Source organism: Lissotriton helveticus, chromosome 1_1 (genome assembly GCF_964261635.1).
Source record: "Lissotriton helveticus chromosome 1_1, aLisHel1.1, whole genome shotgun sequence".
NCBI classification, from domain to species: Eukaryota; Metazoa; Chordata; class Amphibia; order Caudata; family Salamandridae; genus Lissotriton; species Lissotriton helveticus.
Window position 1 is genome coordinate 127,162,107 of NC_136057.1, and position 72,089 is coordinate 127,234,195.

Consider the following 72,089-nt stretch of genomic DNA (forward strand, 5'->3'; position numbering starts at 1 on the left):
AAGGTTTTATACCGCGCACGGACACCAATTGGTTTCATGGCGCTCAGAGACAAGCATAACAGAAGGACTGGGGGTTCAATTGTGAGCTAGCTGAAAAAGATGAGTTTTTAGAAGTTTACGGAAGAAAAAATAATCAGGGCAGAGTCGGATAGTGACGGGAAGGGAGTTCCAGGTGGAGGGGGCGAGAAACGAAAAACAGGAACCACCAAGTTTTTTACGTTTAAACCTGGGGATGATTAGGAGGTTGTGGTCAGAGGAACGCAGGTTCCAAGACGGGATGTAACGCCTGAGACTGCGTGAAGTAAAAGCAGGAACAAGACCAGTTAATGACTTGAAAACAGTACATCCCAATTTGAAAATACATCAAGAGGCTACCGGGAGCCAATGTAATCTCCTCAACGGGGGCGAGACATGTTGGTGTTTTGGCTGTTGAAAAACCAGTCTGGCCGCCTGATTTTGCACCAGCTGGAGCCGATGGAGATGGTAAGCGGGAATCCCAGCATAAAGAGAATTGGCGTAGTCGATACGAGAGATGACAAGGGCCATGATCACAAGTACAAGAGCCTCTGTGGCGAGGAACCTGCGGATTTTGCCAATTCTGCGCAGATGGTAAAAGCGAGCAGAAGTGACAGCGTTGATTTGAGGTCTCATAGACAAATCGCTGGAAATGATCACGCCAAGGCTCCTCACAGTATCGACAGGACAGGGTGGGGGGGCCAAGAGATTGGGGCCAGAAGCTGGAATCCCAGGGGTTGGAGGGCCCTCCTGTCAAAACAGGCTCTGTCTTACTAGGATTGAGCTTCAGCTGGCTAAAGTGCATCCACTCGGAGATGGTAGACATAGTGGACTGGAAGTTGGTACGGGAAGCAGAGGAGGTGTCAGTAGGGAAGATTAGCTGTAAGTCATCTGCGTAGTTAAAGATGGTTACTGAGGTGTGACGAAAGTAGGCTAAGAGAGGGTGCATGTAGATATTAAATAGAAGGGGCGAAAGAGCAGAACCTTGAGGAACACCACAAAAAAAGTGAAGAGGAAGGGGCAGAAAAGGTGGATAAATGAACCGATTGAGAACGTTGGTGTAAAAAGGAACGAATCCAAGTTAAAGCCAGGCCCTGGATGCCCGCATTTCCGACACGGTCGATCAAGATATCGTGATCGACCGTGTCAAAAGCCGCAGACAGATCTAGTAAAACCAGGGCCTGGGTAAGATTCCGGTCGGCACCTAGTCTCAGCGCATCCATCACCGCCACGATGACCGCTTCGGTTGAATGGACTGGTCTGAATCCAGCCTGCTGGTCATCAAGGAAGGAAGAACTTTTAATGAATGCGCTAAGGCATCGAGTGACATAAGTTTCTAAGACCTTCCCCAGATACGGTAGAAGGGAAATAGGCCGGTAATTGCTCAGAACGGAAGGGTCGATACCAGTTTTTTTTAAGAATAGGTACAATGACAGCTTGTTTGAAGGCATTAGGGACAGAACCTGTAGCGAGTGAATCATTGAGAAGGGCCAAGTGGGGGCCAGGACAGGCCAGGAAGGCAGCTTTTAGGATTTGTGGGGGGCAACAATCATTGGGAGAACCTGAACTAACTGCATGTAACAGAGAGATAAATTCAGTCTGGGAAATAGGGGGGAATTCAGACAAGCAGCAAGGGTTTCTAGTGGGTAAAAGGTGAACACTAGAAGGAGAAGGGGAAGGGATATTGTTTTTGATGGAGGAGATCTTTTCGATAAAAAATGAGTTAAGTGAATCACAAAAAACTTGTGAGGGTTGGGGTTGTGCGGTAATACGGTCGGGCAAAGAAAGTTCTCTAACAATCGAGAAAATGTCTTTGGTTTTGGAGGCTGAACTAAGAATTTTTTGTGAAAAATATGAAGTTTTGGCCCAGAGAATAGAGTTTTTATACAGTTTTAGAAAATTCATATAAATGTTTTTTTTTTAAGAGGTCATAGTTGCGTCGCCAACTTCGCTCAGCTTGTCTAAGAATTAATTTTTCCTGTTTAAGTTGGTCCGTATACCAACGCTGAGCGTCGTGAGGACGTTTAGTTTTGACAACTCTTATCGGAGCAACCTTGTCACTAGCCTGACTCAGCCATGTATCAAGGGTGGCAGTTTGGGAAGAGTTTGGGGGGAAGTCACTGGGGATTGTATTTAGCAGAATTGAATGGAACTGAGAAATATCAGCTCGCTTCCAGTTGCGTGCCCTAAAATTAACAATGAGAGGGGGACGGATGGGTAAAGTGAGATTTAACGAAAAAGAAATAAAAAAGTGGTCCGACCAAGTACAAGGGTAAACTAAGGGCGGGGAGATGACTTCAAAGGTTTTGATGTTTGGCCCCTTGCAAGAAGATATCAGGACATAATCTATCAGGCTCTCTAGTCCCCTGCCATTAAATGTTGGCACAAAAGCTTCTGGGGAGGACATTTTCTCGTTAGCAAAACCCAATTCTAATTCCATGATGATCTCATTCATTTTCTCCCCATCAGTCGAGTATAAAAAGTGTGTTATACTAGTACCATCATCCTCTTTGATTCCACACTTTCCCACGTTACTATTTCTACATAGGTGAAGATTGAAATCACCGCCCCATAAAAGGGTACATGACTTCCTGATGTATTTTGTTTGAAGATCTTGCAGAACTAGGGACTCTCAGTTCTCAATGTCAGGTTTTGAAAGATGCTCACGTGAAGTGAAGCTATAACTACTTTTCTAGCAGCAACCAAGTGTGAGGCCTGCACTTGAATGAGCGTATCTTGAAAACATCCACAGAACTGCCAAGGTTTCAGATCGCTATGTGCGATATTTTCATAATTTCAGTGTAATTATGGGTGACATTTCAATGATTATGAGTGACACTTTTTCGCAAGGAAAATCAAGCAATGAAACATATAAGGAACATAAATATCAGAAATTACACCCATTTGAGCAACGAGAAACTCTAAGAAGGCCCTGAAGACACAACATTCATCTCATATTTTTCGTGCATGTTTCATTCACTCTTTGTGGATGGAACAAGTTAACCTACATGCATAACATTTTTGTCCATTTCAAATGAGTGAGATAAAAAAACATATGCCTGCAGCGGTCAGAGTGAACTTCAGTACAGACTCCGGGCCTGATTCACAAAGGGAAACTGAGACAAAGGTCTAACTTTACGACTTTCGGCATTCACAAAGGGCATTTACGAGTAGTAAAGATAGACTTTCGTCTCAGTTTACATTTGTGAATCGGGCCCTATTGCAGGACTCGCCCAGGCTGTCAGTTCACAAGTGCGTGGGGGAGCATGTCTGCCCATCGGAGCGCTTCACTGGTGACGTGGCAGTGGTGCTCGTGCTGAGGCTCAGGGCTGCTGTAAGTCCCCCTGAATGCGAGTCTGCTGGCTGCAGACATGAAGTCGTCCGAGTTGTCACTGATATCTGGCGCTAGGATGCTGCAGTACGACTGCTCTCTTGACCTGACCATGGCAGGCTCGAGCACACCAGGAAAGAGTACATTCACTGCTGCTGCCTGCTGCTAAGCTAGTGGGCCTTTGGGGAGGTGCTGGAATGTCTGCCTCCTTTGCTTACTTGGAAGAAAGGGGATCTAATGAAAGCTTTTGCAGCTGTTTTTAACTTTGCCAGCAGAGTGGGAGGGAAGCCAATAGGGGCTCTTTTGAAGACATATGAAGACAAATATATCTCAAAGGTTTGTTATGGGAGTGAGATATGGGGCCACATTGGGGTAGGGGCAGTGCAAAGTGCTGAAAACTCTTTCCAGCGATGGGCCCTTTCTGTCCCACAAAGCATCCCGCTTTATGTCGTGCACAAAGAGTTGGGGATGCCTTGCCTCTCAGATGTACTGGCTTTCCGTCCCCTGGCTTTGTGGCTTAATATTTGGGCTAATTAAGAAAATACACTTAGCAAAGACGTCCTACGGGAATGCCTTTCACTTGACCATGTATCAAGCATCCGATGGCACCAGTATATAAGAGTTGGCCTCTCCAGGGTAGGTAGGAACTATTTGCTAACCCTGAGCGCAGATGTAAGAGGGACCTTTCTCTGGTCAAAGAGTGTTTTTAAAGAATGAGCCACTGTGATAGAGAGGGAAATGAGCTGTGTAAGCCTAGTGTGCGTACGTACATTGTGTTAAAAACTGTAGGGCTTAAAAGCATCCATGATCGTTTTTAATGACCCGGTTTCGGCTCAACCTCTTCCATTATCTCATGGCACACCATCCCAGCTTCCACAGAGGCCAGTGCCTCATGCCCTGAGGCTGCAACGGTGAGTCTCCTAAGGACATGATGCACTTTTTTTTTAATGTTTTGTAGTTTTTATGCTGTCCCTAGAAAGTTATTTATTATTCCCATTCTCAAAAAAGTGGGTTATAGGCGGGTGAGACCAGCTCTTATCTTTTTACATCTGCTCTCTAATGACACTGTTTTGCATACGCTTAACTTTTTATGGGTCAATGTTAGACTCAGGTCAAGCTGCGATTAACTTCTGTACTGTAATTCATGAATTTTTATCTTGTGTTCTGATTAACTTGTACATATTATATTTGTCAATCTGTAACTTGGAAGATGTTTTATCATTTTATGTATGACTTTTATGGTTTTCTTTTATAAAACCGAATAAAGTTTGTTGATAATAATCACTAGGGGATTCATTTACAGGGTAGCATGGTATCCCTCACAATAACTCCAGGAGTCACAGTCCACACAATGTACATGCTTTGTTCCCCCTACTTCCAACCTTACATATACCCCCAATCACCTGCCCAAACCTCTCCCTCCTGATGCCAATGTGGTCCTCCGTCAACCCGCAGACCATATTTTTGGCCCCTTTGAAAGTGCCCATACAATAAAAATGCTGCAGTTGTAAATACATATCAACTACCATTTGTTGTGTTTGAAACATTTTATTGAATAATAAAACCTAATAAACATAAGCTGATTAATAAAGCAAAACAGAACATCAGTTGCCATACACATAAGAGACAAAAGTTGTACATAAAAATCAACATACTGTAACACAGCAAAGTTATGTAGCGTACAATTCTTAATTTCGGGCAATCTTTAAAGTTCAACAATAGAAACATTCATAAAGAACAGGAAAGGAAACAAAGAAGGTGGGATACAGTGGTTTCATTAATGTAATGCTTCCTACAAATAGAAAAACAAATACTAATTATTTTCCTTAAGCAATAAAAGTCCTCACATTAAAATACTAAGATAAATATATTGAACAATGAACACTTCATGAGTAATTAGAATTCAATCTGAATATTTTAACCTCCTCAGCATTAATTGACTCATGATTACAACCTGAATGCTTTCTGGAAAGGAACCGCCTCATGGGGTTAAAAATCACATCTTTTCCAACAATAGGATTCAAGTGATAAACTTGAATTTCAATTCGATTTATTAATTTAGGCCTTTTTGAGATCAACAATTTTAAATATATACAAAATTCATACACTTTTGTAAAATTGTCACCTAAAGTTGAATTCAATCCACCTTTTGATTAAACACTTCCCATTCCAGCTAGCATCACAGGACCACTTGTTGTTATATTCCCAATTAGTGATAATGTTTCAGATGGCAACAACAATAAATATGTTTAAAATTTTTCCTCCGAAAGCAAAAACATGCCATTTCTGAATCATGGTGCACAATAAAATGTAGGAACAGAAGGGCATCTTTAGGTATAGAATTCATTAAGGTTTGACCAGGCTTGAAACTAGAATTCCTGAACTTTTGGACATTTAAATGTCATATTTTAAAAGAATTCAAACTCCCAGCACGAGCTCCGTGAAAAATTGAAGATGAGTGAATTGTACTAAGACAACATGTGCTGATTAGTAATCTATTGATGTAAAATACAGTGGTCAGGCAATGCTTGTGGAACTAATCTATTCAGATTTTAACTCCATAGTTTGTTCAATAAATTGACTGAGCATAATACTTGAAGGTCCATCTCTCAGATCAGTTCTATTACAGTTTTATTTGCGATAACACTAAAAGAGATCAATGATAAATAGGTTTTAAAAGCCATGGGTGGAATTGATCCTTGGTCTAAATCTAGATTATTGTCTGCAATAGAAACCAGTACAAACAGATCAAATCTAAAAGGATTCAATATGTTTATTATAGTGGTTTAGAGTAAACCCAGAAGACACACATTGGTCCTGAAACTCAGAAAATGTATCTAAAGATTTTGATTACATCCTATGTTATGTCCAGAGACTGCTTTAGATGCTTTCCTGTTTAAGTAACATTTGCAAATATATTTAACAAAACATTAAAGCTGGATGTCAGAAATTCTGTCTTTAAGTATTATGTAAGAGTTATGTGTGATGGTTTTTATTTGATCTGAAGCAACACTAACACTAAATAGGTACGTGCACAGATTATCATTCAAGTAACATTATTAGCAAACTTAATTTGGAGGGAATTGAGAAAAATTGCCTCATATATCAAGGGTTTTATTGTTCAAAAATCCACTGGTTCGGTAATTCACAGAGTTTGCAAATGCTAAACCCCTTTTTGAAATGTACTAAGCCCATTTAACAATTCAGAATTTGGAAGGGGAATGTTAATAGTGTCCCTTCTGAATATATAATACATCCTTAAGGTATGTATTAAGCTTTAAAACCATATGTGGGCTGAAAAACAAGGGGATATTTGTGAATCTGAAAGTAAAATGGGGTGCATTAAAATGCCTTTATTTAAAAGCAATCACAGACACAGTACTGTGCTGACTCCACAAGCAACCACTTTTACCAAATGGATTATTAATACATGAACCTCAGTATTTCCTATATTGCTGAAATGTTGTCTCTAATATTTTTGTAATGCCGTGTAAATATTTGTTCCTGTTAGTTCCCATTTCAATATTGTCATGACATGTACCTATTCTTCTTGTCAAATATATTGAAATATCTTTATCACAATTTTTGGGGCATTCTAAAAAGTGTTTTCACTCTAACTTGAAGGTTCCTAAGAAAAATACTGACATACAGTCCTGGTTTCTCCTAGATCATTTAGCTTTCTCACTAAACCAAGCACAATATTGATTTGAGAGAGGTGGTTATTGTAGTCATACGCACTGGGGTTAGTTTAGAAAAGACAAATATAGAACTTCCTTTATCTTTAGAAATAATACTTGCAAACGTTTATGTTCAATAATTTCAGATAATTTACTGATAAAGATATCAGATAAAGAGCCCCTAATTTCTTATACCTTGTGGTATCAAAAATCTGCTAGAATTAGCAGACTTCTCTTCTAGATAAATCCAGGTATGAGAAGGTATTAAATGCAATTATCAACTTTCCGTTACTTTAACACATTTTCTTAGTGCACAGAGTATTTTTCCTACATTGATCACAACATTTCAAGCAATGGTCTGTGCTTAAATGTACAATGAAGGGGTAAAAATGTATTTCTACCCCAATCAAGAAACCCCTGGGTCTCTGATGATTACTGTTGCAAATGAAGACCTGGCTAAGATGAAATATCCCTTTAAAAGGACGATTTCCCTCACCCAACATAGTTGGCATGCTTCCTCATTCGGAATCTCCTCCCACCGTTATACCTAGTTACAGTACAGGGTACAGCCCCCTCACTGAGAGGGAGGAGTTCAGGCATGTTTTGTTATAGAGAATGGTATACGAAATACCACAAAATTTAGCTCAGGGTAGTGGGGACAGCAGAGTGAAAGTTAATAAGAGGTCAACATGTTTCAGCCTATTAACCCTCCAAAGAGGTGTTTGCGGCTTTCTTCAGGACCTAATCAAAAGTGCTGCTACTCATTGTACTCAATCAATAACAAGCATTGGCATAGCCAATAGGTCTCGCCTTTGGGACCTTATAAGTGTTTAGCCATGCAGATCCAGTAACAATATGAAATCATTTCTCTTAAAAAAGAAGACTAAAAACTAACTAAGCTAGACGTGACTTTATAACTGGTTAATCAAATGTTTCTGGAGGTTTAGTATATATAAAGAACTCCTTTTTCTATGGCGTGTCATATAAAATTGATGCTCTAAATTTTGGTAAGAGTACACAATGTCAAAAAATTCAATACTGCTTTTATATCAATTTACTTTTGAAAGCTTGAAGTGAAAGAGAATTCTAAATGTCATTTGCTTATGAGTAGGCGCTAATGATTATTTCCGGATGACAATGTAGTTAGCATTTCTTTGTATAAGATGTGTTAGAAGTATGGGTAGGGGAAATGGCTATTTTGGCCAAAGGCTGCCCTTTTTTTATGCATGTTAGTTTTAATTTGTACACAGAATCACAATTTTTTATGTGGTACACTGTAATGTTAGATGAATCTGTTTTACCCTTTTGATAAGCAAGAGATGACGATGAACCGTTTTTTCGTCCCTGGTTTTAAATGGATTCAGGTTGGAACAGACGAGGTGTTGGTTGACTTTGCCTCTGAAAATGGTTGTTTCCCGTATGCTGCTTTCATGCGACTTAAATCCCTTCAGTGGAAGAGGCGGCTGCATGCCTGCAGATATGGCCAGATCAGTACTTGGCTGTTAAGGTTCTCCAGTGGGGCTAGAATAGAAGCTGTTAAGGGCAGGGGCTTTAGCTTCCGATTGGTGCAGCAGGTGCAGTGGCACCAGGTCCCACATGCCTTCAAGGCCCACTGAACCCTGATAACTGCTGTTTGTCACAGTTCAAACAGAGGCCTGAGGGGCCCACAGAACAATGATTATTGCTGTTTTCCACAGTCCAAATAAAGGGCAGGGGTCACAATTCCTTTCTTGCCTTGGGGCCCAGGGCACACTGGCTAGGCCACTGGTTAAGGATGCAGTGGGGAAGAGGTGGCAAGATAGATGGATTATTTAACCGCTTCCGTGCGGCGCCGATTCCGCCCCTGTGCTGGACATTCCAGAACAGGGTGCGGTCATGACGGAACCATTCCGTCATCAGCACAGCTCAACCGTGACTGATGACGGAATGGTTCCGTCACAAGCATCGAAGGGGTTAAACAGCTCGACGATGACTTCATGCCTGGGTATTAAAGTATTCATTGCAATTAAAGACTGAAGCAGGACTAGATCCCATAATATAGGGAGGCCTACTTACAAATGCAGCTCGATAAGCGGCTGCCTTTTAACTTCTCACTTCTCACCTCTCCTAATTTACAGTTATTTAAGTCTGTATTTTAGATACAGACTTAAATCGTGACCTATGAATATGTTTATCTATCTTTAGGTTCCAAATGACCCATCTTTTCCACATGCAAGTATCAGACAGGTCGGGAATGCCTAATGGCTTTGAACATGATAGAGACACATTAATCACTGGTCTTGAAATGCAAATGGCAGCATTAGGCACGCAGAGGTGTAATCTACGTAATCTCATTATGTTCAGGGTACGGGAGGGTGTTGAGGGCATAAAGCACTTTGACAAAAACATTTCCGCCACCTTAGAAATTCAATCTTTCTTATCCTCCCCTAGTATACAAGTAGTACCACATTCTTTGTTTACCTGAATTAAATAGGCACACAAAATAGTACCGTATTTAAAGGCCCAGTTCAGAATTACATGGAAGGTGCACTGTCCCAGACTACACATTGGTGCAGTCTTCAGTGGGTGCTGTCATCCCACACAGGGATCGAGGGAAAGAGTCTTTAGAAGTGGCAGAATCGATGCCTTTTTCAAAGCTTCTTGAAAAAATCCGGACTTGAGCACCATTGTAATAACAAAGTGAGATGAGCAGAAATGCTAGCTGAAACTGAATGGAGGGCAAGAATCTGCAGGGCTCCACATTTCATAGTGTTGATAAGATTAGAGACTTTCTCTTCAGAAAATGGGGTGAATGTACACGTTACCAGGAAATGGTAAGTTAGTTTATTCACCGTACGTTACTCCACTGTATCTGTCCCTAAAGATTTTCTGGTGTTTATCTCAAAATTCAGGAATATTTTATTTCCTTTGGAAAAAAGAATACGGTTAGTTCATCACAGCTTTTCGGCTGGGAGTTGTTACATTTCTATAACCAAAGTATGAAAGTGATTTAACTGTGTTGAACAACAGGCTGTAACTCTTCCTCCAACATTGCTATTGGTGCCTACATTTTCTTTTACATTTCTTGAGATCATAGGAGTACCATGGCGCAGACGGCGCAGACAGATGGTTAGTCTTCAATCTAAAAGGCCCTACTTGACAAACTGTTTGGTAACAATGTGCGAGATGATTAGCCTTAAGTGGCTCAAGATTTTCACTAATCAGAAGTGGCTCTCACTTCAGAAAAGGTTGACGACACTTGTTGTAAACACTTAATATCCCCAAAATCAAATAATTTGAAAAATGCAAAAAAAACTGAAATGTGCTACAAAACAAAGAGTTTCCGTTGGGCTAGGACTGTGAAAGGAGGCTTGTTTTTACACTTGCAATAATTGTCTAGGATAGATAGGACAGGCATGATGCAGATTGTGAAAGGGAGAGGGCACATGTTACCTCCACCCTTTTCAAGTGGGAGTTCAAAAATATGGATCCAGCCCACAAGGTTATGAGTTTCCCAGAAGTGTACTGAACCCCAGACCGACCGGAGCCTTGAAGCAGCAAGAGTATATTGTAGTTACCAGACAGCCCAAGAGCTCTAGAATCAGCAGAATCTACTCTCCAAGACTCTACACAAAAAGGAGTTAGAATAGCCTAGCCCTTTTCCATGTCACCCTACCCCACAGCACTGCCACCAACCCCACCACAATAGCCTTTAGCTCCTTTCCCCAAAACACTGCCATCATCCGTTCCCACAAAACACTGGCCCTTTCTGCTTGCCCTAAAGCTACTCCCCCAACACTGCAACCTACCCTCAAAAAACTACATGGCTACACTGTCTGCTTCTGCCATAACACAGCCCTCTATCCTGCCACCCCCACCCAAACTGACCCCTACCCTACCATTGTCCCTATTACCCTCTACACTCACCATTGTGTCCTGAAAACACTGGACCCCCAGCACCAAAACACTACTGAGGGAAAGCTGGATGAGAAGGGGTGAGTGGGAGCCACCAAAGAAAGGCCAGAGGGCTCAACCAGTTGGTTTTTTAAAGCAGTGGATGGGGCAGTGGCACATTTGGTGGGCCTCTTTAGAAAAATATTGGCCCACTGGGCCCGATGTTCCACTACATTTAAATCTTGCCTTGTCCCAGGTCCCACCACATCCCCCATCGGAGGAGGAACCCTGCAGTAATATACTGCCCCCTCTCAGGGGCACAACACTGTGTTGCCCATGCCCCCTTCCATTTCCTTGCCTAGGGCACCCAAAGCCCTGGGCGAGGATAAGGAAGAACGGGCGAGATGTAGCAGTGGAGGAGACAGATGCACACTGCTGCAGCATGCCAGTATAACCTACCTGATCTACTTTTTGGTGCCCCGTTCTTCGATGTTCAGTCTGTTCTCTCCTCGGGCTGCAGAAGTGTCCAGGCTGCAGGCAGGAAGGTCCTCCGGTCAAGCGACAGGTGGTGGAGTCCGAAGCCCTTCAGCTGAATGCAAAACAGCAGGCAGGCCGGTGAGGAGTAAATAAACAAAGAACACATCACTTGCCTGCTGCTGAGACTCCTCCTTTTATTGGAACATTGGCGAGCGATGGCTCAATGCAAGGATGAGGTAGCATTCACTGATATTTTAATGAAAAGTGCAGGTTTGTTACAAAACTGGTGATTTTTTTTTGCACATCTGTATATCCTGGAGGGTCTGAATGACAATGCTCCCAGATATAATCATGCCCTGGGGGAAACAGTGGCCTAAACTCTGCCGGTGAACACAAGCTATTCAGGATAGATGTGTTGCAGCAAAGTTTGTAATATGTTGTGACTTGGACACCGCCAATTGCTTTGGTCAGGCGATTGACATGACTGTGGAACTTCGGTGCATTGCCTGGATAAGGTCTATATGCTTCTCTAAAGATACCCGAGCATCGTTAATGGACAAGCTATTCGATGGCTCTCGCCTTTTAAGCAAACATGCAGACTAGGCCCCAGACAGATTCCTTGGGTCTGTCTGCCTCCGCCACACAATTTCAACACAAATCTCGTCCCCTTTTGGCTACAGTAGGGTTTTGCACATCTGCCAGCACCAGACCCTGCTGCAAACCCAGCAGGTCTGCCAGTTCTTTCATGGCCATGGCACACAAAGGCAACGTCCAAGACATCATGCCACTGAGTGACCTGCTGCTACAACTGGTGCAGCTGCAAAACCTCTTTGTGTCCTTCCAGACACTCACTCACCCTATTGTAGGCAGTATCCAACATTTTCTCCAGTGAATTAGATTATGCCAGTGGCAGACCCCTCTCCCAATTCTACCCAGACTTAACAGTGGTGACTGATGTATCACTTCTGGGTTGGGAAGGCCATATGGGAGACAGAGATTAGGGAACCTTCATAACTGGCAGAGACCCAACTCCACATCAAGCTGTTAGAGTTGGGAGCATTTCACTTGGTGGTGAAGGTCTTCCGGCCCACCATAACAGGAGGGCTGGTGCAGCTTCTCACAGACAAGGCAGTCAATGACGATGGTCTCATCAGGAAGTGTCACACTTGAACTTGTTTGACAGCGAGCCGAGGATTCACTGGCTGCAGTGGTTTGGTCTGACAAACGGGGCGCTGGAACTGCTGAGTTGAATGTGAGTTCCTCCCAGGTACGCTGCCCAGAGATACAGAAGAATCCTTACTGGGTTGTATTGAATATAGTTGAGAAGCATATTGGAGAGGCCATCCTGATGAGACCATGGTAATCAACTGGAACGGTCGAAACATTGACTATACAGGGACTATTCCATATAAATTATGTCTTCTAAGAATCGCCCTTGCTTAACTTGTATTGTACAAAAGTAATTTACAGCCCTGTTTCTGTGTGCAAAATGTGGATCGGATTGTTTTATTATCATATCACTTTCATCTTGAGCACTGCGCAGTCATCACTCAACGATTTATATATACACTTGCTGCTGAGAACACAATTAGAATTTTTGGAAATGAAAAGGCCTCATCTGAATTCTAATCATGATAAAAATGGTGTATTCATATCTGCCCAGGGCCTGCATATGTGATACAGACCTGTGAGATAATGACCTCATAGACCTCTGTAGTTGTTCACAGCGCGCATAGGAAGTGCTTCTATGCGTCTACGCTTGTCACTTCTGGAGCAGAATGACGTCGACACTGAGCTGCCTGATGTCTCCTCCTGCGTGCAGCAGGACTGCTTTAAAGTTTGAGGATCCAGTCTGGCGTGTTGGAAATATTCACAAGGTGAGGAATCTGTAGGCAAAGGAGTATCCACCAGAAAGAGCGTTACCGAAGGCAACTAACTGGTTTGTTATGTTTTCCTGCTGTTGTATATTATCTAATTCTGGGTGGTGCACTCCGCTTGCAGAGTTTCCGTACTCCACGGAGCTCGCAGAGTTCCTAAAAACTCTGCACCGTGGAACGTAGCGAGGTTTTTCTCCACGCTCGCGCTCTTCAACGTCATATACTGGAGCGAGGAAAATCCACCTCCTGATGAGATTTTTCCTTGCTCGCGTTTGCCAAGGTCTAGTTGGCGAGCAAAATCAACTTCCTGGCGAGATTCCTAGCCGGATTTCTCAATGCGAGTGGTCGTGCCAGGTCACAACCACTCACGTTGAGAAACCTTCCTTCGCATTAACAAAGCTGCAGCTCGAGTAGAAGCAGCTGCACCCGCTTGCGCTACACAAGGTGCCATTCACGATTAATTTTACAGGGCGGGACAAACAATCGGAGATCAAAATCACCACGAACGGCATGACCCTAACGCACTCCTCTGCTCGTAGAACTCTGCGTAGAGCGGCGGAGTTTTTTTGACACTTCGCAGACTTCTTCATTGAGGATCACCACCTAGGCTTAATCTTATCATGAAAATCTAGATTTCAGTCATATGTTAAGAAACAAGGGTGAATAGAAACCTTTTGGGTGGAGAAAATTTAAGACACTAATATTGTGAATTTTTTGGAATTAGTTGATTTTTGCACGAACTAACACTTCTCTGTGTAAAATAAAGACCTTGGGATTTTTTAAACTTTCAGATACTCAAATTGTGGATTTTGTTGCAATTAAAACATTTTCGAGGCCTGAAATTTCTTTGCAGGTTGCAAGCGGGCAGCCTAAGTTATCCTGCAAATGTTTCTTGATTAATCCTATTGCAACTACAATATGTGCTCTCTCATGTAAAGTCAGGTTGTTAGAAGCTTTTCTGCAACTCAAGATATGACTTACTTTTCACCTGGTTTGGATGCATTTCTTATGTTTAGTGAGATTTCCTTTCTGAGTATAACGTTTCTGGCTTTCCCCTCCTGTATAAGGCTTTAGTCCAGTGTGAATTATCTCGTGTTAAGTGACATTGTATTCGTGATTAAACCTTATCTGACATTCAGAACACACATAAGGCTTTTTTCTCCCATGTGAGTTCGCTCATGACAAGTGAGAAGTAATTTGTAAACAAAACTTTGCTTGCATTTCAAGCACTCATAAGGTTTTTCCCCAGAGTGGGATCTCTCATGAAGCATAACACTGTCTTTGAGATTCAAGCTTTTATGGCATAAGGATTTTCTCCAGTGTGGAGTTTCTCATGGTGAGATAGCGTTTTTCTTTGCAGCTTTTCTGGCATTCAGAGCACTCATAAGGTTTTCAGCAGTATGGAGTCGCTTATGGTTAGTGAGGCTGTGCTATTAAATAGGACTTTCTGGCATTCACAGCGTTGGTAATGTTTTTCCCCTCTGTGCGTCTGCTCATGTAGAGTGAGACTGAGTATAAAATTGATGCTTTTCTGGCATTCGGAGCACTGAATTATTTTGATGGTGTGTTTTCTTATGGCGCTTGTACCCATCTCTACCGCTGAATCTTTTCTGACCTTTAGAGCACTCATAATTTTATTCACCAGTGTGGATTCTCACATGTTCAGTGAGATGAGATTTTTGGCTGAAACATTTTTGGCATTCAGAGCACTGATAAGGTTTTTCCCCAGTGTGGATTCTTATATGGTAAGTGAGACTGCTTTTTTCACTGAAACATTTCTGGCATTCAGAGCACTGATAAGGTTTTTCCCCAGTGTGGGTTCTTAAATGATGAGTGAGACTGTTTTTTCCAATGAAACATTTGTGGCATTCAGAGCACTGATAAGGTTTTTCCCCAGTGTGGGTTCTTATATGTTGAGTGAGACTTCTTTTTTGAATGAAACATATCTGGCATTCAGAGCACTGATAAGGTTTTTCCCCAGTGTGGGTTCTTATATGATGAATGAGACTGTTTTTTTGACTGAAACATCTGTGGCATTCAGAGCACTGATAAGGTTTTTCCCCAGTGTGGGTTCTTATATGATAAATGAGATTGCTTTTTTCACTGAAACATTTGTCGCATTCAGTGCACTGATAACGTTTTACCCAAGTGTGGGTCCTCGTATGTTTAGTGAGTCTCATTTTGTCACTGAAACATCTCTGGCATTCAGAGCACTGATAAGATTTTTCCCCAGGGTGGGTTATTGTATGTTGAGAAAGACTTATTTTGTCTCGGAAATATTTCTGGCATTCAGAGCACTGATAAGGTTTTTCCCCAGCGTGGGTTATTATATGCAGCATGAGATGTCTTTTTTCACTGAAACATTTCTGGCATTCAGAGCACTGATAAGGTTTTTCCCCAGTGTGGGTTTTTATATGCAGCATGAGATGTCTTTTTTCACTGAAACATTTCTGGCATTCAGAGCACTGATAAGGTTTTTCCCCAGTGTGGGTTTTTATATGCAGCGTGAGATGTCTTTTTTCACTGAAACATTTCTGGCATTCAGAGCACTGATAAGGTTTTTCCCCAGTGTGGGTTCTTGTATGCCGAGTGAGACAGCTTTTTTGACTGAAACAATTGTCGCATTCAGTGCACTGATAACGGTTTTCCCCAGTGTGGATCTTTATATGCCGTGTGAGACTACTTTTTATACTGAAACATTTCTGGCATTCAGAGCACTGATAAGGTTGTTCCACAGAATGGCTTATTGCATGTCGAGAAAGACTTTGTTTGTTACAAAACCTTTCCTGGCATTCAGAGCACTGATAAGGTTTTTCCCCAGTGTGGAATCTCAAATGTGCAGTTAGAAGTGATTTACGGTTGAAATGTTTTGGGCATTCAGAGCACTGATAAGGGTTTTCTCCAGAGTGGATTCTTGCATGTTCAGTGAGTTTGCTTTTGCAACTGAAATATTTCTGGCATTCAGAGCACTGAAAAGGTTTATCCCCAGTGTGGGCTCTTCTATGCTGAGTGAAACTGTTTTTGTCAAAGAAACATTTCTGGCAATCCGTGCATTGATAAGGTTTATCCCCAGTGTGGGTTATTCTATGCCGAGTGAGACTGTTTTTGTAAATGAAACATTTCTGGCATTCAGAGCACTGGTAAGGTTTTTCGCCAGAGTGGGTTATTAAATGTCGAGAAAGACTTTGTTTGTTACAAAACCTTTCCTGGCATTCAGAGCACTGATAAGGGTTTTCCCCAGAGTGAATTCTCATATGTTCAGTGAAATAAGATTTACGGTTGAAACTTTTTTGGCATTCAGCGCACTGGTAAAGTTTTTCCACAGAGTGGGTTAATGCATGTCGATATAGACTTGGTTTGATACTAAACCTTTTCTGGCATTCAGAGCACTGATAAGGTTTTTCCCCAGTGTGGATTCTCATATGCTCAGTGAGATAAGATTTACGCCTGAAACTTTTTTGGCATACATTGCACTGAGAGTGGATTCCCCCAGTGTGCATTCTGTCAAATTCTGTGAAATAAGATTTATGCCTGTATCTTTTTTGGCACAAGTAACTTTTTGCCCCAACTTCGATTATTTTGCCTCGATTGAGGCGGGTTTGAACAATGAATTTGTTCTCACAGTCTGTGTTTTTATAAGGTGTATTCCTAGAGTTAATATATCGTTTTCTCTTGCTTATATGCCATGGTAAGAGTGAACCTGATTTTAGAGTCGGGCTTGTTTAGATAATTTTCAGCATTTATCTCTAAAAGAAATTGTGTGTAATCTTCTTAACACTTGAATTGAGCAAAATATGTCTGAAGCAGCCATGTAACACCTGTCAAAATGTTTCTAGCAGATAATAGTCTTTAGGTAATAGCCTCTCCGGCAGCAACTTATTTTGTGACTGAAGTTTTTCTCAAATCTATTTGTATAGGTTCTTAGCAATGCAGTAATAAGGTGTTAGTCTGATATTTAATAATTAAACTGATAAGTACCTTTTTACACTGACGTAATGGCAGTAACTGAGGGAGTTAGAACGTGCACAGTACTATTGTGGATCATTAGTCGCAGAATATCAGTTCCTTTTACCCTTTCTATGTTTGGTGTAAGGTTAAGGTTTGTAGTTCTGAAGACGAGGATTTCTTTACATTAGCTATAGCGCAACGGTGCTCCTTTAATCCATTTTTATATTTAACAGTTTTACATAGCACAACAGATAATGTTGAGGTGATTACATAGAATTACAGTACACCACACAATAAAAAGGAAACAATTTGAGATGGTCATGAACACAATAAAGTGGTGAATTTTTAAGGTTTTTGCAAGAGTGAGCAGAGTGGGTCAAGGTGTTATATCCCGAGGCAGATAGTCTCAAACTTGCGTAACTGGTTAAAAACGGTTGTTGAACAAAGGTGATTTTCCAATCTTTTGGTTGTTAACGTGTCAGCTTCGGAGTCTTCTTTCAGCGTCTTTTCTTTGATGGTATCTAGAAGAAACCTTTAGTTGTAACTTTCTTTTATGCAGTGTGTGCTTCCTCTCTGGAATTACATGATGCTTTAGATGAACGTTATTCTGTCATGCTGCGGCAATTTGTCTTTCTGATAATATTTCAGATGAGGATGCTGAAGTGATTTTTCTACATTATTTCTGATGCTGTGTGCACAGATATGGCTTTGCTCTGGGTTAATGAAATGCAAAATTAAAGACTTCACTTACAGGTATAGTACTTTCCTCGCCACACTTAGATTTTTGGAAAATGTTTAAACGTAGAATGCTGGATGTCCTTCAGTTTTTCAAAATAATCCTTCTTATGGCACTGACATTCAATTGCTTAGTGCTAAATCTTGCTTTCTTCGTCCGTGATTTCAATCACCTATAGTATTAAAATTAAATAGTTAATACATGTACATTTCCAAAAATATAATTTACAAGCCAAATCAATTTTGAAAATGTTGAGCTGTTTTTCAGACATATAATGGTAGCATGAGAGTACTTGAATGTAGGAGTGAGGATTTGTAGAATTTTCAACATTCTATTAAGATCACAAAGGATACATGTCCCCTCTGGAGTTGTAACATAGAATCCCAAAGGCAGATATTAAAGTCATATGCACTACCACCAAACAGATATTAAAGAAATATATACTATTAATTAATTTGTATTGCAGATTTCTGGGACAGGAATGACTCTACCACGGAAAACAGGGGTTTTCCCCTACCCTGAGTTACCACCTACTTGTATCTGGTATCCTGACTTTTGAGTTTTGGCCTCTGCCTCAAGCAAATCTATTGTGTGCTGCGAGGACTATGCCTAGACCTATCCCTCAACTATGGTCCAGAGTGTGAATCAAGGGCAATGAAATTAAGGCGTACTTTCATGTGCTCATTTTATTCCACCTGATTATCAGTTGTTAGGTTTTTTTGCACCTGGATTTACTGGGTGCAGAAAATCAGGACACAATTTTTTTCCAGACAGAAAATTAGACTGAAAAGACGCATAAGACTCTGTGTGCAGCAGAAGCTGCCAAGACTTATGCTGTGTTTTTTTTACTAACTGGGGAAGCACACAATTCTTCACTCGGTTGGTGTTCACTGTCGTTGTCGGCCTGTGATTCTGTGTTGAGTGCAGAGCATATCGAGGATGCCGAGGGGCCAAGCCAAGCCGAGGAGGAGTTGACGAGGAAGGGGAGCGGAGCAGAGCCTGGGACGACTGCCCGGGTTGGTTTTGTGACCGGTTCCCGCACCCGAAGGTTTCTCCCGCTTCACCAGCGTCCTGTTATACGGGCACTTTAAGTTCTACGGATCTGCAGGAACGGCCGCTGCCGACACCGCGGTGCTAAGGCACTGCTGGTGCTGTGGTGCTGCTCGTGCGGCGGCCACTGCAGGGGTCAAAGGAGCCTTGGCCTGCGGTGCTGCTGGTGCAGCGGCTGCTGCAGGGCACAGAGGAGCACAGAGGGCACAGAGGATCCTTGGCCTGATACCTGATTTTACGTATATACCTAGCATTGAGCAGAGCAGAGCCAAGGAGTGGAGAGAAGTGTCTACATCTGCCGTCTGTAGTGGAATTGGCTCTGGATCCCGCTGAACGATTGCCAGCATTCTCCCTTGTATTCTTGACAGCGATAAATAGCAACGAACAAGCAATGAACAGTGAGTGGTGAGTGAAAAGTGGCAAGAGGTGTGTGGCGTGTGGCGAGTAGTTAAGGTTGATCGGTCAGTAAGTCGCTGAGCCATTGGAGTCTGTAATACAAAATCAGAGAAATTATGCAAAGGGGAAAGTGATATAGACTTTGACACTGTTTAAGCACCCCTCGGCCCCTGAATTACTCTGCATACCTAGACTACAGCGATACCTGAAGCCCGGATATTAATCAATAGATTGATTAATTAATTAATTAATTAAATAAGTAACCACCAGTACCGGCGGATTATGTACCGAGGTGTGCTTTGGGGGTGTTTTCCCCATGGAGGTGTTTGGAGGTGTTTTTGTCCTATCAAAGCACGCTTTGGTCTTGTCACGGGCCCGTTTGATTCTCTGAAAGAAGCAAGACTTCTTCACCTTAGAGGGTGTATTATGAGGTCAGGAAAGGAGCGGCCACCTTTCCCTCCTATCAAAAGGAAAAGAAAAATACAACAAACACTAATATTAGCTACGTTTAAAATAAACCAGGCAGGTGACATACAGTCCTTTAAATCATCTAAAGTCCATACATTTGGGAAAGTTGCCGTCAAAGTTTGATTTTATGAAAGATCCAACTGGTGCTATGCTAAGAAATTGTTGGTGGTAACCAGGTATAAATTCAGGCCCACAGCATGTATAAAGACAAGTAAATAACGTAAGTACAATAAGGTGCTACCAAGCAAGAAAGAAAGGTTACCAAACTTTCACACAATCCCAGAGTAAAACTTTGGGTATAACAGTTATTAAGGTTTCTCACTGAACACTCCAAAAATCAAAATTTTCGCTGTAGCAATTCATTTAGGGGTCAATATTTCCAATTGTCAATAAAGTTGGTGATATGCTAACTTTGCTAATAACCCATGTGATCTTCAAACTCCAAATAAACCACTGAGTAGAACAAATATTATATCCCCTAAGCAAGGAGTAAGTGAACCAGGCCACCCTGAGTCTGAAGCTGAAGTTGAACGAATGTCAAATTCAACTAAGGACCAAGTCAACCATTGGGGTAAAATAACAGACCTAGAGATATTAACTATTCCACTTACTGGTCGTTCACAAGAGGACCCAAAATGCACAAATCTACTGAGATACTCAGCAATTACTATCAACTAGGCAGCTAATGCCAATGGAAGTGCAAGTAAAAAATCAGAAAAGCAAACGGTATAGGGGAACCATCTAATGTGGGCCAAATAAATCAACCAGAACAAGAAGCTCCAAATGAACTAAATGGTGGGGTGAAAATCATAAGGGAAGCCAATACCCCACTGAAATCGAATAAATTCAGTTAAAAAACTGGACAGCTGAAATTTAATCAAAATAACGATCTCAAATTAATAAGGATGAATACAACAGCAACCCAGAAACTCTGCAGCATTGGAGTACTCCGTATCAAAAAGACGTTTTGAATAGTAGTCCACAATTCATTAATTCGTGACGAGGGGCATGATTTTCAAGGACCACAAAAAGAGGAGTATAAGGACCTATCATTCATAAATGGGCAACACCATAGCCCAGGTACTTAGGTACCAGGAAGTGGGAATGTGTGAGCAATTTGGGATTTATTCTTCAAAACCTCGCAATTAACTCTGGAAGCTTTAACATATCAGTCAAACAAAATGGAGGCCCAAATAGATCTCTTGAGCGCTATGGCATCCTCTGTTGCCGGTATTGAGCAGAAGATAACGCAAAATATTCTAATAGTAAGGGCACAATCTCAGCCAATATCTACGTATGTAGAGTTAGTTGTGCCCCACTAATTAACAAACTGTCTACCATTCCGGATATTTTAAAAACAATAATTGACGATGTAAAAGGGAATTTTCCTAATGTGGGAATTCAACCCATCAAGACCGACTGCCCCTCTAAAGATACAATAACATGTAAAGACAATACTGTTGTTGTTAAAGAAAAAATAGATGATAAAACAAAAGATCAAGAAGTGATAAACCTATGCTCGACACCATCAACAATGACAGACGCAGCTCCGGAAGTTCATCTATCAAAAAGACAGAGGAAAAAACAATGGAAAGCAAGAAACAAAGCTTCTAAAAGTATAAAAAAATACAAATGCATCAGATATAGTGAGTTTGAACACTGGAAATAACCATGACCAAATATCATATTATGAAGGTGAGGGTAAACAAATGTCTCCAAGAAAACCCTTTTACCCTCTATTTAATAAGGATCCATCAGAGGTACACGCAGTTATGAAAAATAAATGCTTAAACAAGCAAGCTGATAGTATAAAAATGATAGAGAATGGGAAAATTCAGTCCTTAGAAATGCTGCAAGTGGAGGAAAGTAATAAACAGGTGGAAAATAAGCCATCACAATTGGAAACAAATAGAGCAAAGAGGGAGAGTATCAGAGGGGATGAAACTAATAGAGATTTGTTAAAAACCTGGAAGGATATTAAATTACCACAAGATCTGGGAACCGAAACAAAGCAGTTACATAAACATCGACAATCATGGTCTCAAACTGTTAGTAATCATAATGGAAGGTTAATTGAGCAGGTGAAAATAGCCTGCAACAAATTAAATTAAATAGCCCAGATCAAAAAGAAGGAGTGGTGCAGGTAATTTTTACGCCGGAATATAAATCTAGGGGTAATAATGATATCTTGACTCGTGGGAACATATTAAAATTGTGTAATGCAGTGCCTTCATTACAGAAAAATAAATGTACCGACATAGAATCAATTGAATTCCTCACAATCAAGAATAATAATCGAGAATCTACATTAGTAATTTGGACATCTTCTACTGCCGCCAGCCTTATTATGCAAGAACATAATCTCTTTCAGGACTGGGGAATAAAAATAACAACTCCCCTGCAACCTTCCTATCCTAGCCCTTTTGTTTCAACAAAATAACAAAGTCATAACCAAATGAGAACCGAGAATAATAAGAAATACCCAATATTAAAAAACCCACAGGTATGACCAACGGGCATCTTTTAAAATCATTAGAGGAAAAAATAGCGGACCTATTATTTGACACTGTCAAATTAGGTTGGCTAACAGCAGCCCTCCATAATGTCAGGCAGGATTGACATCTACAATCTGAAGTTTCTTTAAGGGGGCCAACAATTATGAATGAAAGTGTCAGATTATGTTTGTGGAATATAAATGGTGTTCAAGCAAAGATTCAGAATAACCAACTAGCTACTTTGTGCTGTTTTCAAATCATTTGTTTACAAGAGACTTGGGCTTTAGTTCTTTTTAGATTGGAAGGGTATAGGGTTATTACTCATTAGCTAAGAGAAAAAGTAACTATGGCAGACCGTGTGGGGGGTTGGCTATTTTTATATCAACTGAGCAAAAAATGGAAAGTGAAATGGATGTCCCAAGTCAAAAGGATTATCTAATTGTCAAAATACGATACAAGGAACAAAATATAATTAAATCTCTTGTAGTAATCAACGTATATAATTACGAAGAACACTGGCGACCTATTTGATAATTATGATATTGCAGCAACTGGACAATGACACCCAACCTGAGATTATTATTACCGGTGATTATAACATGAATATGCTATGGTCTTACGATAGAGATGTTGAAATACAACGGCAAAATTACTTATGGTCAATTCCAAGTTTTTCATCAACAATGGGTATGAGGGAACAAAAGAATGAAAACATCGGCAAGACTCTTGTATAAGAATTAAAAACCATAGGTCTAAGAGTGCAAAATGGGCGATTTCCTCAAGATTCGCCAAAACCATGGACTTTTCAAGCAGGGGATCATAGTGCTAGAATAGATTATACCATAGCATGGTTCAATCTATTTCATAAAATTTTGTCTTATCGGATAGAGGGAATATATATAAACAACCACAATCAACAAATAATTGAGTTAAACCTAATTGGCCTAAGATTTGAAAACTATATGACACTTCCAGGAGAAATAACGACAGTAAATTATAAGAAACTTTATTGGTCAGATAACACCAAAGATTATATTACAAACGCTGCGCAGGTAATTGTGGATTTTCACTTCAAAGGAGATTATTCGAATGCTGTCGAAAAATGGTCTCTCTTCACAAAGCAATTAATTACCACAATCTCAATAATATGCTAATAAAGGTCAGTGGAGGAAAAAACCAGCATGTTCATTGGTGAAAATTTCGTTTGAAAGCCATCAATTAAAACAAGCATTTGCAATGCAATAGGTCTCGCATTAGGAAAGTTTGAGCTATTGGTATTGTAAATGACACATTTTTTATTTATGTTTTGCTTTTTAAAATAGCTAAATTAATAGCTTTGACATTTACAATGCCAATAGTTATAACTTTCGCAAATGTGACCCTCATAGCATTTGTAATGCAATATGTGTTGTATTTACGTGACTTACATGTATTGATATTACAAATAACAATGGCTTTTAATTTTTTTTCAATAATTAATACTTAAATAAAAGTTATTGTAATTTATAATGGCAATAGCTTAAAGTTTTGTAAACAACTTTTGTGAAGATTATGTTCAGTGTATTTTATTGTGACGAAAATCCAAGAACAGAAGTGAAATATTAACATCTTTTGTTACATTTGTAATAAAGCTTGAACCATTGAGAGAACATATTTGAACCAAGTGTTGTTTAATGGTTACACAGATTGATGCTGTGGTGGCGCTGAGTGATGTTGTGATGGCGAACGAGTGATGCTGTAGCGTTCAGTGATGCTGTGGTAGTGCATAGTGATGTTGTGGTGCCCCTGAGTGATGCTGTGGTGCCCCTGAGTGATGCTGTTGTGGTGCGGAGTGATGCTGTATGCTATGCTATGTTTTGTTTTGCTATCCTATGTTTTGTTTTGTTATGCTATGCTATGTTTTGCTATCCTATGCTTGGATGTCATTCATAGCACAATCTAACCGACCTGTGTCCCAGTATAATCCATCGCCAAGTGCGAAGCTTTGGAAGGGGTCTTTCAGTCGATTATGGTGAGATGCCTGTCGGATTTCACCTGGGATTTGTGCATGCGCAAAGCTACAAAAACACACATGCATCTCTGTTTTGAAAGTCCCAAAAAAAGTTGTTTATTTTACAAAATCTTGTGTTTCTCTCGCCCAGCACTCCTGCCAATCCGCATTCCTTCCCTTTCCGCTCTCCCTTAAGCCTCTCTTTGCCACCTGCTGGTCGCATTATATATGTTAACATTATATGGCAGCATGATTGTCGGGAACTCTGAAGCTGACTCCCATCATGAAACAATAGACTTAGCTATTGTTGTGTAATTGCATTTATATAGTGCCTACTGTCCTGAGGGGGCGTAGAAGCACTTTAAGGAGAGTAGCACGCTACAGGAAACCAAGGTTAGTATTTTTTGGATAGTGATTTTAGTGTGTCCTCAGAAGAAAGCCTTTGTTACGTTACCTAGTTTTGTGGTGGTATCACGTCGAGTTTGAAAGTATAGCTAGCGGGGGTGGGGTTCTCTCATTTTTAAATTTTTGGTGGGGTGTAGATGGTTTTAACCTTAGGGTCTCAGCCCAATGCGATGCCCCTTAAACCGTACGGGTTCGAACACAACCAAAAACAGTGATTCGTGGAAGCGTCAAAAACAGCGCTATAGGGGGGACACATTGCAGTAAGCGCTTTACTAGTTCACTTAACAAATATAGAGATTGACAGAACGCGGCTGGATGTGTGAGGGGCACAGAGAGGGAGGGAGGATGAATACACTGATGAGAGAGCGGCAGGGAGAGAGGCCAGGGATTGAGAGGGCCTGGTGGGGAGGAAGAGCAACAGACTGGGGGTGAAAGGGACGGATGCAAAGGGAGCAACAATAAAGAGTCAGGAGTATACAGATAGAGAAACCTAAGGGGAGAGTCCAGGAATATAGACATGAGAGAAAGTTTGAGAGCTCTTACAGAGGAGGAAAAGAAACAAGGGCCCTGTGAAAGCACATCATGAGGAAGAAGAGACAGTAAAAAGGAGAACAGACAAATTGACGGAAGGTAGAGAAAACAAGCCCTCGGCATTGCTGTGGCGGGGGAGGGGAGCGTTAGCCTTTGAAGTTGGAAGCGTCAAAAACAGCGCTATGGGGGGGGACACATTGCAGTAAGCACAGAGAGATGGGGAGCAAATGGGAGCGCGGCATTGCGCAGAAGGGGGCGGGGGTTGGTGGGGTGTAGATGGTTTTAACCTTAGGGTCTCAGCCCAATACGATGCCCCCTTAAACCATACGGGTTCGGACACAACCAAAAACAATGACTTGTGGAAGCGTCAAAAACAGCGCTATAGGGGGGGGACACATTGCAGTAAGCGCTTTACTAGTTCACTTAACAAATATAGAGACGCGCTTTCGGAAACCGACATCCACCTTGCTGACCTCTTGTTGTTCCTGCTGCACTGGCAGAGGTCGAGACCTAAAAACAATTGGAAGGAAAGCCGTTAAACAAGAGGCAAGTAAATGAGTGACTAGAACCCCAATAAACTGTAAGCAATGGGCTGATGCAAAGCACCATGCAAATAGTGCATTGTACACAACAGGTATTCATCTAAAGCTATCCAGCTGCCAAAGCTAAACACCACCTACTATAACTTGAATTAACTGCAAAGGTGTACATACGGCATTGCATTTTTGCGGTAAACAATTAGGTCAGTGGTCAGAGACAACAATGGAAGATAACTATTCTAGGCCACTCTTCACAGTAACGTTGTCTAAAAACAAATTAAATACAGAAAGAAGAACTCCGTCACAAAATACGCTGCACGTTCATTGTACGTGGGAAGAATGAAAATATGTAAAGTTCAGAAACAGCACAGAAAAGTTACCTGCAGGCTGAAATGTTTATGTAGTGGGCGTCCTAGCAAGCTAGAACACCGACAATTAGGATAGGTGATTGGGGTGAAGGCGGGAATCCGTTTGCAGCCTCAGGCGCTTGTCGGAGTTCACTCGCAGGCAGTTCACAGGTTTTGCAGCATCAAGCGTGCGGCTGACACGGTCCTTAAGAACTGCGTCCAAAAAAGCTTCTTAATTGCAGGGTTACAGGCGACTGGCAGGCCTGGAATGGGTCTTATATTAATGGAAACCCTTCATGAAGGCCAGTACTATGCATGTATTATCTGCGACGTACATTGCAGGTTTGTCCATTGAAAACAAAATAGCATCTCGGAAACCAGTTTTTTTTTAAAACACATGCAGTACCTGAGCGTGTCAAGAAATTCGACCTAATTAATAAGAAGCGTGGGCGAGAAGGGAGGAGGAATGCCGAGGAGCCAAGGACCCAGAAGGGGGAGGAGGGAAATGCGAGCAGACTTCAAAGGGATGGGCTGAAAGGGAGGGGAGAATGCACGGTGCGCATTCCAATGAAGTCTGGTGCGAGGCATGGGGGACGGGGGAGGGGGAGCAGGCATATGGGGTGTGAGTGAGGCCAAGCACGCGCCTGGGGAAGATTCACGCTCCAGTACACAACATGCATTGTGAGAAATCCGCTTGTTCAAGAGAGTCTGTTCTAACACAATAGTTTCGAGCAATAAATTACTCGACCTAAAAAGGACGTAACAGAATCTTGAGATTGGTAAAAAAGTTCAAAGTTAATTTAATTTACAGAGTAAAACTTAAAAAGATAAATAGAGGAGTAAGGAAAATGGTCTGGAAGGACAAAATGCAAGAAAAGCAAGAGTTGTGGGCAAAAGCTCTATATGTTTGCAAAAGGAGTAAGTCAAGAGGCTTCTGGATTCTATTAAACAAACTGAGTAGATCTAGTAGAAAATCTACTTCATCAACAGTAACTGAATCTGAATGGGTATCGTTCATAGATATGAATTTGAATCCTACTCCTAACATGGCTGTGACTTCTACTGATTGGGCTATAAATAGAATAGGAGGAGAAAAGAATAATAACTGAGTAAAGATAACAGAAAACCAAGTATGTAAATTAATAAAGAATCAGAGATCCAATGGTGCCCCAGTCCCAAGTGGGATTCCCGCTGTGTTGTATAAGGAGAAAACATCATATTGGTCGAGCTATCTAACACCAGTATTTAATCATGCTCTCCAATCAAGAACAGCCCCCGAGGCATGGAAGGGATCTATAATTTCTCCTATATATAAAAGTCGGGACTGGTCCCTCCCACCGAATTACAGATTAATTACGCTCCAAGATATCGAAGCTAAATTAGTTGCATCTGTTCTACTTAAGGAGTTAATTGATTGGGCTATAGAAAACCATTTAATTCCACCGAACCAATCAGGTTTTGTACACGGTCAAGGTAAAACAACAAATGTGTTAACATTGGGAATTTTAATGGAAAAATATAAAACAAAAAAACAACCATTATATTTATGCTTTGTTGATTTTAAAGCTGCCTTTGACTGCATAAATAGGCAGATTTTATGGAGGAAACTGGATCGTTATGGTACTAGCTCCAGCCTTTTAAATGCAATACAATTGTTAGATACTGATACCTGGACAAGAGTCGGGCTAGGGAATGGCTCAAAGCTTTCGAGGAAAATTAAAAAAAACTCAAGGCCTTAAGCAAGGGTGTGTTTTAGCTCCATATTTAATCTATTTTTATCAGACTTTACTCTTGCAATGAACCTTGAGTTAGCAGACTCACCAAAGCTGGCTGAGAAACAAATATCGAACTTATTATACACTGATGACGTTGTCCTGCTAAGCCAAACAAGGATAGTACAGCAGCAATTAATAAACAAAACATCAATGTATTCAATTGAGAACAAAATGACAATAAACGAAACAAAAACAAAAGTAATGGAAGTCAGTACCAAGAATCGGAAGGGCAGTCAATACAAAGGGTACCACCAAAAGCGAGAGCTAGAAAAAGTTCAATGTTATAAATATCTTGGGATACTGTTTGACGAGAAAGGATCTTTTTCATACCATAAAATGCAGATGAAGAAAAGAGCCAAAAGTCTAAAGGGGCTTTACGCCTACTTTATAGCTCCTTGGGAGGCCCAACTTATACCCCATTAATAAAAGTAATAAATGCGAAATTGCTCCCGAGCCTTATATGGAAGTGAAATACTCGTGGCTTGATGCCGCCCAGTCGGCGTGTCCCAGACCTGAGACGCTGGCGCTGCTCTGCCAAAAGCATACCGAACGGTTCTTCCTTGATAGAGAGGGTCGAGCGCGCCGCTTTGGGGAGGGGGACCGCCCGGGTCGTACCCTTGCTAACCTCCTACGTCCACCGCGTGCTGCCTCCTCTATACCTGCTCTCAGTGATGGAGCCTGGACAGGACCACCTCTCCGGAAGATATTAAATCCTGTTTTCTCGACTTTTACTCTCACCTCTATTGTGCTGGCACTCCCTTGCCACTGGAGGAGTTCGACCAATATTTTGAGTCCTTCGCCCTCGTCTGGCTCGAAGACTACCATCGAAAATTTCTTGATGAGCCATTCTCCAGGGAAGAAATATTGGCAGCCATCAACAGCTTACCTAGCGACAAGGCCCCTGGCCTGGATGATCTGCCTGCCTCGTTCTACAAATCACTTGCTGACATCCTGGAAACGCATCTGGCGGCCATATATAATGAGTCTTTCGACACCGGGCTATTCCCGCAGTCCCTGCGCGAAGCATTGATAAATTTGCTCCTTAAACCTGACAAGCCTGCCGACCGTCGTGACTCCTACCGTCCTCTTTCCCTAATAAACATAGATAATAAAATCTTCGCCAAATCTCCCTGATCAATCTGGCTTCATACCTGGCAGGGCAACCTCACATAATTTTTGCACCATTTTCTCTGTCCTGCATCAAGTTAACCCTAACTTGCCGGCCGTGGCCGCACTACACGACGCCACCAAGGCGTTCGATAGAAAAATACATCAGACTGCTTGATCTAAAAAGGAAGGGCCGTCCGATGTATTTACACCGACGGCACCCAAGAAAGGCTGGACACATGACAATCCACCTGACTTGCACTAGATCAGGCAGACGATTCGTTTGTTGGACATCGCTAACCATAAGGATGTGGGGTGAGTGTTATTAGGGCCGAAGCCTTGCTGACTATATGTAGAATAACAGGTCTGGGAGGTCACTACTGACTAGGGCAGTTTAGCAGCTGCACAGGCCTTGGGCATTGATCCTATTGAGGATAATATGTGACGGGCCACTGGTGACTGGAGCTCGCTAGCAACAACGCTAGCCTCTGGTATTCATTACAGGCAGGGTAACAATACATGTCAATATTGACTGGAGCTGGCTAGCCACAACGCTAGCCTCTGGTATTCATTACAGGCAGGGTAACACTACATGTCAATATTGACTGGAACTGGTTGGCAGTAGAGTTGAACTCTGGTTTTAAATATTAGCAGGATTTAAGGTACAGGGGTCAATACTGACTGGAGTTACTTAGCAGGATAACAGGTCTCAGGGAGCCAATACTGACTGAAGCTGGTTAGTATGATCACTAGTCCCAAGGTGCTACTAATGACTCAAGTTGGCTAGAATGATAACAGGTCCCAGGGGCCAGTACTAACAGGAGCTGGCTAGTAGGCTTACATACAGGCCCAAGGGGCGACTACTGACTGGAGCTGGCTAAAAGAATAACAGGCCCATGGTTGGTGGGGGTGCGAGTAGCACCAGTGACCGGAGTTGGCTAGAAGCATTGACAACATTTGGTATTGATTAAATGCAGGATTCCAGGTCACAGGAGGCACTGCTGAATACAGCTGGATAGCAGCAGTGGTGGCCCCTAGGAAGAAGGAATTGAGAAAGCATAACTGGATATACTGGTTTCTTTAATACCGATAATTGGTTACACATGAATGCCACCATGTACATTGATATATTACATTACCAAATTACAATATTCTTCTATTAATTTGATGTGACTGTTCGCCTTAATATGGCTGAAAAGTTACATGAATCTATTAGGGCCCAGAAGCATTTTATTTAGTAATGTCCATCTGCACACTTTCCTGCATCTTGTAGTAAATTGAATATTGAAAAAAAAGTGTTATTATCAGAAACAGTGAATTCTGTAGCTTGTCTGTGTATCTTTGATCTGCACCTCACGGACTCCTCGCATTCCTCTCGAGAGAAGATCCTGCCTCCTACTCATTAGTGTTGTTTCAGTAACTGTTTCTACCACGTGTTCATGTTTCATTGACTTGTATTAGGAGAAAAGTGTATAAAAATACATGGGTAGCATTAGCATTATATACTCCAACTTGCTTTAAGGTGGATGCTCTCGTCCATTGCAAAGACAATTGTCACTTGTTAGTTTGCTTTGCCTTTTGCTATTTTTGCATTAAATGTATGATAGATTTGTTGGCCTCCCGGTGTGTTGTGTTTTATTTTACATAGGACAAGAGATGACGAGGAAAATGACAGTCCAGTATACACATTCTTCATATAAATCAACTCACAGTATACTGTTCTGGAGGTTCAGTCCCACAGACATTATCTCTAACTGAACGCAGGCACCTTAGGAGCATGTGCTTTTCAAACCAGTTGCCCTCTGATGCGGCGTCCTCGCTATTGGATAAGTCGATATGCCCTGAATTTTAGGAGGGTTACCGTATCTAGTGCACCCTGTTAGACAGTGCTCACCTGTGGTAGTAAGATGTTAATAGGCACCTTATCACCTATGCATGGTGCAGGGCTTTGAGTTACAGAGCTCCTCACGCTGTGGAGAAGATTAGGTCACATTTACCCATTTTCGCATATTTGGTCCTGATGAAATGCCAACAGATTGCTCCATGACTACACAAGGCATGAAAAAGGCTGACCTGATGTATAGACCCCAGCTTACCAGCATGTCCATAGGTGATCAACACTTTCACACAGTGATAGGGGCCATTAGTTCCTCAATTTCTCTGCCACTGTTTATAATCTCAACATGGAACAGGAAGATCACATTAACTATATTGTGGCAACTGGTTGATAGTTGATCTTATATTCAGACTTTCACCAATCTCACATCTTATGACACAACATCCTCTGTCCTACTATGCTCATCCGGCGTACTTAATAAAAGATCTGCGACAAAGTGCTTTCTTGTGGTACCCGCCAGGCATTGTAGCTCCGGCCTGGTGAGGAGTATAGCCCAATGATGAAGCATGTCACCTTCAGGTGAGTGAACGCAACTTGCCTTAAAAGCACATGCTTCCTAGGGTGTCTGCGTTCAGTTACAGATAATGTCCCTGGGCTGAACCTCCGGAACAGTATACTGTGATTTGACTGTGTTTTATTTTAACAAATGTACATAGCAGATAATGGCGCTTGCTCGTTTCACAAAAATGATCGGATACCTGCCTCAGAGTGCACTTCTTACAGACGAGTATGGGGCTATCATATTGCTGCTACAAGCTCCTTACCTGTGCGAGTTATCGGGAAAGATGCAGGGGGCAGACCCAAACCAGCCACACGTGGAGATCAATGAAAAATACTGAAGAATTAACAGAGCTTCCAAGCTAGTGACCATTACTTAATTGACCTTGAAAATAAAAGACACGTTTTTAGTATTCTGGTGACTCATGACCATAAAAAACAAAGGTTATGAATTCAATATTGTGTCAAATACTTAAAAAATGAAACTGGATGTGCTGAATCGGACGTTGCCCAAGGTCATGCGAGACACCTTCCACCACTATTACTTATGGAACTTGTAGTTTTATTTTTCTCATTAAAAGGATGGCTCTAAAGTCCCAGTGGTCAAAATCAGAGGCCTGACGGAGGATGAAGCATGACACTGCTCTGCTTAGAAGTGAGATGATTGACAGTTCCCCAGCCCTTCCATTCTTTGACCTACAGAGGCTCGTCGGCCATTCATATTTTTTTGCAACGACAAAGAAACTTTTATTGCAGCTTGTGTAACTAAAGAGATAAAACCCCTGGACGTGTTTAAATAACTACTGACAAACAAGAACAATCAAGAACATGAGTTTCTGGAAAACTATCAAGCACCCAATTAAGAATCAGCCGCCCTTCACACCCAGGAATTCTTGAGGCTTTGGAGAGGGTGAATTGCACGTGGTATAAGAGGAACACTACATCGACTCAAAGCTCACTTCTCAGGGATGTACTGAAATGCCAGCCTCATGGCACACTTAGCCAGCTCTTCATCTCCTCCTCCTCAAACTGTTGACCAGCTATCAGGGCAAATGAGCCTGCAGCAAAGCATCGCTGGCTTGGTTCCACACCGGACCAGGCAATGTGGTCAAATCCATACTCCTCCAAGTCAGCATGCTCTCTGGTCGAGCCAGTCCTAACCCCACATGAATGTTCCCCATCAGAACTATTTTAATGGTACTAAGTTATGTTTCTGCTAAATGTATGAGTCAAAAAGTGAAAGATTTTACTAGGAAGTACTGAAAGAGAAATCATGAAGTTTTTCAATATTTCTGAGTCTGCCACAGTACACAGGAGCATCATTTCTCTACAACAGCAAATCATGTATGTGCCCTGTAGAAAGCACGTTTGAATGAAACATGGAATTTATTGCAGCCTACAATTCATGCAACAACATAGAGTGCAAGATAACTTGTGTTATTATTCCAGCAGAACGAAATGCCATTCCTAATGTGTACGTCATTTTAAAGACAAACCCGGAAAAATGTACGGTCAGTGTTGTTCTTCTGCTTGTTAAAGACAATCTCCATTAATGTGTCAGTAATTAAAATACTATGAGAAACCCTACTCTATGGCAGGGTGCTGCCTGCCAGTATATTGCAGGTTACTTCCAACATAATCTGATTTATACATACACACTCCACGGTGCTGCCAGCTATCGGGTCTGCACACAGCAGTTTGGAGCCACTCAGGAAGGAGGTAAGCTCTTCATTTCATCTTAAGCCCTTGGGTTACATTCACAGCCTGATGGGTCCGGAGAACTTTATCCTCGCTCTAACTGCGCCGACGTGGCCCAACATAGTCTGTGTTGTGTGCTGGGTGATGCCTGGCATCTTATTATCGTTGGCAGATGGATGAAGCTCTGATAAGAGCTACTACAAGAAGAGCAGAGAAACGGGACAACAGATCGCCACAGAGTGATAACTGCCCAGAAGCTGAAGAAAGAACTCTGGAACAGCAAACCTCCTACACCCTGGAGATTCTCCAGAGTAAGCAAATGATGGTGATGAAATGCAAATTGCAGCATTAAGGTCACTGTAACACTGGGCAGGGGACAAGTGGAAAAGAACCGGATAATGATGAGTGGTGGCGTAGTGAACTGACGTCCTCCCATTCTCTGCCTCATTATCAGCATGACTGGAACAGGGGAGAAGCCTGTTCCTGGGAACTAGCCGACGAATTGGATGACGGCCCTTTAACTGGAAGACACACGAGTACGCAGCTCCGGCCCCTGATGACGGCCACCGCGTCCACCACCACATCCACCACAATCACGTCCACCACCACCATGTCCACCATCATCACCACGTCCACCACCACCACCATCTCCACATCCACCAATACCATGTCCACCACCACCACATCCACCACTACCATGTCCAACACCACCCCATCCACTACCACCACCACATCCACCACCACCACCACATCCACCACCACCACATCCCCCACCACCATGTCCACCACCACCACGACCATGTCCACCACCACCATGTCCACCACCACACCCACCTCCACCACATCCACCACCACCACATCCACTACCACCATGTCTACCACATACACCACCACGTCCACCACCACCATCACGTCTACCACCACCACATCCACCACCACCATGTCCATCACCACCATGTTCACAACCACCACCACCATGTCTATCACCGCCACATCTACCATCACCACCACGTGACCACCAGATCCACCACCACCACATCCACCACTATGTCCACCACCACCATGACCACGACCACCACGTACATCCACCACCACCACCTCCATCACATCTACCACCAGCACCACAGCCACCACCACCACGTCCACCACCACCATGTCCACCACCATGTCCACTACCATCACCACATCCACCACCACCACGTCCACCACCATCACCAAGTCCGCCAATACATCCACCACCATCACGTCCACCACCACGTCCACCACCACCACCAACCCGTCCACCACCACGGCGTCCACCACCATGTCCACCACCACCACCATGCCTACAACCACCACGCCCACCACCACCACCACGTCCACAACCACCACCACCAGGTCCACCACCACCACATCCACCACCACCATGTCCACCACCACCACTACAACACCCACCTACACCACCACCATGTCCACCACCCCTACACCCACCACCACCACGTCCAACACCACTACCACCACCACAAAATCCACCACCACGTCCACCATCACCACATCGACTACCACCAACACGTCCACCACTACATCCACCAAGTCCACTACTACCACGTCAACCATCAACCACGTCCACCACCACGTCCACCACTATCATGTCCACCACCACCATGTCCACCTCCACCACGTCCACCACCACCACCGCGTCCACCACCACTGTGTCAACCACCACCACATCTACCACCACCAGGTCCATCACATCCACCACCACGTCCACCACCACCATGTCCACTACCACCATGTCCACTACCACCACGTCCACCACCACCGCGTCCACCACCACCGTGTCAACCACCACCACGTCCACCACAACCACATCCACTAACAACATCACCTCCACCACCACGTCCACCACCACATCCACCACTACATCCACCACCACCACCACCACATCCAACACCACCTCCACCACCACCAGGTCCACCACATCCACCACCACCATGTCCACCACCACAACCACATCCACTAACAACATCACCTCCACCACCACGTCCACCACCACATCCACCACTACATCCACCACCACCACGTCCACCACCACCACATCCACCACCACCACATCCACCATCACGTCCACAACCATCACCTCCACCACCACCACTACATCTATCACCACCATGTCCACCACATCCACCACTGCGTCCACCACCACCACCACCACGAGTCCACCACCACATCTACCACCACCACGTCCACCACCACCACATCCATGTCCACCACTACATCCACCCCCACATCCACTACCACCCGTCCACCACAACCGCGTCCATCACCACCACGTCAACCAGCACCACATCCACCAACGCCACCTCCACCACCACCATGTCCACCACCACCACTACGTCCACCACCACCAGGTCCACCACATCCACCACCACCATGTCCACCACCACCAGCACGGCCACCACCACGTCCACCATGAGACCACATCCACGTCCACCACCACCACATCCACCACCACTACATCCACCAACACATCCACCAATACCACCATGTCCACCACCACGGCCACCATGAGGCCACCACCACGTCTACCACCACCACATCCACGTCCACCACCACGTCCACCCCCACATCCACCACCGCATCCACCACCACCGCGTTCAACACCACTGCGTCAATCACCACCATGTCCACCACCACCACCAACTCCACCACCATGTCCATCACCACCACATCCATCACCACCACGTCCACATCGTCAACCCCCACCATGTCCACCACCACCACGTCCACCACCACCACCTCCACCACCACCATGTCCACCACGCCCACCACCACCATGTCCACCACCACCATGTCCACCACCACCATGTCCACCACCATCACCACGTCCACCACTACCACGTCCACCACCACCATGTCCCCCACATCTACCACCACCACCACGTCCACCACCACCATGTCCACCACCATCACCATGTCCACCACCACCACATCCACCACCATCACCACGTCCACCACCACTACATCCGCCAACACCACATCCACCACCACCATTTCCACCACCACCACCACCTCGTGCACCACCACCACATCCACCACGTTCATCACCACCATATCCACCACCACCACCACCCCGACACCCACCTCCACCACCACGTCAACCAGCACCACACCCACCACCACCACATTCACCACCACTACCACCACCACCACATCCACCACCACCACGTCCACCATCATCACATCCACTACCACCACATCCACTACCACCAGCACGTCCACCACTACCACGTCCACCACCACCACGTCCACTACTACCACGTCCACCACCACCACGTCCACCACCATCACGTCCACCACCACCACGTCCACCACTACCACGTCCACCACCACCACCACGTCCATCACCACTACGTCCACCACCACTACTTCTACCACCGCGTCCACCACCACCACCACATCTACCACCACCACGTCCACCACCACCATGTCCACTACATCCACCACCACCACTAACAACACCATGTCCACCACCACCTCCACCACTACATACACCACCATCACGTCCACCACCATAACATCCACCACCACCACATCCACCACCACGTCCACAACAACCACATCCACCACCACCACCTCCACCACCACCACCACCACGTCCACAACCACCACCTCCACCACCACCATGTCCACCACCACCATGTCCACCACCACCACCACGTTCACCCGGCGAGGCCACCACCACGTCTAACACCACCACGTCCACTACCACCACATCCACGTCCATGTCCACCACCACGTCCACCCCCACATCCACCACCACGTCCACCACCGCGTCCACCACCACTGTGTCCAACACTACCGCGTCCATCACCACCTCGTCAATCACCAAAACGTCCACCACCACCACGTCTACCACCACCACATCCACCACCATGTCCACCACCACCGCATCCACCACCACCACCATGTCCACCACCTTAATTTCCTATGCAATGAATAACGTTAACAGATTTTTCAGTGGCGCATGTGCAGAAAAGTCATCTTCCTGTTGGAAATTAAGAGAAACTTAACCCCTCACCCAAACAATACATTTACGAAAAAAAAATGGACTGAATGAGAGCCGTGGCCTGCGGCCTTGGTGCTACAGTAATATTACACCTGGCGGCCAAGAAACCAAGCGCGTAGAAGCCCTGAGAGCACGGCCGCCGCGTCGCAGATGCACGCACCGCGGCGGCCATCTGTGGGTTCTGCCCCGGTAGCTCGGGTTGTTTAATGTAACAGGCCATTGGCTTTGAATAGATCCCACGGGCTTCCCAGGGGCGGGATACACTTACAGGGACAGATTTAATCTTCCATGAAAAATCAGTGGGATGCCAGTGGAGCATGGGACAAAAAGGCACGAGTGGTTTATAGCCGCTGCCAAAAGGACCACGGACCACTGGACATAACTTCTTCAAACAGTATATGTCCATCTTCACCATTAACCCAGTAATGCACACCAGAACCGGAGTCCTCAAGGACAACTGTGGCAATCAAACCACACACACAGGTATCTAGGTAATCCATAGGATTGCTTCTGTTGTGGGGTGGGAAGGGGGAATTCCATAAATCTAATGCCATTTGAATATAATTAAATTGGGGACTTTACTGTAAGGAAAATAGTACTTCAAGGAAGTAAGCGGCCACTAAGGCATTTATGCCACACACATGTTTATTTGTTGACAGGAAAAAACACTATGCAAAATGTTTCAGTAACTGACAGCTTTTGGTTAAACCTGGGCAGAATCATTCAAATTCAAACTTTGTTGACAACAAATTAGAAATGTATGGTTGTGTGTACAGCGCCCTAGGCCATAAGGGCCCACACAAAAGCTTCACATTTAAGTTTTCTAATGTTACTAAAAAGACCATGAGACTGAAGATAACAAGCATTTGCAATGCAACAGGTAGCGCATTTACACGAGTTTAAGCTATTGGGATTGTAAATGACAAAGCATTTTATTTATGTCTTGAAACCCAAAACATAAATAAAAGGCATTGTCATTTACAATGCCAATAGCTCAAACTTGCGTAAATGTGAGACCAATTGCATTGCAAATGCTTGTTCCAGTTTGTTGTGTGTCCAAACACCCATTTTGTAGCAAGTAGCAGGTTTACCCCAACTGCCTGGTATTTAGTAAACATCAAATTTATTTTATTTATTTATTTATTCAAAGTTTTATATAGCGCGAACAGGATCCTTACAGATATCAGAGCGCTTCACACAGACAGGGAAGGGGCAGTAGGAGTCAACAGAGATAATGGGAATAGTATAATAGTCAATAACATGGTAATAACATGGATAATAAAAACATACATAAAACCAATCCATATACAATCAGGTAAGGAAGTAATATAGGACAGCACAAATCATTGATCCCACTACAGAGGTGTACAGGTGGATCAGTAAACCAACATGTATCATATCTTGGTCGGTAGTAAGAGCGTAGCGTAGTAGTGCCCCCAACAAGTAGAGTATAGTGCCAGGGGATAGGGTGAGCAGTGATACAAAGCCATGCAGAGTCTCTGAACCAACATCTATAACGATCAGGAGATCTTGACCAGAAGGATGGTTTTCACCTCTTTCTTGAAGAGTGCAGTGGAGGAGATCAGCCTGGTTTCAGGAGGGAGCGCATTCCAGATCCTGGGTGCCATTCCTAAGAAGGAGCGCTTGTACGTTTTCACTTTCCGGAATCTACGAGGTTTCAGGAGTAGATTTTTTGTGCTCCTATTGGATCTCGAACCTCCTGATATAGACAGCTTTTGAGCGAGGTAGTTGGGTGCCTTGTGGTGCACGGCCGCGTGTGTCATAACTGCAATTATTAGCTGTATTCTGGCTTCAAAATGCAGCCATTTTAGAGACTTTAAGTCTGGGGATATGTGCGAATGCTTTCTAGAGCCAGTAATGAGTCTCGCGGCAGCGTTCAGGGAGGCTCTTAAGGGTGCTGTTGTGGATAGCGGGAGACCGCTAGGGTCGCAATTCCGTAGTCTATTCGAGGGATGACTAAAGCTTGTACAGCAGTTTGGAAGTCTTTGGCCGGGAGGAAGGGTTTAATTTTCCTCAGCGTGTTAATTTGGAAATTAGCTGCTTTTGTGGCTTTGCTGACGTGCTGCTGCATGTTGAGCTTGGCGTCGAGTGTGATGCCTAGGGACTTCGCCGAGTCCACGATGGTAGGTTGGACATTGAGTGCTGTTAGGTTGTTGAGCCAGGTTTGGGTGGTAGAGATTTTCGCCGGGGGTGAGATGAGTAGGAACTCAGTTTTCAGAGCATTTAGTTTGAGGTGATTATCGGCCAGCCAAGATTGGGTGTTAATAAGCGTGGAATTCAGATGTTTGATATCTTCCGGGGATTGTAACTTTAGATAGAGTTGTGTGTCATCGGCGTACATATGGAATTGAACATTGGATGCTTGAAGCAAGGTGGCGAGCGGTTCCATAACGAGGTTGAACAGTGTAGGGGAGAGGGTGGATCCTTGTGGAACACCTAGATCTGCAGGTACAGGTGTAGATAGCACATTGTCGATCTTGAACCTCTGAGACCGGTTGTGAAGGAAGGACGAAAACCACTTGAGAACAGTTCCCGATAGCCCCATTCTAGTACTTAGCAGCTCCAGCAAGTTCTCATGTTTGACCGTGTCAAATGCAGACGAGAGGTCAAGAAGGATGAGGAGGCAGGACTCATTGCGATCCAGAATTTGGAGGGCGTCATCAATTATGTGTGTCATAGCTGTTTCAGTGCTATGTTTCGCTCTGAAGCCTGATTGATGAGGGTTGAGGAGGTCAAATTGATCAATGTGTTTTGTTAGTTGGAGTTGGACACATTTCTCCAGCAGTTTGGCCAGGGTGGGGATATTGGTGATGGGCCGATAGTTGTTTAGGTCAGACGGATCAGCTGTAGGTTTCTTGAGTATAGGCGTGACTTGCCCCACCTTAAGGGAGTCTGGAATGTGGCCTTGTTGCAAAGAGCTGTTGATGATCTTGGTCCAGAGAGGGAGGAGCAAGGGGATAAAGTCTTTTACAGCATTAGCAGGTAGAGGGTCTGTGAGGTGATTAGAGGGCTTCAAGGTGCAGAGCAGTTTGTGTATTGCTTCTTCCGAATAGGTATCGAAGTACTGCCAGGATGCCTTGTTTTTAGGTTGAGTGTCTGCCATTCTGGTGTGGTTGGGGTATCGATTTACATCCATGATGAGGTCATTTCTTATGTTGTCAGTCTTTAGTTTAAAGAAAGCAGAGAAGGCTTCACAGTGTGGGGTGTCATTTGTTGTGCTGTTTGATTGTGTGGGTTGTGCCTTTGTTTGGGTCTTGATTAGCTCGAACAGCTTTCTTGGCCTGTTCTTCGCTTGGTCCAACTGGCGGCTGAAGAAGTCCGACTTTGTGCGCTTTATTTTCCTAAAATAGGCATTTCTCTTGTTCTTAAGCTTTTTGAGATGCAGTGCTGAAGGGTCCGATCTCCAGGTGCGCTCTGCCATTCGCATATTACGCCTTTCGTCATTGAGTCTGTCATCATACCAGGGGTTCGAAATTTTGGTGGAGACTCTCTTCAGTTGCAGAGGGGCGACTTCATTGACTATTGTACTCATAGAGTCAAGGTAGTGGTCAGTCAGTGATTGAACATCTGAGGCACCTGAAGGGGGAAGTAGGAGGTTGCCGATGTGGGGAGGTAGGGTGGAGGGGTTAAGATTCTTCAAATCCCTTTTCCATGTTTTGGATTTGATTGGTTGAGTAGGGTTAGGTTTAACTTTTTCGTTGATAAAGAAGGTGATAATGTGGTGATCTGACCAATCGCAGGGTAGAATCGCCTCCAGTTGAATAGCGTTCTCTTTGGCAATGATGAGATCGAGTATCGCGCCTTTGTCGTGTGTTGGTTTATCGCATAGTTGGGTGAGGTCAAGCGCATTGAGGAAAGTTTTGAGACTATTCACCACGGTGTCTTTCTGATCGTTCCAGTGGAGATTGAAGTCACCCAGGTAGACTTGAGTGGTCTGCCGACCGGCATTGGAAGTGATCAGGTCCATGAATTGTTGGGTGAATATGACATTGTCACCAGGCGGGTGATAGATGAGATGTAAAGCACAGATTTGTTTGCCCTCACTGGTGATGTCGAGGCAGAGGAGTTCACAGGAGGAAAGGGAGGGGGAGGTGACTTGAGTAACGGAGAGGTTGCTCCTAAAAATGCATGCAATTCCCCCGCCCGTCTTGCCAGGAGACCTGTCCAGCCTAATGATGTGATAATTGGGGGGGACTAGTATGTCAATAATCGGGGTAGAGGCTTCAGTGAGCCACGTTTCCGTTAGAATGGCTAGGTCCAGCTCCCTATCTGAGACGAGATCCGCGATGTCGGAGGAATGTCTCTGGGCCGATCTGCAGTTTAGTAGGATGCATTTGAGTTTGGGAGAGAGAAGGGTGGTCGAGCTTTCTAGTGTGAGGGGAACTTTTCTGAGGTTGTTAGGGACGGAGCCTCTGTTGTTGAGTGTTGGGAGCCTCAGAGGGTTTGTAAGAATTGTGGGTATGGGGATGTGTGAGTTGGAAAAGTCTTTTACCGGACCTGGGCCATAAGAGCGTAGGAGAGAGCATAGGTCTCGGTCCGACAAGGGGTTGAGAACACGACGGGGGCGGTGGGAATTATTGCGAACGGGGTTAGTAGGCCATTGCTGGTGTCGTCGGGGGCGAGGGTATCTAGGGAGGGTGCGTCGTTTGTAGGGTAGTGGGATGGTGGGAGGTAGACTGGGCTGTGAGGAGAGAAGGTCTTTGATTGCGTGGACGTCTTTTTTGATTTGTAGGATTTCCTCTTTGACTTGTTGGAGGGTGGATAAAGTCAGGTCAGGAGGGTCATTGGGGAAGGTGTTGGTGGAGAGAGCCGTTGGTGAGTGGTGGAGTAGTGAGCTGGAGAGCAGGCAGGGTATCGGGGGGGGGGTATACTAGCGTTGTTGAGGGGTTCCGCGGTGCTAATGAGTGGGATGGTATTCAAGGTGTGGACGTGTTTGTGGGCGAGGGGTGTGGGTGATGGAGGTGAGGCAGGCGGTGGGTGGGAAGCATAGGTAGTGACTTCAGCGGGAGACGGTGCTGGTGAGTAGAAGAGTGAGTGAAGGCTGAAGACAGTGGGGGAGACAGGAGGGTAGTGAGGGCTGAGAATAGGAGGTGGGAGAGAGGGGGATGCTAAGGTAAGGGAGGAGGTATGTTCTGTATCTTTTGTTGGGAGGGAGATAGAGTTGGGAGTGGGAGTGGGGAGGGAGCAAGGAAGGGAGAGGTGTCTGCCGTGGGGGGGATGGGGGGGGATGGGTGGATAAACTCCGAGTGAGTGTGTGCAGATGTAGGCGTGTTGCGTGTGGGAGTTGTTGTGTCAGGTGTGAGAGACTCGTGGGTGGGAGTGGAGAGGGAGATGGGGAGGGAGAGGTGTCTGTCGTGGGGGGGATGGGAGGGGGGGGTGGATAAACTTTGGGCGGTGGCTTGTTCAGATGGTGGTGTGTTGTGGGTGGGGGATGTTCTGTCCAGGGGGAGAGGGATGGAGGGGGTATGGGTGGGGATGAGAAGGGTCATGTTAGAGGGGCTGCTAGTATGTGCGGTGGAGATATTTGTGACTGTCCTTGGGGAGTGGGGAGCGTTAACAGCAGGTGGGCCATTTACTGGGGTGCTGGGGGTAGAGGTGTAGTAGGTGGTGGCTGCGACGTCAGGGGGGATAGTGCTGGCGGAGTTCTGGGTGGGGGTCCGCAGCTTGGAGAGGTGCTCTTTGAACTTGGGGAACAGGTTGTCTAGTAATTCCAGGTTCTTGTCCGTGGATTGGATTAGGACAATCCCGTTATTGTAGATAGTAATGGTAGACCTGCCAGGGAAGAGGTGGGAAGGTGTGATGGTGAGAATTAGGCCATGAGTTGTTTTCCTGGTGGTGGAGACTGTGAGTAGGGATAGGAAAGTTTTTCTCCATTGGGCTCTGCGTGAGGTGTGGAAGATGATATCAGTATTCAGGGCTCCATTGCCCGATGAGAAGTAAGTGTCGGCAAAGGGTGTTTCAGGGTGCGACCTCAAGAAGTTGTGTTTAAAACGTTTAGTGGCATTTTTGGAGAGAGGAGTGGAGGGGTAGTTAATTCTAAAAGTGTGCTTGCCGTTGAGCTCCATTTTAGAGAGGCTGTGGTGTTAGGTGTAGGAAATAGGACGAAGGTACAAACTGTCAGCTGCTAGTTACAGGGCCAAGGAAGACACTAGTGAGTGATCAAAGATATAAGAGGTAGAAGTCAGTGTGATCCCCGAACAGACAGTGCGTAGGTGCATCTTACCAAATGTATCCTATATATGAGGTAGCAGTCGGCTTACACCGTGTAACCAACTATGAGTGGTAGGACCGATTAGGTGGAAGCCAAGTTACATATTAGAATGTACGAGGTAACAGCAGTGTAGTCTAGGCGTAGAAAGTGGCTGGGTGCAGCTTACATGACAGAGCGAATTGAATGAGGTAGTAATAATCAGTGCAATATCGTGACGTAGCTTACATCGAAAAACCAACAAATAAATAAATGCGGTAGCGGACAGTGAATGATGGGGATAGAGGTGAGATATGTGCAGCTTGCCGCATATAAAATACAGGCTAAAATAGGGCTAAACTACTAATGAGTTACTGAATCCCATAAATGTGCATACAAATTGCAGCAATAACAAATATAACACTAGAATATACGATAGTAATGTGATAGCAATGCATACAATGTAGGAAGCCAGTAATAATAAAATAAAATAAAATAGAAACTGCAGTAATAAGTGAAATAGGTGTAGGTTACATACAGTGTAAAAGTACCAGTAGTAAAATAATAGTATAATACTGTAATAAAAGGCAAACACTTAATCGCTTAATGATTTGAGTACAGGGCTATGTAGAGTCTGTGGAACCGATAGTCAAGAGTAATCCGAAAGACTAGTCCATGATGGCCGCCAATAGGAGAGGGAAGTCTAAATATGGCCGCCAAGTAAAGGGCTCATTAGTCCTCTTTTCGTTGTTACTGATATCAGAGCAGGGGAGAGTAGTTTCAGAATCTATTCGGCCGGCGCAGGAACTTGCATACCAAGGGGAGTCTTATCTTAGTTTTTTGTTATCTTAAGAGGGGCTGCTGAGGGGCCTCGTGGGCTCAGGCGGTACAGGAGGGGATTAGGTGCTCAGTTTATGACCCCGCCATTTTGAGCAACAGAGGTTTTGTAAAACAAAACGAGTGGGGCAGATGTGCACTTTTCCAATAAAATGCGTGGGGCAAAGCAAATACCTTTTTTTAGCTGTCGCTTCGGCAAAGACGATCTTCGCTAGCGTTTGCAGACCAGTCGGTCTGTCTGTTCCTGATACAGCTGGGTGTTGGATACAAAGGGGGGGGAGGGGGGGAACGACCATCCACCCCACAGCAAGGCGTCAGCTTCCTCTGGTGTCCTGGTGGCCGCAGGCAGGGGACGAACAGCCAGGCAAACAGTTTGCCAGGCAGGGCAGGGAGATCACTCCCGTCGTGAGTCAGACACCGGGTCTACCACCACCCAGTCAGTCTGGCGTATGCGACGGTGCTCTCTCAGGCTCCGCTACAGCTCCCCTCGCCTGCAGACTCAGAATGCACCCGTCGTCATCCAGAGTGGGTGTCGAAGCCGATGGTTGCAGATGTACAACGGTACATGGTACAACGGTACAGCGGACCGTGCTGTACTAGCTTCCAGTGCACAGCTCCCAGCGCGCGCAGGACACCGAGGGTCCAGGCAGCAGCCACCGACGGGCAGCGCACTCCTCGACGATGTGTCCGTCGCCCTCCAGGCGCCAGCAGTGGTCAGGTCCCGGTCCAATTGAGCGACGTCCAGCTACATGTAAAATGGTCCGTGATGTGTTAGCTCCCAGCGCACAGCTCCCAGCGCGAGCAGGACTCCGGGGGTCACTACAGCAACCGCCGCGACGATGTGCCTGTCTCACTCTAGGCGCTATCAGTGGTCCAGGTCACGGTCTGATTCAGCGACGTCCAGCAAGGTACACCAGTCGACCAAAGCTGGCTCTAGACAGCAGGCATCTACGGGGAGCAGCCCAAGGTCTGATGAGGAGGCGGGCGAGGCTCGACTTCTCCTGCGGGTCTTGGTCTCCAGTCGGGTCGGGGGTCCTCAGCAACTTTTCATCCGCAGGTAAGAGATCCAGTTACTTGTATTAATCCTGTTACTTGTAACTCCAGTTACTTTTGCGTCGCGTTGCTCAAGACGGTGCCTCACGGAGCTGACGGGGATAAAGACCAGAGAAACTGGATCCCCAGCACCGGAGCTCTTACCGAGAGCTCCTGTCCGACGGCCATCTTGCTTATAGATCAAATGAATCGCTAGTGGGCTGCCAACTATCAGGGTTGCACTGAGATAGAGAATATTTACGGGCACCAAACTAAAAATGCTCACCACTAGTGAATAGCTGAAGAAGTGGCATCTATAGCACAGCTATCATACAAAAGGAAAATAATAATAGACTACTGCATAGAATATCTGTGCAATACAGTAAAAAAAAGTATATAGATATGCAAGTCAGATTCAGAGAGCACTATATTCATTCTATATCATGCATTACAACATTTTAGCTTTCTCCCACTGGAAACTTGCTCTGCCCAATAAAAGTTAATGTTAACATGTTCCCCCACGTTTCATTAAAACTCTCCCACATTGTTGTACCAAAATACATTTAAGACTTCTTTATTCATGTACATGAGGGTATACGCTGCTCATGTGTGTGCTTATATTACGTGAATGACGGTTCATTACCATTAAAGAGAGGCATAATAGATTTGCAATGTCCCTCTCTGTGACATTACTGCACACTGCCTATGCTAATTAACAAACCCTGCCCCTCTGAAACCTATTTTTTGTTTTGTTTAGGGCTCGTGCCCCCTGTACTTTTCATTTTTGTACTTGCGGTTTGCTGTTTTCAGTATCTGTCTGGACTTAAATATACAAAAGTGATGTTATTACAATCCTTAAAATAGCAAATGGGTCACAAATTGTGGCTTACGTGAGGACGGAGGGACAGGAGACTGATTAGTTAAGTGGTGAATAAATACACCAGCCTCGTCACACTCACACTTCCTTGAAGACTTGACAAGCCTGTCTTCTCAACTGCGACCCCTTTTTGAAGAATTTGGAAATACACATGTAGCTGGGGTGGTCGCCGGGAGGATCTACATCAGTGATACTCAAAGTACGGCCCGGGGGCCGCATAAGGCCCTTCAGGTCTTTACTTGCGGACCCCTGGACAGCAGTAGCACTGGGCTGCTGTTTACTCGAGTCAGAACTAACATGAAAAAGAAACGTACAAATACAGCAAACACTTACTTACAGGTTAATTGCAGTTAGGAAAAGGAAGTAACTAGGCCTTTAACTTTAGGAACACCTTCATTCTTAAAGGCAGCCACTAGATATACATGCTTTGTTTCCCCATCCCAGACTTTACACCCCGCTGGCATCAGTGCGGCCCTCGGTCACAGCACAGACCAAACTTTGCGGCCCCCGAAAAAATGTTTATGAGTACCTGTGACCTAGATCAACAAAAGGCGGGAGTAGTTAGACTCAAGGACGAAACAGAAGCATGCATCTCTAAAAGGCTCAAACAGGAACCAATAAAAACAAGCAGTGGCATAGCCAATAGGTTTCCCCCCTTGGGAGCTTAGAAGTGTTTAGCCATGCAACAGTTGATGTTGTTGCACCGAGGATATTGTACTGGATAACTAAACACTTATAAGGCCCCAGAGGCGAGACCTACTGGCGATGCCAATGCTTGTTTACCTGATGGGCATCGGCTGACCGCTGCCTGGTTACTGAGGCCCTAGAGAGGTTGAGTCATATTTGGGGGAGTTTTAGCCTCATCAGATGATGCTGTGCAGGCCCAGCCTAGGTGCAATGAGGCGCAGTCGGTGCTGCCTGGTTACTGAGGCCCTAGAGAGGTTGAGTCATATTTGGGGGAGTTTTAGCCTCATCAGTGATGCTGTGCAGGCCCAGGTGCAATGAGGCGCAGTCGGTGCTGCCTGGGAGTGCGTTCTTTCACTTTCAATTGACGGGGCGGCCCCCCTTCAATCTGGTGAGAGCACAAACGGGATTCAAGTCGATCTTCTCATCACAGACTTTTCAGGTGAAACAAATGTCACCGTTTGCTGAGGCCTTGAAAAGAGTGACCCAACTCCAGCAGTGAGGGCCAATGAGCATTGTTGATACAAAATAATCATCGATCGATGCAACAACAACAACAAATGAATCCCGGAGAGCAGGCTCGAGACCCTCCAGCAGCAGACAGTCTTTGTATCTCGTGACCTCACCTGGGGTTTCACGTGGTGCTCTGGCCCCTCCTGAGGTCGGGCCTCACTTGGGGTTTAATGTGGTGCTCTGGTACCTCCTGGGGTCGGGCCTCACCTGGAGTTTAATGTGGTCCAGGGCTCCGTGCTGTGGGTCGTGTTGAGCTTTGTAAGGTCTTTGTGTAACGCCCGGACTGAACTATGAGCGCGGGGAGAAGAGGCTGTTCATGGACAACTGCGCATGCGCTGGAGACAAACACTGCAAAGAGGCCATGGATTAACTGCGCATGCGCTGGGGACAAACACTGCAAAGGGGCCATGGATTAACTGCGCATGCGCTAGAGATAGACACTGCTTCCCATAGCGCGGATTAAAGAGCCCTTGGATTAACTGCGCATGCGCGGCGCACAGACACTGCTTCCCGCGCGGGTTAAAGCGGCATTGGATTAACTGCGCGTGCGCCGAGGACAGACGCCGCTGTTAGGGCAATCCACCTCCAGAAGTCGTTGCAAGAGAGATTCTCAGCACGGGGCGCAGCACAGAGCACAGGGAAGGGCCACACCTCTGAGCCAGCACCGGGGGGACGGGGTCCGAGCAGGGACACAAAGAAGCCCAACAATTACGGTGTCCGCGCGGGGACACAATGAGTGAGAAGCAACAGCTGCCTTCCGCCGCGGAGCGCGAGGCGCCTCGCGCCACAGCACAGGGTGAGAGGGCTTGAAGTGCAGAGCTTCTCTTTGGGACGGGGTGTCTGCTCAGCGCATGCGCAGTGAGGCTGCGCGTCCTCTGTCTAAGGTCATAGGCTGCGCTCCGTGCAAGGTCCTCGCTCGGTGATGGAAAGTAGTGTCTTCGCCCCGCACGTGCGCGCCTGTGACGCGCGGTCCTGCGCATGCGCAGCCGTGAGACGCCATGTTACAAAGTGACGCACTGATCTATGACTACCCAAAGATATCACACTGTAGTCGAGGGTAATAAACTATGTGTTTGTGTTTCTTAGTTTGGCCTGAGTATATCATACAGCCATTACCAATACCGAGAAAACAATCGAAGTGTCCCTATCAAAGCTGAACTAGAGGGAAAAAGGAACTGAGAGCCTTTATATCTATATGTTATTTTGCGGCTGAATCAGATTCAACCCTCGGTCAAATATCGCTGAGAGGACATACTAGACATTAGTATAGGCAATTGTTAATGCCCGAAATGCTACGGTTTGGCCCGAGTGGGCAAGGGACCAATGTGGGTGAGAAAAGACCGTATACAGTCTTTGCCAAACACAAAAGCTGCCGGCTGCCAACCTAGATATATTTATATGGTCGTTTAAATATGGTATCTACGGACGTTAAGGGCAAGGGTATGACAATGCCCTCCCTACCGACAGAGTAGAAGGGGCCCTTGGGTCCCAGCCCTGAAAGTGCCACTGTAGCAAATGTATACATTTGGGATGGTGTCTGCTGCGTTAAATGTATGCATGTGGGATGGTGTCTGCTGTGTCAAATGTATGCATGTGGGATGGTGTCTGCTGTGTTAAATGTATGCATTGGGATGGTGTCTGCTGTGTTAAATGTATGCATCTGGGATGGTGTCTGCTGTGTCAAATGTATGCATGTGGGATGGCGTCTGCTGTGTCAAATGTATGCATGTGGGATGGTGTCTGCTGTGTCAAATGTATGCATGTGGGATGGTGTCTTCTGCGTCGAATGTATGCATGTGGGATGGTGTCTGCTGTGTTAAATGTATGCATTGGGATGGTGTCTGCTGTGTGAAATGTATGCATGTGGGATGGTGTCTGCTGTGTTAAATGTATGCATGTGGGAGGGTGTCTGCTGTGTTAAATGTATGCATGTGGGATGGTGTCTTCTGGGTCGAATGTATGCATGTGGGATGGTGTCTTCTGCGTCGAATGTATGCATTTGGGATGGTGTCTGCTGTGTTAAATGTATGCATGTGGGAGGGTGTCTGCTGTGTCAAATGTATGCATGTGGGAGGGTGTCTGCTGTGTTAAATGTATGCATTTGGGATGGTGTCTGCTGTGTTAAATGTATGCATTGGGATGGTGTCTGCTGTGTTAAATGTATGCATCTGGGATGGTGTCTGCTGTGTCAAATGTATGCATGTGGGATGGTGTCTTCTGCGTCGAATGTATGCATGTGGGAGGGTGTCTGCTGTGTTAAATGTATGCATGTGGGATGGTGTCTGCTCTGTCAAATGTATGCATTTGGGATGGTGTCTACTGTGTTAAATGTATGCATGTGGGATAGTGTCTGCTGTGTCAAATGTATGCATGTGGGATGGTGTCTGCTGTGTTAAATGTATGCATGTGGGAGGGTGTCTGCTGTGTCAAATGTATGCATGTGGGATGGTGTCTGCTGTGTCAAATGTATGCATGTGGGATGGTGTCTTCTGCGTCGAATGTATGCATGTGGGAGGGTGTCTGCTGTGTCAAATGTATGCATGTGGGATGGTGTCTGCTGTGTTAAATGTATGCATGTGGGAGGGTGTCTGCTGTGTCAAATGTATGCATGTGGGATGGTGTCTGCTGTGTTAAATGTATGCATTTGGGATGGTGTCTGCTGTGTTAAATGTATGCATTGGGATGGTGTCTGCTGTGTTAAATGTATGCATGTGGGATGGTGTCTTCTGCGTCGAATGTATGCATGTGGGAGGGTGTCTGCTGTGTCAAATGTATGCATTTGGGATGGTGTCTACTGTGTTAAATGTATGCATGTGGGATGGTGTCTTCTGCGTCGAATGTATGCATGTGGGAGGGTGTCTGCTGTGTTAAATGTATGCATTTGGGATGGTGTCTGCTGTGTTAAATGTATGCATTGGGATGGTGTCTGCTGTGTTAAATGTATGCATGTGGGATGGTGTCTTCTGCGTCGAATGTATGCATGTGGGAGGGTGTCTGCTGTGTTAAATGTATGCATTTGGGATGGTGTCTGCTGTGTTAAATGTATGCATTGGGATGGTGTCTGCTGTGTTAAATGTATGCATGTGGGATGGTGTCTTCTGCGTCGAATGTATGCATGTGGGAGGGTGTCTGCTGTGTCAAATGTATGCATTTGGGATGGTGTCTGCTGTGTTAAATGTATGCATCTGGGATGGTGTCTGCTGTGTCGAATGTATGCATGTGGGAGGGTGTCTTCTGCGTCGAATGTATGCATGTGGGATGGTGTCTGCTGTGTTAAATGTATGCATTTGGGATGGTGTCTTCTGCGTCGAATGTATGCATGTGGGAGGGTGTCTGCTGTGTCAAATGTATGCATTTGGGATGGTGTCTGCTGTGTTAAATGTATGCATCTGGGATGGTGTCTGCTGTGTCAAATGTATGCATGTGGGAGGGTGTCTTCTGCGTCGAATGTATGCATGTGGGAGGGTGTCTGCTGTGTTAAATGTATGCATGTGGGATGGTGTCTTCTGCGTCGAATGTATGCATGTGGGAGGGTGTCTGCTGTGTCAAATGTATGCATGTGGGATGGTGTCTGCTGTGTCAAATGTATGCATGTGGGATGGTGTCTACTGTGTCAAATATATGCATGTGGGATGGTGTCTGCTGTGTCAAATGTATGCATGTGGGATGGTGTCTGCTGTGTTAAATGTATGCATGTGGGATGGTGTCTGCTGTGTCAAATGTATGCATGTGGGATGGTGTCTGCTGTGTTAAATGTATGCATTTGGGATGGTGTCTGCTGTGTTAAATGTATGCATGTGGGATGGTGTCTGCTGCGTTAAATGTATGCATTGGGATGGTGTCTGCTGTGTCAAATGTATGCATGTGGGATGGTGTCTGCTGTGTTAAATGTATGCATGTGGGATGGTGTCTGCTGTGTTAAATGCATGCATGTGGGATGGTGTCTGCTGTGTCAAATGTATGCATGTGGGATGGTGTCTGCTGTGTTAAATGTATGCATTGGGATGGCGTCTGCTGTGTTAAATGTATGCATGCGTTACATGTATGCATGTAGGATGGTGTCTGCTGTGTTAAATGTATGCATTGGGATGGTGTCTGCTGTGTTAAATGTATGCATGTGGGATGGTGTCTGCTGTGTTAAATGTATGCATGTGGGAGGGTGTCTGCTGTGTTAAATGTATGCATGTGGGATGGTGTCTTCTGCGTCGAATGTATGCATGTGGGAGGGTGTCTGCTGTGTCAAATGTATGCATGTGGGATGGTGTCTTCTGCGTCGAATGTATGCATGTGGGAGGGTGTCTGCTGTGTCAAATGTATGCATGTGGGATGGTGTCTGCTGTGTCAAATGTATGCATGTGGGATGGTGTCTGCTGTGTTAAATGCATGCATGTGGGATGGTGTCTGCTGTGTCAAATGTATGCATGTGGGATGGTGTCTGCTGTGTTAAATGTATGCATTTGGGATGGTGTCTGCTGTGTTAAATGTATGCATGTGGGATGGTGTCTGCTGCGTTAAATGTATGCATTGGGATGGTGTCTGCTGTGTCAAATGTATGCATGTGGGATGGTGTCTGCTGTGTTAAATGTATGCATGTGGGATGGTGTCTGCTGTGTTAAATGCATGCATGTGGGATGGTGTCTGCTGTGTCAAATGTATGCATGTGGGATGGTGTCTGCTGTGTTAAATGTATGCATTGGGATGGCGTCTGCTGTGTTAAATGTATGCATGCGTTACATGTATGCATGTAGGATGGTGTCTGCTGTGTTAAATGTATGCATGTGGGATGGTGTCTGCTGTGTTAAATGTATGCATGTGGGAGGGTGTCTGCTGTGTCAAATGTATGCATGTGGGATGGTGTCTGCTGTGTCAAATGTATGCATGTGGGATGGTGTCTTCTGCGTCGAATGTATGCATGTGGGAGGGTGTCTGCTGTGTCAAATGTATGCATGTGGGATGGTGTCTGCTGTGTCAAATGTATGCATGTGGGATGGTGTCTTCTGCGTCGAATGTATGCATGTGGGAGGGTGTCTGCTGTGTTAAATGTATGCATGTGGGATGGTGTCTGCTGTGTTAAATGTATGCATGTGGGAGGGTGTCTGCTGTGTCAAATGTATGCATGTGGGATGGTGTCTGCTGTGTTAAATGTATGCATTTGGGATGGTGTCTTCTGCGTCGAATGTATGCATGTGGGAGGGTGTCTGCTGTGTCAAATGTATGCATCTGGGATGGTGTCTGCTGTGTTAAATGTATGCATCTGGGATGGTGTCTTCTGCGTCGAATGTATGCATGTGGGATGGTGTCTGCTGTGTTAAATGTATGCATTTGGGATGGTGTCTGCTGTGTTAAATGTATGCATGTGGGAGGGTGTCTGCTGTGTCAAATGTATGCATGTGGGATGGTGTCTGCTGTGTTAAATGTATGCATGTGGGATGGTGTCTTCTGCGTCGAATGTATGCATGTGGGAGGGTGTCTGCTGTGTCAAATGTATGCATCTGGGATGGTGTCTGCTGTGTTAAATGTATGCATCTGGGATGGTGTCTGCTGTGTCAAATGTATGCATGTGGGAGGGTGTCTTCTGCGTCGAATGTATGCATGTGGGAGGGTGTCTGCTATGTTAAATGTATGCATTTGGGATGGTGTCTGCTGTGTTAAATGTATGCATGTGGGATGGTGTCTTCTGCGTCGAATGTATGCATGTGGGAGGGTGTCTGCTGTGTCAAATGTATGCATCTGGGATGGTGTCTGCTGTGTTAAATGTATGCATCTGGGATGGTGTCTGCTGTGTCAAATGTATGCATGTGGGAGGGTGTCTTCTGCGTCGAATGTATGCATGTGGGAGGGTGTCTGCTGTGTCAAATGTATGCATGTGGGATGGTGTCTACTGTGTCAAATGTATGCATGTGGGAGGGTGTCTGCTGTGTCAAATGTATGTATGTGGGATGGTGTCTGCTGTGTCAAATGTATGCATGTGGGATGGTGTCTACTGTGTCAAATATATGCATGTGGGATGGTGTCTGCTGTGTCAAATGTATGCATGTGGGATGGTGTCTGCTGTGTTAAATGCATGCATGTGGGATGGTGTCTGCTGTGTCAAATGTATGCATGTGGGATGGTGTCTGCTGTGTTAAATGTATGCATTTGGGATGGTGTCTGCTGTGTTAAATGTATGCATGTGGGATGGTGTCTGCTGCGTTAAATGTATGCATTGGGATGGTGTCTGCTGTGTCAAATGTATGCATGTGGGATGGTGTCTGCTGTGTTAAATGTATGCATGTGGGAGGGTGTCTGCTCTGTCAAATGTATGCATTTGGGATGGTGTCTGCTGCGTTAAATGTATGCATTGGGATGGTGTCTGCTGTGTTAAATGTATGCATTGGGATGGTGTCTGCTGTGTTAAATGTATGCATGTGGGATGGTGTCTGCTGTGTTAAATGTATGCATGTAGGATGGTGTCTGCTGTGTTAAATGTATGCATTGGGATGGTGTCTGCTGTGTTAAATGTATGCATGTGGGATGGTGTCTGCTGTGTTAAATGTATGCATGTGTTAAATGTATGCATGTAGGATGGTGTCTGCTGTGTTAAATGTATGCATTGCGATGGTGTCTGCTGTGTTAAATGTATGCATGTGGGATGGTGTCTGCTGTGTCAAATGTATGCATTTGGGATGGTGTCTTCTGCGTCGAATGTATGCATGTGGGAGGGTGTCTGCTGTGTCAAATGTATGCATGTGGGATGGTGTCTGCTGTGTCAAATGTATGCATGTGGGATGGTGTCTACTGTGTCAAATATATGCATGTGGGATGGTGTCTGCTGTGTCAAATGTATGCATGTGGGATGGTGTCTGCTGTGTTAAATGTATGCATGTGGGATGGTGTCTGCTGTGTCAAATGTATGCATGTGGGATGGTGTCTGCTGTGTTAAATGTATGCATTTGGGATGGTGTCTGCTGTGTTAAATGTATGCATGTGGGATGGTGTCTGCTGCGTTAAATGTATGCATTGGGATGGTGTCTGCTGTGTCAAATGTATGCATGTGGGATGGTGTCTGCTGTGTTAAATGTATGCATGTGGGGTGGTGTCTGCTGTGTTAAATGCATGCATGTGGGATGGTGTCTGCTGTGTCAAATGTATGCATGTGGGATGGTGTCTGCTGTGTTAAATGTATGCATTGGGATGGCGTCTGCTGTGTTAAATGTATGCATGCGTTACATGTATGCATGTAGGATGGTGTCTGCTGTGTTAAATGTATGCATTGGGATGGTGTCTGCTGTGTTAAATGTATGCATGTGGGATGGTGTCTGCTGTGTTAAATGTATGCATGTGGGAGGGTGTCTGCTGTGTTAAATGTATGCATGTGGGATGGTGTCTTCTGCGTCGAATGTATGCATGTGGGAGGGTGTCTGCTGTGTCAAATGTATGCATGTGGGATGGTGTCTTCTGCGTCGAATGTATGCATGTGGGAGGGTGTCTGCTGTGTCAAATGTATGCATGTGGGATGGTGTCTGCTGTGTCAAATGTATGCATGTGGGATGGTGTCTGCTGTGTTAAATGCATGCATGTGGGATGGTGTCTGCTGTGTCAAATGTATGCATGTGGGATGGTGTCTGCTGTGTTAAATGTATGCATTTGGGATGGTGTCTGCTGTGTTAAATGTATGCATGTGGGATGGTGTCTGCTGCGTTAAATGTATGCATTGGGATGGTGTCTGCTGTGTCAAATGTATGCATGTGGGATGGTGTCTGCTGTGTTAAATGTATGCATGTGGGATGGTGTCTGCTGTGTTAAATGCATGCACGTGGGATGGTGTCTGCTGTGTCAAATGTATGCATGTGGGATGGTGTCTGCTGTGTTAAATGTATGCATTGGGATGGCGTCTGCTGTGTTAAATGTATGCATGCGTTACATGTTTGCATGTAGGATGGTGTCTGCTGTGTTAAATGTATGCATGTGGGATGGTGTCTGCTGTGTTAAATGTATGCATGTGGGAGGGTGTCTGCTGTGTCAAATGTATGCATGTGGGATGGTGTCTGCTGTGTCAAATGTATGCATGTGGGATGGTGTCTTCTGCGTCGAATGTATGCATGTGGGAGGGTGTCTGCTGTGTCAAATGTATGCATGTGGGATGGTGTCTGCTGTGTCAAATGTATGCATGTGGGATGGTGTCTTCTGCGTCGAATGTATGCATGTGGGAGGGTGTCTGCTGTGTTAAATGTATGCATGTGGGATGGTGTCTGCTGTGTTAAATGTATGCATGTGGGAGGGTGTCTGCTGTGTCAAATGTATGCATGTGGGATGGTGTCTGCTGTGTTAAATGTATGCATTTGGGATGGTGTCTTCTGCGTCGAATGTATGCATGTGGGAGGGTGTCTGCTGTGTCAAATGTATGCATCTGGGATGGTGTCTGCTGTGTTAAATGTATGCATCTGGGATGGTGTCTTCTGCGTCGAATGTATGCATGTGGGATGGTGTCTGCTGTGTTAAATGTATGCATTTGGGATGGTGTCTGCTGTGTTAAATGTATGCATGTGGGAGGGTGTCTGCTGTGTCAAATGTATGCATGTGGGATGGTGTCTGCTGTGTTAAATGTATGCATGTGGGATGGTGTCTTCTGCGTCGAATGTATGCATGTGGGAGGGTGTCTGCTGTGTCAAATGTATGCATCTGGGATGGTGTCTGCTGTGTTAAATGTATGCATCTGGGATGGTGTCTGCTGTGTCAAATGTATGCATGTGGGAGGGTGTCTTCTGCGTCGAATGTATGCATGTGGGAGGGTGTCTGCTGTGTTAAATGTATGCATTTGGGATGGTGTCTGCTGTGTTAAATGTATGCATGTGGGATGGTGTCTTCTGCGTCGAATGTATGCATGTGGGAGGGTGTCTGCTGTGTCAAATGTATGCATCTGGGATGGTGTCTGCTGTGTTAAATGTATGCATCTGGGATGGTGTCTGCTGTGTCAAATGTATGCATGTGGGAGGGTGTCTTCTGCGTCGAATGTATGCATGTGGGAGGGTGTCTGCTGTGTCAAATGTATGCATGTGGGATGGTGTCTACTGTGTCAAATGTATGCATGTGGGAGGGTGTCTGCTGTGTCAAATGTATGTATGTGGGATGGTGTCTGCTGTGTCAAATGTATGCATGTGGGATGGTGTCTACTGTGTCAAATATATGCATGTGGGATGGTGTCTGCTGTGTCAAATGTATGCATGTGGGATGGTGTCTGCTGTGTTAAATGCATGCATGTGGGATGGTGTCTGCTGTGTCAAATGTATGCATGTGGGATGGTGTCTGCTGTGTTAAATGTATGCATTTGGGATGGTGTCTGCTGTGTTAAATGTATGCATGTGGGATGGTGTCTGCTGCGTTAAATGTATGCATTGGGATGGTGTCTGCTGTGTCAAATGTATGCATGTGGGATGGTGTCTGCTGTGTTAAATGTATGCATGTGGGAGGGTGTCTGCTCTGTCAAATGTATGCATTTGGGATGGTGTCTGCTGCGTTAAATGTATGCATTGGGATGGTGTCTGCTGTGTTAAATGTATGCATTGGGATGGTGTCTGCTGTGTTAAATGTATGCATGTGGGATGGTGTCTGCTGTGTTAAATGTATGCATGTAGGATGGTGTCTGCTGTGTTAAATGTATGCATTGGGATGGTGTCTGCTGTGTTAAATGTATGCATGTGGGATGGTGTCTGCTGTGTTAAATGTATGCATGTGTTAAATGTATGCATGTAGGATGGTGTCTGCTGTGTTAAATGTATGCATTGGGATGGTGTCTGCTGTGTTAAATGTATGCATGTGGGAGGGTGTCTGCTGTGTCAAATGTATGCATTTGGGATGGTGTCTGCTGCGTTAAATGTATGCAGTGGGATGGTGTCTGCTGTGTTAAATGTATGCATTGGGATGGTGTCTGCTGTGTTAAATGTATGCATGTGGGATGGTGTCTGCTGTGTTAAATGTATGCATGCGTTAAATCTATGCATGTAGGATGGTGTCTGCTGTGTTAAATGTATGCATTGGGATGGTGTCTGCTGTGTCAAAAGTATGTATGTGGGATGGTGTCTGCTGTGTCAAATGTATGCATGTGGGAGGGTGTCTGCTGTGTCAAATGTATGCATTTGGGATGGTGTCTGCTGCATTAAATGTATGCATTGGGATGGTGTCTGCTGTGTTAAATGTATGCATTGGGATGGTGTCTGCTGTGTTAAATGTATGCATGTGGGATGGTGTCTGCTGTGTTAAATGTATGCATGCGTTAAATGTATGCATGTAGGATGGTGTCTGCTGTGTTAAATGTATGCATTGGGATGGTGTCTGCTGTGTTAAATGTATGCATGTGGGATGGTGTCTGCTGTGTTAAATGTATGCATTTGGGATGGTGTCTGCTGTGTTAAATGTATGCATCGGGATGGTGTCTGCTGTGTTAAATGTATGCATGTGGGATGGTGTCTGCTGTGTTAAATGTATGTATTGGGATGGTGTCTGCTGTGTTAAATGTATGCATTGGGATGGTGTCTGCTGTGTTAAATGTATGCATGTGGGATGGTGTCTGCTGTGTTAAATGTATGCATTTGGGATGGTGTCTGCTGTGTTAAATGTATGCATTGGGATGGTGTCTGCTGTGTTAAATGTATGCATGTGGGATGGTGTCTGCTGTGTTAAATGTATGTATTGGGATGGTGTCTGCTGTGTTAAATGTATGTATTGGGATGGTGTCTGCTGTGTTAAATGTATGCATTGGGATGGTGTCTGCTGTGTTAAATGTATGCATGTGGGATGGTGTCTGCTGTGTTAAATGTATGTATTGGGATGGTGTCTGCTTTGTTAAATGTATGCATTGGGATGGTGTCTGCTGTGTTAAATGTATGAATGTGGGATGGTGTCTGCTGTGTTAAATGTATGCATTGGGATGGTGTCTGCTGTGTTAAATGTATGCATGTGGGATGGTGTCTGCTGTGTTAAATGTATGCATGTAGGATGGTGTCTGCTGTGTTAAATGTATGCATTTGGGATGGTGTCTGCTGTGTTAAATGTATGCATGTGGGATGGTGTCTGCTGTGTTAAATGTATGCATGCGTTAAATGTATGCATGTAGGATGGTGTCTGCTGTGTTAAATGTATGCATTGGGATGGTGTCTGCTGTGTTAAATGTATGCATGTGGGATGGTGTCTGCTGTGTTAAATGTATGCATTTGGGATGGTGTCTGCTGTGTTAAATGTATGCATTGGGATGGTGTCTGCTGTGTTAAATGTATGCATGTGGGATGGTGTCTGCTGTGTTAAATGTATGTATTGGGATGGTGTCTGCTGTGTTAAATGTATGCATTGGGATGGTGTCTGCTGTGTTAAATGTATGCATGTGGGATGGTGTCTGCTGTGTTAAATGTATGCATTGGGATGGTGTCTGCTGTGTTAAATGTATGCATGTGGGATGGTGTCTGCTGTGTTAAATGTATGCATTGGGATGGTGTCTGCTGTGTTAAATGTATGCATGTAGGATGGTGTCTGCTGTGTTAAATGTATGCATGCGTTAAATGTATGCATGTAGGATGGTGTCTGCTGTGTTAAATGTATGCATTGGGATGGTGTCTGCTGTGTTAAATGTATGCATTGGGATGGTGTCTGCTGTGTTAAATGTATGCATTGGGATGGTGTCTGCTGTGTTAAATGTATGCATGTAGGATGGTGTCTGCTGTGTTAAATGTATGCATGCGTTAAATGTATGCATGTAGGATGGTGTCTGCTGTGTTAAATGTATGCATTGGGATGGTGTCTGCTGTGTTAAATGTATGCATGTGGGATGGTGTCTGCTGTGTTAAATGTATGCATTTGGGATGGTGTCGGCTGTGTTAAATGTATGCATTGGGATGGTGTCTGCTGTGTTAAATGTATGCATGTGGGATGGTGTCTGCTGTGTTAAATGTATGTATTGGGATGGTATCTGCTGTGTTAAATGTATGCATTGGGATGGTGTCTGCTGTGTTAAATGTATGCATGTGGGATGGTGTCTGCTGTGTTAAATGTATGCATTGGGATGGTGTCTGCTGTGTTAAATGTATGCATGTGGGATGCTGTCTGCTGTGTTAAATGTATGCATTGGGATGGTGTCTACTGTGTTAAATGTATGCATGTGGGATGGTGTCTGCTTTGTCAAATGTATAGATTTGGGATGGCGTCTGCTGCGTTAAATGCATGCATGTGGGATGGTGTCTGCTGTGTCAAATGTATGCATGTGTCATGGTGTCTGCTGTGTCAAATGTATGCATGTGGGATGGTGTCTGCTTTGCAGGATGCCCGAGGTCCCTGCAGGGGACCCCATAGGAGGGCAGGCCCCTTAGTATGGCCGTGGGCAGCCCATCATCAGGGTGGTGCGGCGCGAGCTATAGGGGGCGGGATAAGGGGTGGGGACTAGGGAAGGTTTATATGGGTGGCCCCTCCTATCGCGCGCCCTCTTTGCTGCTGCCCCCCTCCATAGATAGGTCGCTTCCTTGCTGCTCCCCCCAGCAGTCCGGCCGTTAGGCAGCCTCCCCACCCGGACCATAAACCATTTTCATCTCATTGTCATCTCCGAGCGTCGCGGATGAGGTAAGCGGACACTTCTTTGCTTCCCCCGGGCTCCGTCCTTGGGCAAAAACCCAAGTTGTACGGGGCTTGGTGGCCATGGCCACGGGGAGGCATGAGGTCCGTTGCGGGTCGGGTGCTGGGTTATCGTGCGCGGGAGGGGGAACAAGAGCGGGAGGTTTAATTTCAGATGTGTAGGGCACAGCATAAAGGATTAGTCGACACGAGATGCGCACACTTGCGCATAGCGATCGATAAGGCTTAAGGATTGGGTCGGTTTCGCTAAGGCCCCATCCCCCCCCACCCCCCTGACTGATGATTGCGCGAATGGCCACCGCGGCGGCACATACGGGGCATTGTGAGCGACACCCCCCCGCCTGGTTACGTGTCGGAGGCCAGTTTCGCGCTAGCAAACATTTAAACCTTCCCCCACCGGCTGATTTCGCGCGCGTATGTGGGCAACAGATGCCATTATCCCCAGGGTAGAATCTGGAAAGGATAAACAATATTTATTTATGCAATCTCATTGAGTAAATATGCTCAATGCAGAGCGTTTTAACGGTGTGGTGTAACATACATTGGCGCATGGGAACGGACAGCTAATTAATTGTGTTTGTTTTATGAAATCGGGTCATAATTGTTGTAGAGAGAACAAACAAAAGCAAAACAAATATACAAATACATTTGCTTAAAAGATGTGTTAGTGGTGCAGAGAGTAAAGGAGCTGGTGAAATAGCTTCCGTACTGGGAGACAAGGGTTCGATCCCTAGCGGGGGCAGACAAATGTATTTGCCGAAATTCACCACTGTTTATCAAAAAAGTAAAAGTGAATCGTCCCGACAAAGGCACGACAAATAGGTGAGCGTAACATGGATTATTCTAGAAATAACAGTAGGTTCTGAATTGGAATGCTTTTAGTTATTTTTGGAATTGGAGGAGTTGAGCGACAGCTATAGGTGCGAAGGGGGTAAGGGTTCCTGCAATTTTACAGGTCTGAGTTGTGATGACAGGCTACCTTTCTCCCTTTAAACTGTTGACTCTAACATTTGTATCTTTCAAGGTCTATAAATTGAAAGTATCAATTAAGTTAATGGCTGCTATGTGAGCGCCACATGTAATTTAGGGCGTTCTGAAAGGTAATTCCGTTGGCACTTGAATGTATGTATAGTGTGGGTTGCTCTTCGGGACGGGTCGCATTTTAGTTCAGTATTGTGCGACTCGCACTGGCCATCTTTGTGCGCATGTGGATATGGGTTCAGACTTGGTGCCCATACGATAGCAGGCCTCTCTGCAGACAGTGCATGTGCAATGCTAATTGAAAGTGGATACCCGGGCGCATGTCATCAGTCATCTCCAGTCTCGTGTTTATCCGGTTCCAGTAGCATCTCAGGTCCACACTGATGTAACAATAGTATATCTCGGTTGGATTAATAACAATTCATGTTAGATACATTTAGAACGTAAAGAGCCACGTTACGAGTTCCAAAAATATACATTTGTTGGCTAAAATGACGTTGGATAGATAGACGTTTTAGGCTATCGGTAAAGCATCCTAGAATGGCGCCGGGGGCAGCAAGCAAAGAAACAAGGGTAAACACAATTCGCCGTGACGCCTGGGGGTGGGCATGCTATCCGGCCTCTTCCTGCCGAATGGGCGTGCTGCCGGAATAACCATGCGGGTATCGCATGCAAAGGGGGGAGGTGGCCTAATGGCTAGGGCGCTGGACCTTGAACCTGGAAGAGCCCGGATCGAGTCTTGGGAGTGTCGCTCGCACATCCTGTAATTCTGGCCAATTCAATTGCCTCCCCGAGCCGACCAAAGGGAACGAGTGGTGATATGTAAGGCGCTCTGTTACCCGAGCAGGTTAGGTTCTACAAAGGGTATCGGGGGAGGGTGGGCCAGTGGGGCCCGAACTTTAAATCGGTGACCCACGTCGCAAGTGCAGAGCACCCGGGCAGGCTGCCCCAGTTACCAGCACCTCTTTTGGGTTTACTATTTAATGACATAAGCCCTGAAGAATTTAAGTTCATTCGACTTGACTTGCTCCAAGTTATCCTTCCATTCAGCTCATGTAGAGTGAATAAACGCAATTACACCTTGGCCTAAATGTTATAGTGTCAGTTTCCATGTACACCTTCCGGAATATGTTCTATTAGCAGATATTCTTTTAACAGTCGGCCATAATACTTTCAAGTCTTCACTGACGTTGAAGAGACTTTCAGTTTACTGTCAATTGCTAACCTCATTATAAACCAGTCATCTTTACGTAGTTTACTACCAGAAAACCATCAATGGGGATAACACGCATTATTATTTCTGGTGTGTATGTGGTGTTTCTTAATGGTTTGTGTTGACAAGTAGAACAGGAGGCAAAGTTGCTGACATGAGCAGAGCTTATCTGCTATGCTAGAGGCACACATGTCAACTAGACCTACTGGGCTAAATTAGGCTAATTTTGAACAAGGGGTTAGCTCCCCATCCATGCTCCCGAAGGCTATCTCCTGTCATGCAAGTCCAACTGGAATGATGGCTGCGACCCTATCCAGACTGACAAAGGATGAATGACTAAATGATGAGCCGGAAGATTGGCTGGCTGCTGGACTTCAAAAACAAGACTGATCAAGCCTATCTCAGATCTTCTTCCTTACCTCTCCTGTACATGTAAACGAAGATTTACTCGCCGTCTTTCCGGTGGTTTTCTCAGGGTACCACATAGCCTAGATTGGGAAAGGCTAACTAATTTTAATCTTAACGCAGCTGTTCTAAAAGATTTAAATCGTGAGCTTAGCACGAAATGGCCTTTAAATGATCATAGGATATCCTATTTAGTGGCATATGGTAAGGGTGCATTGCCACAGTTATGTGATGTTATATTATGTTAAAACCACCTATAATGCGCACAGATACCAATAGGTGTCAAATACCAGTCTGTTCTGCGGTGTACCTTTAGCACGCTGTACAAGACCAGGGCAGCGCACCGTATTACCTTCAATGCATTCCCAGGCAGAGCATTAGTAAACGACAGAGTGACAGCTTGAAGCAGCCAACCTGTATTTCACTGTGCAGATGGCACTCACCTGCACTCCAGTGAGGGAACAGAGAGCCCCCTGCAGGCAGGTTAGTGACGGACTGGTCATGCCTGCCGTGGGTGGCTTGGAGGAGGGGGCAGCTCATTTTACCCTCTCCAGACAGGATTACTTCAAGGAGCATACTAACTGTGCACCATCTTGCAATTGGTGAAACACTCTAAGATAGAGGTGCTCGGTATGTGTATTAGTGCTAGCAGTATTACAAAAGGTGTGGCACACGCGCCTGTGGGCCCTTATGTAATATGACAGTGTCCCAGAGGTGCAGGAAAGGGCCACATGTCCCCCCCTTGCACACTCTGGGCACTGACTGTATTGCAGCTCCTTGACCTCTCAGCCATTCGAAGAATATGCATTCTCTTCGCTCTCACCCATCCTCGGAATTCTATCATTGACTTTATTGAATTTCTGCACTTTAATGAAGTTGCTTCTGAATAAAACATGGATAGGTGGAAACGGGAATGATTTATTTGATCCCAGTCAGTGTTAATTACTTGGACCTTATTCCAGTCCATAATTTTGCATGCTGTCCCACTTCAGACATGCCCTAGCAATATTCATATCAGAATTAGTCCTGCTCTGGTGGGAACAGTCCTGCTCGAAGTGAGAGGTAGCATTTTCTCTGGACAGGAACACAAGTATTGTAGACCGGTTTCTGCGACAAGATATTGGCCCCTCTGAGGTTGAGGAAATAAGTTGCAAGTAACACCTATCCCGGAATAAGCACCCGTAGTTCAAATGCGTATTTAACACGAAGGTTGTGGAGCATAATGACATACCTGGGGCCTCATTTATGAAAGGTGACTCATCGCTGCGTGAAAACAGCGATGCGTCACTTTTCACTGCGCACTCCTTACGACACTCCTGGTGCGTCATATTTAATGTATGACGCATCATGTCGCAGGGACTTACAGATGCGTCAGTATTTCTGACGTATCTGTAAGCGCAAAAGTGACGCATTGCTGGAGTGTGTCACAAAAGTGACGCAACTCCAGCAATGCGTCCTTTCACATGGGTAAAGCCCCATGTGAAAAGGCTTGCGTCAGTCTTGCGCCTGCTGTGAGGCAGGCGCAAGATTTTGACGCAACAGCATCCTAAGAGTGACACAGTGAAATCACATAGATCTCACTGCGTCACTATTACGAGGTTTTTGCGGGGGAACGCCCCCTCTGCATACATTATACCTGAAGCAGGTGTAATGTGGCGCAGGGGTTTAGAAAGTGACACATCTACCGAGATGCATCGCTTTTTAAATATGGCGCAACAAGGCGCAATTTTTGCGCCGCAGGTGCGTCACAAAAAGTGACGCACCGGCGAAGCAAAACTGACGTAAGGCCTCATATATGAGGCCCCTAGTACTTCTGAATTATCTTGTTATCCCAGAGCCTACATTTTAGGTTATTATTAAGTACATGTACTTTTATATATAGCGGTCCCTTAGTACCTGAAATTACAACACAATAAACTTTAAATATGGAAACTTAAGATGTGCATATAAGGGGAGAAAATGGAAAGAGTTAGCAGCAAATACAAACATTCGACAACATGAAAATAAAAGCCATGTTTACAACTAACAACAAGATGGCAGACTGGCATCGCCTGGCGACATTGCTGCGTATAGCATTAGTCGTCTAAGTTCAGTGCTAAAAATACCTGATTTTAAGGTATTAAAAATAATCTTTAGCGGAAAAGAGCATCATACATGCATAAACTATAATTTGCGGTTCCAAATTGCCATGCCGATCAGCGATTTCATACCGGTGTTGTACTTCCGGTGACTATTATGGGCAGGGAGATTTGAGCTATTGACAATGTAAGGGCTCAAGAGACATATCCTCCCTTCCACCCATCTTAGACTTTATTTCTCTGCTCGTCATGCGGAGCCCAGATTGATGTCACACTTTCCTAGACAGCACGGACCGCACCAAAAGTCTCCAAGATTCTAGAGGGCGTGTAAAGCCAGCTGTTTGAACATATGAAATGCTCTGAATACCAAATGAAAGGACACCACACAGGATATATAAAATATAGATGTATTTATTTATCACCACCCCTCTGAACTCTTCATGAGGCCAGAGGTGCAAGCACATAACAAGACACTTAGCTATTATACGTATGTTGCACAAATTACGGTTAGGCCCTGGGGGCCAAGCAAACAATATATTAAGAAAGTGGTATAAGTACCAAGTCACGAAGAAAGGGAAGGCCTAGGGCCTAGGGAATGGCTGGGGCTACACTGATCTAACAATAGTTAAGAAGTAGGAGGCCTACAGTAGGCGCGCTCAGTGTCTTTATGCACATGCAGGTTCCAATGCAATGTCAACGGGAACTCAGTAGTGGGTAAAAGAAGATGTAGAGCACTGAAATTAAAGCTAGGTGGGTTACAGATATAATTTACATGCACAACGGCGTCGGTGTGCATATCTGTCCCACACAAACGTATTTAGAGCGCGCCAAAGGTCGTACCAGGAGGAATGTAGCCTCTATATAGATTCTGGTGCCCTCGGGTGATCCCGTCTCAACCATTTTCGAAGTGCTGACAATTAGTTTATACTGTTACATCATCAGTATGAAGGTTAGCCACCTGCTACAGTTTTAAAGGCTTATTTAAGATTATTAGTAAGGCAATATACAGAAAATATAACATAGGTAAAGTGGCGTGAACAGGCGCCAAGAAACAATTTAATTGTCCATGGGACTCAGAGGTCCCCAGAATGTATCCAGGTGACGTAATTGTAACACCGTTACAAGCCGCCTGGAACTGATGGTTGTCCTTGGTTAGGGGCCCCTTAGTTACAAAGATTAGTAAATATTCATTCGTTCCATAAAAAAAACCTCAATTGGCAGAGGGAGGCTACAACAACAACCATGCGGTGCATCGCAAAGACTTCTATATTTTAAGACAGTACGATGTCAATTTATGTCAGCACAGATCTGATTTTGCACAAGAGGAGCATAAGAAGAGGTAAAAGAATGATCTCGTCTTTAGTTCACTGCTTATGGTGCCTTATAAATAGGGCTTGCTTCTTTCATTCTCACAGTGCACTTCCATTGAAAGCTGAACGTCTTTATATTGATAGGGCCAGAGGTCGACTTGCTCGTCTCTCAGATCTGGTTTGCTTATCACACCGATCTGGCGGGATTTAGTTAATTGGAATGTGCTGCAAGTAAAGAATTAATAAACTAACAAGGTACTGAAAGGGGCGGTGTAGAAAGCAAGCACAGCTCAAGAATAAGATGCCAGTCGAGGGTTTTTCGTCTACTAGTACAAAGGAAACTTGCCCACTCGGAGGAGCGTCAGCAAGATTGACAAGCGCTGTCTCTCAGTGGCATTCATCCCACTCACCAGAGTCCGCTCAATTACAACACGCATACATGCAAAAAAAAAAAATAATAATTTTAGAACACCGTGCATGTTCCCAACACCAAGCCAGTAACCATAGGTAACAAAATACATCTGGCCCTGCAAGCACAGTGAGCGGGGATTGTGTCGCCTCTGGTGGTCAGAGATAACTCCTAGACCATTATGGCATGGAGCGAGATAGATCCCAGGAGGCGTGGGTAGTTGCCCGCAAGCGCGTACCGCAGCCAGGCATAAATTCACGGAGATGCGGTGGGGGGCCTCATAAGGCACGGCCTGCTGCATGTGAAAGGCTTTGCCAAAGCTATATGCTGCTGGGGATCTAACGGGGCGCACTGGTCCAAGGTAGGCAGGGCTATCGATATTCCTACTGACTTGGGGAAGCTCTGAAATAGCGGGGTACAAATAGATGAGAACTAGGGAGCTAAGTGGTGGGGGGCCCTGGGCGCAGAGGTCGCCACTCCCAGGGCTGTGGAGGAGTTACAGGGCGATCCCTATACAAGCAGGCGCAGGAACAGGACCTGAAGCCTCCAGTGCAAAGCACACCGTGCAGAGTCATACATACTCCAAGGGGTCCTTCTTGGGAACTTGGGGTTCGACGGCGCCCCGTTAGTCCTTAGGGCGGTTGTAAGCCTGAGCAACCAGGGGCTTGCCATATAGCGCTCCGCCCGGCTGGGGAAGGTGTGAGTTAACTCTCCCTTGTTCGGAGGGCGGAGTGGGTGGACGATAGGTCCACCGGTGGGAGGAGTTTATCCTCCCAGGTAACACACCGGGCTATGGCCGCTGGTGTTCCTTTGGCTCAACTTCAGGTACCCTGCAACAAGGGGTTGCAGGGCGGACGGGGTCGCCTGTAAGATAACCCACCTTTTATTTGTACAACAAATAAACCTGCAGCTTCTTCATTCCAATAACTGGTGTCTGTGTGTTATTTTGGTTTGGGGGCTGTGGGCAACGGCGTACCGATGGAGATACTATGTCAAATGTATACATTTGGGATGGCGTCTGCTGCGTTAAATGCATGCATGTGGGATGGTGTCTGCTGTGTCAAATGTATGCATGTGTCATGGTGTCTGCTGTGTTAAATGTATACATTTGGGATGGTGTCTGCTGTGTCAAATGTATGCATGGGGGATGGTGTCTGCTGTGTAAAATGTATGCATGTGGGATGGTGTCTTATTTCACTAATTTGTCCATTATGGTCCCGGCACTGCTATTTAAATTATTGTCCTCCCTATTGATTGATTTAATCTGGGGAAGGGGTCGGAGGTGCATTGGAATCGCGAAGCTACAATTAGACACTAAACAAGGAGGGCTGGTGGTCCCGGACCCGGAAGCTTACTGCTACGCAAGCCAGTTACAATGGCTAGGGTATTGGGTGGTGGGACGTAACCTGCAGGAGATTGGTATGTCTCAACTGAAATCGCAAAGGGGAGACCTACATACACACTTATTACCCAACAGCAAAATTCCCCGATGGCGCCTCATTTGTTGAGGGTCGCGTTGTTGTATTGAAGGAGTGCTTTAAGATATACCAAAACCATGGCTCCATACGCCCCCACTATTCCCCTTTTGGGAATCCCCTCACAGTCGGGCTCAGTTACAAATAGAAGAATGTTGGCCTGGGGTGATTCGGGAGTGCAAACAGTGGGCATGGTTTTTCTGGACGGTGTCCTGATGCCTCACGATGTCCCCCCTGAATCGACATTCAGAGGAAGGGGCTGTTCATCTACAATTGATAATGTTTTTTATCTACCCCGCTTTTGAAGTAAGCCTCAGACAGAATGTGGTGATGGAGGTCTATCACCATCCACAGATAATCGCAGACTGGTATGTCGAGGCATTAATAAAGCAGACCGATTCAGTTCTATGGTTAGTGGAAAAATGAATCTTATTAACATCTGTTTAGAGGCCCTGTTGCACACCCAGTGGCTATCAGCGCCTTTACCGAACTCAGTGGAGCCATTAAATCCTTACTGTCTAAACCCATTTGTACAGTACTGCCGAACCTAGATGGTTCAATCAAGAGTGCTCAATTTCCAACAGGAAGCTCCGCAAGGCCCTATCTCATAGCCCTAGGTGTAATGATTTGGTCAAGTTCTTACGGTTGACATATAAGCAGGCTATTACTAATAGGAAGGCGCAGTTCTTAGATGAGTACTGGGATGCGCTCATTAATGCTGCCAGCTTAAATAATGGGAGTATATTTTGGACTACCATTAAAGAGTTAAGATCAATGGGACGACCGTTCACTCCCATCAGATGCAACATAATGAGCACTACCTGGCAAAGTTACTTTTCCACTATTTACCAAATAGCCTGCTTTTTAATCCGACCCTTTTATTAACAGGGTGCCACCTGGAGTCTCATTATCAATAAACGAGGTTGAGGAGGTTATACGTCAGAGTGTGAGCAATAAAACTCCAGGCTCTGATGGGATGCCCATCGATCATATGTAACATGCATTTACAATGCAACAGTCTCGCCTTATCAAAAGTTAGAGCTCTTGGCATTGTAAATGACAAATTTTTTATTTATGTGTTGGTTTTGAAAACAGATAAATATATGGCATTGTCATTTGTAATGCCAATAGCTTAATCTCTTGCAAATGCGCGAACTATTGCATTTCCAATGAGCGAGCAACACACACACACACACACACACAGAGCGAGCAACACACATACACACAGAGCGAGCAAAACACACACACACAGAGCGAGCAACACACACACAGAGCGAGCAACACACACAGAGCGAGCGCACATCGTAGGCAGCTACTGCCTTGGACTTTTCCTCAGTTTTAACAGGGACAGCTAAGAAGAAGACAGTCTAAGTTAAGCAAAAAAAATGAAATTACAAACAGAACAGATGAAATAAGTTGAACAGATTTCGTAAAGATGAACGGACTAAGCAGCCAAGTTCACAAAACCTGCTTGAGATAATTGGTTTAACGTTACTTCGACAGTATTCCCTTTACCAACTGTTGTTTTGGAAGTGCAAGCGAGGCTCTATGTACCTTTTTCCAGGTCATCTGCTGAGCTACTAAACCATGCTAAATATACAAATTTTAGCCATAGGGTAGTTCACCTAAACGCATGTTTGCAGTGATCACCAAACTGCTGCTAAGATGTTCACACCTGTTACTGCACGAGCCCCTCTGAGGAGGTAGCCCTTTGGTTTCTCTAGGTCCAGGACTGGCTGCCTTGGTATTGAACTGAGCCCAGGCAGGGGTCAGCCACACTAGAGCCATCCTCCTTGACCATGTGCTCCATCACCAGAGCGAAATGAAATATCCACACACACACATGCAAGAACAGGCAGTAAAGCAGTTTACACTTAAAATAAAATCAAACAGAAAAAAAATGACATGGGTTTATGCTGGGCACGTTCCCGGGGAGTGTAACACGGATTACTTTTATTCTTTACAACTTCCCCCAAGGGCGCTATATAAAACCACTCAACAGACTACAAATATAATTCGCATTCCTGCTCGTAAGAAGCTCCTCGCAGCCCAGGTATAAAGCACTAGCAAACGCCCCGGATAATTAATCACTTCCCTCCTACCTCCCTAAACAAATGGAAAAAATATCCACTAACGAAACAGTGCAGGAACGTTAAAGAAATCTGTGCGCCTGTCCAGGAAGCGCGGCACGTTCCGGTACTCCCTTACACATGCTCTTATCTACAATTAAAGGCTTACGTTGCCTACAACACCCTGCACGGAGGTTGACAGACAATTATCACGTTTCTCCACAAAATAAACCCTTCAGCGAGCTCTTTTCCCCACAAATCCCCCGAAGGCCCGTTCACTCAGCCACCAGCTCTTACCTTCCTTCTTGGCCTTCGGTGCCATATTGGGGGTGAAAGAGAGACGCACGGGGTCTACCAGCTAATATCACAGGGACTCGCTCAAAGAACTCTTGCGAGATCACTAATCCAATCGCAAACATTGCAACACAACTAACATTCCTGACGTAATTTTTTGTTGAGGCTTGACACGCACGCATGTGAACATTTCAAGTCAAGTCAAGGATGCTTTATTCGGTTTGTAAATAACACAACCATATAGCAACAGACATAAAAAAAAGGAATTTTTACACATATTAGAACAGCTAAAGAAAAGGGAAGTGACAAATAATGGGATTGCACATAAAATAAAAACATTTGGCAATAATAATAATACAGAATTATAAGGTCATCTATAAAAATACACTTAGCTGTGATATCAATAATTATACGACCATCGAAGATGTGCAAATATGCAGTTAAAGTGCTAAGTATCATCTTTGTGTTAGTGTATGTACAGATAGATAATTTCTATAGGAAATTCTACAACATCCTTCCTAAAGTGCAATATGCATATAGCAACGTCTAATCAAGCTATTCCCAAGGAATAATTATGACAAAAGTGCAGGTGCTGGATCATTCCAATAGTGAATATTATATCTTAGCAGCGGTACTCAAACATATGTGTGCAAATTAGCATGATAATACGTGATGTCAGCACATCCTGTTATAAAGTGCATAGTACATTTAGCAACTTACAAAGTTCATACAATAATTGATCTTCTAGCAGAAATACATTTTAAAATATAACTTGCCACATAAAAACATACATCTGGGGACTCAAGATTAAACACTAATTTCATTGCTGTTTGTAAATGGTGTGTATCATATTTTAAAAAGATGGGTTTTAAATAATATTTCCTAAAAGAAGTATAAAAAGTACAAAATAGCATAAAGTGACATACGCTCTGTTTTGATTTGCCATCACATGGGCACAGGCACGTTCCAGGTTGTTTAGCCACAGGGAAGGCCACAAGATGATGTACAATTCCTAAACGGAGACGACTTAACACAAATCGGTGTGAAGGAATACTAACTATTGCAAGATAAAATTTAAAACCTTCGTTAGTATTATATTGTTCATAGAGATTGAATGTACTTTGTTTTTTATATTTTTCCATTCTAGTCTCTGCTGAATATTTCAAAAAGGACGTCTTCAACTCCCGTTTTGATAAAATAGAATCCATGTTAGAATCTTTAAAAATATCCAGACCATACAATGTTTTATACCAATGATATATATGGTTCAGCCAGGGAATTTTTGATCGATGGTCAAGATTAATACAATCAGTTATTACATCCTGTGTAAACTTTGTCTCCTTAGCCCATATTGAGCGCCATAAGGACAGGGGACGGAGTGCAATTAGGACTTTAACATAATACAGGTCTAATTCCTTATGTAATAACTCCGTTGAGGCCGTAGCTGGGGCACTGATTAGTCTTTTTAAAAACGCATTTTCCTTCCCTTGAACAATATTGGCATTCTGTTCATCATACCCCCAAACTCCAGCCCCATATATGGCTGACGAAATGCATCTGGCGTTAAAAAGGGTCAACATGTCAGGAATTCTGCGATCCCCTAGTTTCGCAGCAAATCTAAAAATACAATTGGTATTCCTGGCCATTTTAAAAAGGACACTTTTTTGTTCGTTAATCCATTTCCCGTCTCCTGAGAAGGTAATACCTAGATAACAGAAACTGTTAACACTTTCTAATTTCCCCCCTTCTAAGAAAAAAGGCTTATGTTTTCTTTGTTTCTTACCACACACCATGGTAACTGTCTTCCCTTTATTAATTTTCAATCTCCTGTTTTCTATAAATACGTGGAATTGGTTAATTAAGTGTTGCAGTCCATTGTGAGTCCTAGAGAGGAGGACCGCGTCATCCGCGTATAAAAGGATTGGGATGGGG

At 44.8% G+C, this 72,089-nt stretch overlaps 1 protein-coding gene, 1 long non-coding RNA gene and 1 pseudogene across 3 annotated transcripts; all 3 read right to left on the reverse strand.

Moving 5' to 3' along the window:
- Positions 1 to 14,415: 14,415 nt before the first annotated feature.
- Positions 14,416 to 16,750, reverse strand: LOC144759822 (uncharacterized). Its single transcript, XM_078646503.1, has 2 exons — positions 16,620 to 16,750; positions 14,416 to 16,535 (listed from the first exon to the last, which is right to left on the reverse strand). The coding sequence occupies exons 1-2, from the start codon at positions 16,748 to 16,750 to the stop codon at positions 14,885 to 14,887; spliced, it is 1,782 nt and encodes a 593-aa protein (XP_078502629.1). The 3' UTR covers positions 14,416 to 14,884.
- Positions 16,751 to 17,264: 514 nt separating this feature from the next.
- LOC144768216 (uncharacterized) lies at positions 17,265 to 47,643 on the reverse strand. Of its 2 annotated transcripts, none has more exons than XR_013598501.1 (3): positions 47,537 to 47,643; positions 31,699 to 31,817; positions 17,265 to 18,106 (listed from the first exon to the last, which is right to left on the reverse strand). It is a non-coding gene; the product is annotated as an uncharacterized LOC144768216 (long non-coding RNA). The 2 variants fall into 2 exon arrangements; XR_013598498.1 differs by having other exon boundaries at positions 47,443 to 47,622.
- A 21,782-nt stretch (positions 47,644 to 69,425) lies between these two features.
- Positions 69,426 to 69,595, reverse strand: LOC144781018 (small Cajal body-specific RNA 16; annotated as a pseudogene).
- Positions 69,596 to 72,089: the final 2,494 nt, after the last annotated feature.

Coding starts and splice junctions, on each gene's coding strand:
- LOC144759822 (XM_078646503.1), bottom strand. CDS start 16,750: ATGCACACTGGGGGAATCCACTCTCAGTGCAATGTATGCCAAAAAAGT. Junction 16,536..16,619: donor TGCTCTGAATGCCAGAAAAG/GTTTAGTATCAA, acceptor ATGCCAAAAAAG/TTTCAACCGTAAATCTTATT.